This window comes from Oncorhynchus gorbuscha, linkage group LG24 (assembly GCF_021184085.1).
Source record: "Oncorhynchus gorbuscha isolate QuinsamMale2020 ecotype Even-year linkage group LG24, OgorEven_v1.0, whole genome shotgun sequence".
In the NCBI taxonomy this organism is placed as follows: domain Eukaryota; kingdom Metazoa; phylum Chordata; class Actinopteri; order Salmoniformes; family Salmonidae; genus Oncorhynchus; species Oncorhynchus gorbuscha.
Genome location: NC_060196.1, coordinates 66,258,334 through 66,330,422, shown reverse-complemented (window position 1 = coordinate 66,330,422; position 72,089 = coordinate 66,258,334). Strand labels below are relative to the sequence as shown.

Here is a 72,089-nt window from a genome sequence, read left to right as displayed (position 1 = left end):
TTCTACACCATAGGGATGGTGCCAGGTTTCGTCCAGATGTGACGCTTGGCATTCAGGCCCTTCTCCCCCAATTGCTCAGTTTAGCCGGGCGGCCAGCTCAAGGAAGAGTATTGGTGGTTCCAAACTTCTTCCATTTAAGAATGATGGAGGCCACTGTGTTCTTAGGGACCATCAAATCAAATCAAATCAAATTTATTTATATAGCCCTTCGTACATCAGCTGATATCTCAAAGTGCTGTACAGAAACCCAGCCTAAAACCCCAAACAGCAAACAATGCAGGTGTAAAAGCACGGTGGCTAGGAAAAACTCCCTAGAAAGGCCAAAACCTAGGAAGAAACCTAGAGAGGAACCGGGCTATGTGGGGTGGCCAGTCCTCTTCTGGCTGTGCCGGGTAGAGATTATAACAGAACATGACCAAGATGTTCAAATGTTCATAAATGACCAGCATGGTCAAATAATAATAAGGCAGAACAGTTGAAACTGGAGCAGCAGCACAGTCAGATGGACTGGGGACAGCAAGGAGCCATCATGTCAGGTAGTCCTGGGGCACGGTCCTAGGGCTCAGGTCCTCCGAGAGAGAGAAAGAAAGAGAGAATTAGAGAGAGCATATGTGGGGTGGCCAGTCCTCTTCTGGCTGTGCCAGGTGGAGATTATAACAGAACGTGGCCAAGATGTTCAAATGTTCATAAATGACCAGCATGGTTGAATAATAGTAAGGCAGAACAGTTGAAACTGGAGCAGGAGCATGGCCAGGTGGACTGGGGACAGCAAGGAGTCCTCATGTCAGGTAGTCCTGGGACATGGTCCTAGGGCCCAGGCCAGTTGAAACTGGAGCAGCAGCATGGCCAGGTGGACTGGGGACAGCAAGGAGTCATCATGTCAGGTAGTCCTGGGGCATGGTTCTAGGGCTCAGGTCCTCCGAGAGAGAGAAAGAAAGAGAGAAGGAGAGAATTAGAGAACGCACACTTAGATTTACACAGGACACCGAATAGGACAGGAGAAGTACTCCAGATAAACAAACTGACCCTAGCCCCCGACACATAAACTACTGCAGCATAAATACTGGAGGCTGAGACAGGAGGGGTCAGGAGACACTGTGGCCCCATCCGAGGACACCCCCGGACAGGGCCAAACAGGAAGGATATAACCCCACCCACTTTGCCAAAGCACAGCCCCCACACCACTAGAGGGAAATCTTCAACCACCAACTTACCATCCTGAGACAAGGCCGAGTATAGCCCACAAAGATCTCCGACACGGTACAACCCAAGGGGTGGGGGGAACCCAGACAGGCCGACCACAACAGTGAATCAACCCACCCAGGTGACGCATCCCCCCAGGGACGGCACGAGAGAGCCCCAGCAAGCCAGTGACTCAGCCCCGTAACAGGGTTAGAGGCAGAGAATCCCAGTGGAAAAAGGGGAACCGGCCAGGCAGAGACAGCAAGGGCGGTTCGTTGCTCCAGAGCCTTTCCGTTCACCTTCCCACTCCTGGGCCAGACTACACTCAATCATATGACCCACTGAAGAGATGAGTCTTCAGTAAAGACTTAAAGGTTGAGACCGAGTTTGCGTCTCTGACATGGGTAGGCAGACCGTTCCATAAAAATGGAGCTCTATAGGAGAAAGCCCTGCCTCCAGCTGTTTGCTTAGAAATTCTAGGGACAATTAGGAGGCCTGCGTCTTGTGACCGTAGCGTACGTATAGGTATGTACGGCAGGACCAAATCAGAGAGGTAGGTAGGAGCAAGCCCATGTAATGCTTTGTAGGTTAGCAGTAAAACCTTGAAATCAGCCCTTGCTTTGACAGGAAGCCAGTGTAGAGAGGCTAGCACTGGAGTAATATGATCAATTTTTTTGGTTCTAGTCAGGATTCTAGCAGCCGTATTTAGCACTAACTGAAGTTTATTTAGTGCTTTATCCGGGTAGCCGGAAAATAGAGCATTGCAGTAGTCTAACCTAGAAGTGACAAAAGCATGGATTAATTTTTCTGCATCATTTTTGGACAGAAAGTTTCTGATTTTTGCAATGTTACGTAGATGGAAAAAGCTGTCCTCGAAATGGTCTTGATATGTTCTTCAAAAGAGAGATCAGGGTCCAGAGTAACGCCGAGGTCCTTCACAGTTTTATTTGAGACGACTGTACAACCATTAAGATTAATTGTCAGATTCAACAGAAGATCTCTTTGTTTCTTGGGACCTAGAACAAGCATCTCTGTTTTGTCCGAGTTTAATAGTAGAAAGTTTGCAGCCATCCACTTCCTTATGTCTGAAACACATGCTTCTAGCGAGGGCAATTTTGGTGCTTCACCATGTTTCATTGAAATGTACAGCTGTGTGTCATCCGCATAGCAGTGAAAGTTTACATTGTGTTTTCGAATAACATCCCCAAGAGGTAAAATATATAGTGAAAACAATAGTGGTCCTAAAACAGAACCTTGAGGAACACCGAAATGTACAGTTGATTTGTCAGAGGACAAACCATTCACAGAGACAAACTGATATCTTTCCGACAGATAAGACCTAAACCAGGCCAGAACATGTCCGTGTAGACCAATTTGGGTTTCCAATCTCTCCAAAAGAATGTGGTGATCGATGGTATCAAAAGCAGCACTAAGGTCTAGGAGCACGAGGACAGATGCAGAGCCTCGGTCCGATGCCATCAAAATGTCATTTACCACCTTCACAAGTGCCGTCTCAGTGCTATGATGGGGTCTAAAACCAGACTGAAGCATTTCGTATACATTGTTTGTCTTCAGGAAGGCAGTGAGTTGTTGCGCAACAGCCTTCTCTAAAATCTTTGAGAGGAATGGAAGATTCGATATAGGCCGATAGTTTTTTATATTTTCTGGGTCAAGGTTTGGCTTTTTCAAGAGAGGCTTTATTACTGCCACTTTTAGTGAGTTTGGTACACATCCAGTGGATAGAGAGCCGTTTATTATGTTCAACATAGGAGGGCCAAGCACAGGAAGCAGCTCTTTCAGTAGTTTAGTTGGAATAGGGTCCAGTATACAGCTTGAAGGTTTAGAGGCCATGATTATTTTCATCATTGTGTCAAGAGATATAGTACTAAAACACTTGAGCGTCTCTCTTGATCCTAGGTCCTGGCAGAGTTGTGCAGACTCAGGACAACTGAGGTTTGGAGGAATACGCAGGTTTAAAGAGGAGTCCGTAATTTGCTTTCTAATAATCATAATCTTTTCCTCAAAGAAGTTCATGAATTTATCACTGCTAAAGTGCAAGTCATCCTCTCTTGGGGAATGCTGCTTTTTAGTTAGCTTTGCCACAGTATCAAAAAGGAATTTCGGATTGTTCTTATTTTCCTCAATTAAGTTAGAAAAATAGGACGATCGAGCAGCAGTAAGGGCTCTTCGGTACTGCACGGTACCATCCTTCCAAGCTAGTCGGAAGACTTCCAGTTTGGTGTGGCGCCATTTCCGTTCCAATTTTCTGGAAGCTTGCTTCAGAGCTCGGGTATTTTCTGTGTACCATGGAGCTAGTTTCTTATGAGACATTTTTTTAGTTTTTAGGGGTGCAACTGCATCTAGGGTATTGCGCAAGGTTAAATTGAGATCCTCAGTTAGGTGGTTAACGGATTTTTGTCCTCTGGCGTCCTTGGGTAGGCAGAGGGAGTCTGGAAGGGCATCAAGGAATCTTTGTGTTGTCTGTGAATTTATAGCACGACTTTTGATGTTCCTTGGTTGGGGTCTGAGCAGATTATTTGTTGCAATTGCAAACGTAATAAAATGGTGGTCTGATAGTCCAGGATTATGAGGAAAAACATTAAGATCCACAACATTTATTCCATGGGACAAAACTAGGTCCAGCGTATGACTGTGAGAGTGAGTGGGTCCAGAGACATGTTGGACAAAACCCACTGAGTCGATGATGGCTCCAAAAGCCTTTTGAGTGGGTCTGTGGACTTTTCCATGTGAATATTAAAGTCACCAAAGATTAGAATATTATCTGCAATGACTACAAGGTCTGATAGGAATTCAGGGAACTCAGTGAGAAACGCTGTATATGGCCCAGGAGGCCTGTAAACAGTAGCTATAAAAAGTGATTGAGTAGGCTGCATAGATTTCATGACTAGAAGCTCAAAAGACGAAAACGTCATTTTTTTTTTTGTAAATTGAAATTTGCTATCGTAAATGTTAGCAACACCTCCGCCTTTGCGGGATGCACGGGGGATATGGTCACTAGTGTAGCCAGGAGGTGAGGCCTCATTTAACACAGTAAATTCATCAGGCTTAAGCCATGTTTCAGTCAGGCCAATCACATCAAGATTATGATCAGTGATTAGTTCATTGACTATAATTGCCTTTGAAGTAAGGGATCTAACATTAAGTAGCCCTATTTTGAGATGTGAGGTATCATGATCTCTTTCAGTAATGACAGGAATGGAGGTGGTCTTTATCCTAGTGAGATTGCTAAGGCGAACACCGCCATGTTTAGTTTTGCCCAACCCAGGTCGAGGCACAGACACGGTCTCAATGGTGATAGCTGAGCTGACTACACTAACTATGCTAGTGGCAGACTCCACTATGCTGGCAGGCTGGCTAATAGCCTGCTGCCTGGCCTGCACCCTATTTCATTGTGGAGCTAGAGGAGTTAGAGCCCTGTCTATGTTGGCAGATAAGATGAGAGCACCCCTCCAGCTAGGATGGAGTCCGTCACTCCTCAGCAGGTCAGGCTTGGTCCTGTTTGTGGGCGAGTCCCAGAAAGAGGGCCAATTATCTACAAATTCTATCTTTTGGGAGGGGCAGAAAACAGTTTTCAACCAGCGATTGAGTTGTGAGACTCTGCTGTAGAGCTCATCACTCCCCCTAACTGGGAGGGTATGTTTTGGTACCCTTCCCCAGATCTGTACCTCGGCACAATTCTGTCCCGAAGCTCTACGGACAATTCCTTCGACCTCGTGGCTTGGTTTTTGCTCTGACATGTATTGTCAACTGTGGGACCTTATATAGACAGGTGTGTGCCTTTCCAAATCATGTCCAATCAATTGAATTTACCACAGGTGGACTGTGGTAAAACCATCTCAAGGATGATCAATTGAAACAGCATGCACCTTAACTCAATTTCTAGTCTAATACCAAAGGGTCTGAATACTTATGTAAATAAGGTATTTCTGTTTAGTTATTTTTATACATTTACAAAAATGTTTTTTGCTATGTTATTATGGGGTATTGTGTGCAGATGAATTCGTTTAAAAATAAGGCTGTAACCTAACAAAAATGTGGAAAACGGAAAGGGTCTGACTTTCCGAATGTCAGACTCTCCTATATATATATATATATATATATATATTTTTTTTTTTTTATAAATGTGCAAAAAAAATACAAATGTTTTTATCATTGTGGGGTATTGTGTGTAGAATGGTGAGGAAAGATTGTTTTTCAATCCATTTTAGAATAAGGCTGTAACGTAACAAAATTAGGAAAAAGGGAAGGGGTCTGAATACATTCTGCATGCATTGTATGTTGCGTAGAATACTAATTAATCATTGTGATCTTCCAAGAAATTGATTCAGCTTTGATCTAACTTTACTAAATGAGCACCATTGTGAAATGTGGCGGATCGACGCTCTGGTGCGCCCTGGGAGGCAGCACTGCACCCCTGCAGTCCACTGCAACCAATGAACAATTCAATCACAACTCCTACTCTTTTTTTCCTCTCGCAAAATTTGGTGAAAATCTGGTCATATTTGGCCAAGGAAACTTTTTAATGGTTGGTCTCAGGGAATGTAAATCAGTTAGGAAGGGATAATTTTAAAACGGGATTGAGTGGAGTGGCAGCAAATGAGGATGGAGAGCCTCACAAATTTGAAGAATTTACCTTTCAGTTTAATACGGCTATGTAGTTACTGGTGTAGCTCTTAATCAACAGCACGCCTTTTGTAAATTGTTAGGCCTCACTGTCCTCTCCAAATTCAGCTGTAATTTAGACCGATAAAATGTGAGAAATATGATTGGTTGAGGATCGGCCTATTGATCTACATCTCTTGTCCTCAGCAGGATATCAGAACTCACGTGTTTAACGTCACCTGTGGCTCAGTCTTCCACATCCTTATGATCGCCTATAGCTCCTTTCATAAGCTCAATGTGATTGCAAGAGACCAGTCGGAATGTCTGACTGAAATACGGGACAAATCTACTTTTTTGTTGTTGCGGTGTTTAAATGTGTTGATAAAATGTGGGACATGATTGTTTGGGCCAAAATGCGGGACTGTCCCGCACAATCCCGAGACATGTGGTCACAAATCATAGGGATACATATTATTGAAATAATACTTTAAAACATAATCGATGAGCGTTGGTGATGTCAACTGCCTGTATTCAATGGAGATGCTATGCTACTAGCCTCATTACATGAATATGCAAAACCGTCTCTAGACAACTCCGATATAAAGTTGCCGGGATGTCACGTATTCGATCAAATAAACCTCACGTAGCAAATAAGCCATTCATTTTATTTTTGACCAAGTTCGACACACTCAGAGAGGGAGACATATTTTCCGCCGAAGTGGGCCTTTCTCTTCCTTCTGTGCCATTATTATGATGTTTTGTCCTCTAGTTTCCATTATAAAAGCTGTTTCTAGATCTGTAGTGTATTGGCCCTTGCTTTCTCGCGATAACATGCTCGGGCTGGGTAGGGCGCAGTGTACAGGATCTGATCTACAAATCACCTGAAATGGCGCACACCTGCTTTAGTTAACACGCATTCTGCACAGATCAGCGAGTCTGCGCAGTACCAGCCCAGGCGGTCCCGCATGAGCAAGCCAATGGGCCGCAAAGCACCCTGGGACTTCCTTTCTTTCCGAGGCCATATTGGAGCGACATACTTGTAAGTTCAGCTCTGTGTTTAATCTTTAAATATAAATATATTTAGGCCATCTTGGTGCACATCACCCGGTTGATTACTAACGTAAAATGTTCCAATCTCTTAATGATTTGTTCAGGTTGGCCAGAACGGACTAAATCGCAGCTATGGTTGCCGCAAAGAAGACGGTGAGTCGCGCTCTCATGAACGGTGGAAAGCAACTCACGTGGAGTCGTGGTTTCTGGGCTAAACCATCACATGTTTTGAGCTACCTGGCAATGTTGACCTGACCGTACATATGTTTAATTTGCCCAAACATACAACTTTCTAATTCCCAGGACATGTCTAGTTTTAGTTTTTGCCAACTTGCCTAATCTAGCCATATAGCCAGCTCTCGTAACATTCGCCGACTCGCCAGTTAACGACTAGTTCACGACCAGTTAACGTTTTCACCAGTTGTCCAGACTGCAATTTGAACGATTGCATTGGGGGTATTTTGAGTTGGCTAATCGAGAAACGCTATGTAACAGTACTGTTCTCGGAAATATATCAGGATAAATCCAGTTAGCAGCTCTTCTGCAACACCATGTCGGCGTGTACAATTAGCAAACAGCCAAGCAGATTAAGAAATAAACGAGTATGCTATATGCACTCAAATATATGTTTTTTTAATCAGGCAAATCAGTTAAGAACAAATTATTTTAATTGATGGCCTAGGAACAGTGGGTTAACTGCCTTATTCATGGGGCAGAACGACATTTTTACCTAGTCAGTTCAGGGATTTGAACTTGCAACCTTTCGGTTACTAGTCCAAGGCTCTTACCACTAGGCCTCGCTGCCGCCCCAATCTCAATTAGAAGAACTTATGTTTGGTTCAATGGATATGGGCTATATTCATAGTTCACAAATGTTTGTCTCTAAACACCAATTGTTTCTTTTGGTGGTAGAAAAAGTCCCTGGAGTCCATAAACTCCCGTCTCCAGCTGGTGATGAAGAGTGGTAAATATGTTCTGGGATACAAGCAGTCCCAGAAGATGATCCGCCAGGGAAAAGCCAAGCTGGTCATCCTGGCCAACAACACACCTGCCCTCAGGTAACTAGTTGGCCTACATCACAATTACATTTACATTACATTTAAGTCATTTAGCAGACGCTCTTATCCAGAGCGACTTACAAATTGGTGCATTCACCTTATGACATCCAGTGGAACAGTCACTTTTATGTAGCAGTATTCGCTAATGAAGTTAAAGCTATCAATAATACACTTTTCACGCAAACTTGGTGAGCTAAAGTTTACTGTGCTAGCCTGAGTTGTGTTCATTAGTCAGATTCCGTTACAAAACATTTAGCAATGGAAACCGTTTGCGCCAAATGGAAACTAGAGTTGCTGTTGGATATGTAAGTCACTGGAGTAAATGGTTAACAGTTCCCGTTGCAAGGGGTTTTGCAATAGACATCACGTCTTGCGCTGGAATCCGATTGAATGAATACATGTCAGGGCCCTCATCCACCATAGTGTCTGGAACCATGTGGATCAGACCATGTGAATGGATTTTCAAAGCCAGCTGGGTAGTTAGGCTTGGTGTGATGGACTTACAATCTTCCTAATGGGGTCCCAGTAATCCTAGGAATAGTTCAATTTCTACTTCCATAAGTGTTTCAAATAGTTAGTCACATTGAATTAACCAAATAAGCATATCAAGTGTTGCTTGTGTGTTCTTATGGGTAATTTTATTTTTCTGTACTCCTCCTACAAAGGCACACCTGTATTGGTCTGCTTGCAGGTGTGTAAGAACAGGAGGAACATTGACATGAGGGCTGGTTTTGTGTTACTGGCTGCACCTGCAGTTGATCATTCAGCAATCAGACACCTTTGGAAAACAACTAGCCGTTTCTCGATTTCTGTACCTTTTTATGTAACTAGACAAGTCAGTTAAGAACAAATTCTTATTTAACAATGACGGCCCACCCCGGACGATGCTGGGCCAAATGTACGCAACCCTGTGGGATGCCCAATCATGGCCGGTTGTGATTCAGCCTGGAATTGAACCAGGGTCTGTAGGGGCGCCTCTAGTACTGCCATATACCGCTGCGCCACTAGGGAGCCCCAAACAACTACAGCATTAGACAGAAGTGGATCACTGTTGCAGTGTACTTGTGTTCATGTTGTTTTCCCCATACACACACATGATCATGTTTCATTCAATAACATACCTTTTATCAAAGTATGCCCACGTGTGTATTTGTCCTTCCTCAGGAAGTCTGAAGTGGAGTACTACGCCATGTTGGCCAAGACAGGCGTCCATCACTACAGTGGGAACAACATCGAGCTGGGCACGGCCTGTGGGAAGTACTTCAGGGTGTGCACCCTGGCCATCATCGACCCCGGTGAGTGTCCAATCAGACTGCCTGTTTACCACGCCTATTCTGTTGATGGATGGTCTGCAGACAATCCTTTAGCAGTGAGCAGTTTGCTACGGTTCGTTTCAAACATTGTCTTCAAAGATAACATGAACGTCAGGAGAACGGTCAACACAACCTTATCAAACTGCTCTACTTTCACATGAGTACGTTTGATTTGATCGTTATTCACGAATGTGTTTGTCTTACACCGGTGCGCACCAATTTTCCCACCAGTTGTATATACGGTGGTCTGACCAGCACTAGTGAATCACTAGCTAAACACCCAATGGTGCATTTACCTGAACTGACTGGGCGCTCTGCTCTAGTCAGTTACTTCCTGCCTCATTAGTGACAATGCCTTAGGTCTCCTCAAGTTAATTGCTCCACCATTTCCTGGTTGCTAAAATTCTATTAGTTCGCTAATTTCATTTTGTGACAAAACAAGTATAGTTTAGAGAATCATTGTACCATCTAAACTGATGTGAAATGTTTTCTATGACCACAAATATTGTATTTTCTGCTGTTTGATGCAAAAACAACACTACAGGTTCTGAAAGTATTGGTACTTTTGATAAGTGTAAATCATTTATAAAATTCCTTATATTAAGCAAAGCAGGCGGCCACATTTTCTATTTATTTATTTGCGGATAGCCAGGGGCTCCAACAATTTACACATGTTTAGTGATTCTGCCAGATCAGAGGCAGAAGGGACGTTCCCTTTTAAGTGTGTGAATCAGACCGTTTTCCTCCTAAGTATTCAAAATGTAAAAAAGTAAAAGTAGTCAAACATATTGATGAAGTACATTACACCACTGGTTTTACAGATATCACCTGTTGTTGATTGGCTCTTGTATGCTAAATGTAATATTGGTCTATTAACAGGTGATTCTGACATCATCAGGAGTATGCCAGACCAGCCGCAGGGGGAGAAGTAGACATTTCACTCTTAATGTTACAAATAAACTTGGTCGAATGGTGTTTCTTTGGTCTGTCTTAGTGTGCACAAACATTTAGCCACAGGATAGAATAAGACTACATTCTATAATGACACGGCCTACAGGATAGAATAAAACTACATTCTATAATGACACTGCCTACTGCCACAGGATAGAATACGACTACATTCTATAATGACACGGCCTACTGCCACAGGATAGAATACGACTACATTCTATAATGACACGGCCTACTGCCACAGGATAGAATACAACTACATTCTATAATGACACGGCCTACTGCCACAGGATAGAATACAACTACATTCTATAATGACACGGCCTACTGCCACAGGATAGAATACAACTACATTCTATAATGACACGGCCTACTGCCACAGGATAGAATACAACTACATTCTATAATGACACGGCCTACTGCCACAGGATAGAATACAACTACATTCTATAATGACACGGCCTACTGCCACAGGATAGAATACCACTACATTCTATAATGACACGGCCTACTGCCACAGGATAGAATACAACTACATTCTATAATGACACGGCCTACTGCCACAGGATAGAATACAACTACATTCTATAATGACACGGCCTACTGCCACAGGATAGAATACCACTACATTCTATAATAATATATAATATATGCCATTTAGCAGACGCTTTTATCCAAAGCGACTTACAGTCATGTGTGCATACATTCTACGTATGGGTGGTCCCGGGGATCGAACCCACTACCCTGGCGATACAAGCGCCATGCTCTACCAACTGAGCTACAGAAGACACGGCCTACTGCCACAGGATAGAATACAACTACATTCTATAATGACACAGGCCTACTGCCACAGGATAGGATAGAAAACGACTACATTCTATAATGACACGGCTTACTGCCACAGGATAGAATACAACTACATTCTATAATGACACTGCCTACTGCCACAGGATAGAATACAATTACATTCTATAATGACACGGCCTGCTGCCACAGGATAGAATACAACTACATTCTATAATGACACGGCCTACTGCCACAGGATAGAATACAACTACATTCTATATTGACATGGCTACTGCCACAGGATAGAATACAACTACATTCTATAATGACATGGCCTACTGCCACGGGATAGAATACAACTGCATTCTATAATGACACGGCTTACTGCCTCAGGATAAAATACAACTACATTCTACAATGACAGGCTATTGCCACAGGATAGAATACGACTACATTCTATAATGACACGGCCTACTGCCACAGGATAGAGTACAACTACATTCTATAATGACACGGCCTACTGCCACAGGATAGAATACAACTACATTCTATAATGACACGGCCTACTGCCACAGGATAGAAAACGACTACATTCTATAATGACACGGCTTACTGCCACAGGATAGAATACAACTACATTCTATAATGACACTGCCTACTGCCACAGGATAGAATACAACTACATTCTATAATGACACGGCCTACTGCCACAGGATAGAATACAACTACCATTCTATAATGACACGGCCTACTGCCACAGGATAGAATACAACTACCATTCTATAATGACACGGCCTACTGCCACAGGATAGAATACAACTACATTCTATATTGACACGGCTTACTGCCACAGGATAGAATACAACTACATTCTATAATGACATGGCCTACTGCCACAGGATAGAATACAACTACATTCTATATTGACATGGCTTACTGCCACAGGATAGAATACAACTACATTCTATAATGACATGGCCTACTGCCACAGGATAGAATACAACTGCATTCTATAATGACACGGCTTACTGCCTCAGGATAAAATACAACTACATTCTACAATGACAGGCTATTGCCACAGGATAGAATACGACTACATTCTATAATGACATACTGCCACAGGATAGAGTACAACTACATTCTATAATGACACGGCCTACTGCCACAGGATAGAATACAACTACATTCTATAATGACAGGACAGGATAGAAAACGACTACATTCTATAATGACACGGCTTACTGCCACAGGATAGAATACAACTACATTCTATAATGACACTGCCTACTGCCACAGGATAGAATACAACTACATTCTATAATGACACGGCCTACTGCCACAGGATAGAATACAACTACATTCTATAATGACACGGCCTACTGCCACAGGATAGAATACAACTACATTCTATAATGACACGGCCTACTGCCACAGGATAGAATACAACTACATTCTATAATGACATATAATACTGCCACGGGATAGAATACAACTGCTTTCTATAATGACACGGCTTACAGCCTCAGGATAAAATACAACTACATTCTACAATGACAGGCTATTGCCACAGGATAGAATACCCACTACATTCTATAATGACTGCCACAGGATAGAATACAACACCTACTGCCATGCTCTACATTCTAATACTGCCACAGGATAGAATACAACTACATTCTATAATGACACGGCCTACTGCCACAGGATAGAAAACGACTACATTCTATAATGACACGGCTTACTGCCACAGGATAGAATACAACTACATTCTATAATGACACTGCCTACTGCCACAGGATAGAATACAATTACATTCTATAATGACACGGCCTACTGCCACAGGATAGAATACAACTACCATTCTATAATGACACGGCCTACTGCCACAGGATAGAATACAACTACATTCTATATTGACATGGCTTACTGCCACAGGATAGAATACAACTACATTCTATAATGACATGGCCTACTGCCACGGGATAGAATACAACTGCATTCTATAATGACACGGCTTACTGCCTCAGGATAAAATACAACTACATTCTACAATGACAGGCTATTGCCACAGGATAGAATACGACTACATTCTATAATGACACGGCCTACTGCCACAGGATAGAGTACAACTACATTCTATAATGACACGGCCTACTGCCACAGGATAGAATACAACTACATTCTATAATGACACGGCCTACTGCCACAGGATAGAAAACGACTACATTCTATAATGACACGGCTTACTGCCACAGGATAGAATACAACTACATTCTATAATGACACTGCCTACTGCCACAGGATAGAATACAATTACATTCTATAATGACACGGCCTACTGCCACAGGATAGAATACAACTACCATTCTATAATGACACGGCCTACTGCCACAGGATAGAATACAACTACCATTCTATAATGACACGGCCTACTGCCACAGGATAGAATACAACTACATTCTATATTGACACGGCTTACTGCCACAGGATAGAATACAACTACATTCTATAATGACATGGCCTACTGCCACAGGATAGAATACAACTACATTCTATATTGACATGGCTTACTGCCACAGGATAGAATACAACTACATTCTATAATGACATGGCCTACTGCCACGGGATAGAATACAACTGCATTCTATAATGACACGGCTTACTGCCTCAGGATAAAATACAACTACATTCTACAATGACAGGCTATTGCCACAGGATAGAATACGACTACATTCTATAATGACACGGCCTACTGCCACAGGATAGAGTACAACTACATTCTATAATGACACGGCCTACTGCCACAGGATAGAATACAACTACATTCTATAATGACACGGCCTACTGCCACAGGATAGAAAACGACTACATTCTATAATGACACGGCTTACTGCCACAGGATAGAATACAACTACATTCTATAATGACACTGCCTACTGCCACAGGATAGAATACAATTACATTCTATAATGACACGGCCTACTGCCACAGGATAGAATACAACTACCATTCTATAATGACACGGCCTACTGCCACAGGATAGAATACAACTACATTCTATATTGACACGGGCTTACTGCCACAGGATAGAATACAACTACATTCTATAATGACATGGCCTACTGCCACGGGATAGAATACAACTGCATTCTATAATGACACGGCTTACTGCCACAGGATAAAATACAACTACATTCTATAATGACAGGCTATTGCCACAGGATAGAATACGACAACTACATTCTATAATGACACGGCCTACTGCCACAGGATAGAATACAACTACATTCTATAATGACACGGCCTACTGCCACAGGATAGAATACAACTACATTCTATAATGACACGGCCTACTGCCACAGGATAGAATACAACTACATTCTATAATGACACGCCTACTGCCACAGGATAGAATACAACTACATTCTATAATGACACGGCCTACTGCCACAGGATAGAATACAACTACCATTCTATAATGACACGGCCTACTGCCACAGGATAGAATACAACTACCATTCTATAATGACACGGCCTACTGCCACAGGATAGAATACGACTACATTCTATAATGACACGGCCTACTGCCACAGGATAGAATACAACTACATTCTATAATGACACGGCCTACTGCCACAGGATAGAATACAACTACATTCTATAATGACACGGCCTACTGCCACAGGATAGAATACAACTACATTCTATAATGACACGGCCTACTGCCACAGGATAGAATACAACTACATTCTATAATGACACGGCCTACTGCCACAGGATAGAATACAACTACATTCTATAATGACACGGCCTACTGCCACAGGATAGAATACAACTACATTCTATAATGACACGGCCTACTGCCACAGGATAGAATACAACTACATTCTATAATGACACGGCCTACTGCCACAGGATAGAATACAACTACATTCTATAATGACACGGCCTACTGCCACAGGATAGAATACAACTACATTCTATAATGACACGGCCTACTGCCACAGGATAGAATACAACTACATTCTATAATGACACGGCCTACTGCCACAGGATAGAATACCACTATAATGACATTCATAATAATATATAATGACACGGCTTATGCCATGCCATGACACGGCTTACTGCAGGATAGAATACAACTACATTCTATAATGCTTTTATCCACTGCCATAGAATACAGTCATGTGTGCTACATTCTATAATGACACGTAATGGTCATAGAACCCACTACCCTGGCCACAGGATAGAATACCATGCTCTACATTCTACAATGACACGGCCTACTGCCACAGGATAGAATACAACTACATTCTATAATGACACGGCCTACTGCCACAGGATAGAATACGACTACATTCTATAATGACACGGCCTACTGCCACAGGATAGAATACAACTACATTCTATAATGACACGGCCTACTGCCACAGGATAGAATACAACTACATTCTATAATGACACGGCCTACTGCCACAGGATAGAATACAACTACATTCTATAATGACACGGCCTACTGCCACAGGATAGAATACAACTACATTCTATAATGACATGGCTTACTGCCACAGGATAGAATACAACTACATTCTATAATGACATGGCCTACTGCCACAGGATAGAATACAACTACATTCTATAATGACACGGCTTACTGCCTCAGGATAAAATACAACTACATTCTATAATGACAGGCTATTGCCACAGGATAGAATACAACTACATTCTATAATGACACGGCCTACTGCCACAGGATAGAAATACAACTACATTCTATAATGACACGGCCTACTGCCACAGGATAGAATACAACTACATTCTATAATGACACGGCCTACTGCCACAGGATAGAATACAACTACATTCTATAATGACACGGCTTACTGCCACAGGATAGAATACAACTACATTCTATAATGACACTGCCTACTGCCACAGGATAGAATACAACTACATTCTATAATGACACGGCCTACTGCCACAGGATAGAATACAACTACATTCTATAATGACACGGCCTACTGCCACAGGATAGAATACAACTACATTCTATAATGACACGGCCTACTGCCACAGGATAGAATACAACTACATTCTATAATGACACGGCCTACTGCCACAGGATAGAATACAACTACATTCTATAATGACATGGCCTACTGCCACAGGATAGAATACAACTACATTCTATATTGACATGGCTTACTGCCACAGGATAGAATACAACTACATTCTATAATGACATGGCCTACTGCCACGGGATAGAATACAACTGCATTCTATAATGACACGGCTTACTGCCTCAGGATAGAATACAACTACATTCTACAATGACAGGCTATTGCCACAGGATAGAATACAACTACATTCTATAATGACACGGCCTACTGCCACAGGATACTGCCCCAGATAGTACAACTACATTCTATAATGACACGGCCTACTGCCACAGGATAGAATACAACTACATTCTATAATGACACGGCCTACTGCCACAGGATAGAAAACGACTACATTCTATAATGACACGGCTTACTGCCACAGGATAGAATACAACTACATTCTATAATGACACTGCCTACTGCCACAGGATAGAATACAATTACATTCTATAATGACACGGCCTACTGCCACAGGATAGAATACAACTACCATTCTATAATGACACGGCCTACTGCCACAGGATAGAATACAACTACATTCTATATTGACATGGCTTACTGCCACAGGATAGAATACAACTACATTCTATAATGACATGGCCTACTGCCACGGGATAGAATACAACTGCATTCTATAATGACACGGCTTACTGCCTCAGGATAAAATACAACTACATTCTACAATGACAGGCTATTGCCACAGGATAGAATACGACTACATTCTATAATGACACGGCCTACTGCCACAGGATAGAGTACAACTACATTCTATAATGACACGGCCTACTGCCACAGGATAGAATACAACTACATTCTATAATGACACGGCCTACTGCCACAGGATAGAAAACGACTACATTCTATAATGACACGGCTTACTGCCACAGGATAGAATACAACTACATTCTATAATGACACTGCCTACTGCCACAGGATAGAATACAATTACATTCTATAATGACACGGCCTACTGCCACAGGATAGAATACAACTACCATTCTATAATGACACGGCCTACTGCCACAGGATAGAATACAACTACCATTCTATAATGACACGGCCTACTGCCACAGGATAGAATACAACTACATTCTATATTGACACGGCTTACTGCCACAGGATAGAATACAACTACATTCTATAATGACATGGCCTACTGCCACAGGATAGAATACAACTACATTCTATATTGACATGGCTTACTGCCACAGGATAGAATACAACTACATTCTATAATGACATGGCCTACTGCCACAGGATAGAATACAACTGCATTCTATAATGACACGGCTTACTGCCTCAGGATAAAATACAACTACATTCTACAATGACAGGCTATTGCCACAGGATAGAATACGACTACATTCTATAATGACACGGCCTACTGCCACAGGATAGAGTACAACTACATTCTATAATGACACGGCCTACTGCCACAGGATAGAATACAACTACATTCTATAATGACACGGCCTACTGCCACAGGATAGAAAACGACTACATTCTATAATGACACGGCTTACTGCCACAGGATAGAATACAACTACATTCTATAATGACACTGCCTACTGCCACAGGATAGAATACAATTACATTCTATAATGACACGGCCTACTGCCACAGGATAGAATACAACTACCATTCTATAATGACACGGCCTACTGCCACAGGATAGAATACAACTACCATTCTATAATGACACGGCCTACTGCCACAGGATAGAATACAACTACATTCTATATTGACACGGCTTACTGCCACAGGATAGAATACAACTACATTCTATAATGACATGGCCTACTGCCACAGGATAGAATACAACTGCATTCTATAATGACACTGCCTACAGGATAGAATACAACTACATTCTATAATGACACGGCTTACTGCCACAGGATAGAATACAACTTCATTCTATAATGACACAGCCTACTGCCCCAGGATAGAATACGACTACATTCTATAATGACACGGCCTACTGCCACAGGATAGAATACAACTACATTCTATAATGACACGGCCTACAGGATAGAATACAACTACATTCTATAATGACACGGCCTACTGCCACAGGATAGAATACAACTTTCATTCTATAATGACACAGCCTGCCACAGGATAGAATACAACTACATTCTATAATGACACGGCCTACTGCCACAGGATAGAATACGACTACATTCTATAATGACACGGCCTACTGCCACAGGATAGAATACGACTTTCATTCTATAATGACAGGATAGAATACAACTACATTCTATAATGACACTGCCTACTGCCACAGGATAGAATACAACTACATTCTATAATGACACGGCCTGCCACAGGATAGAATACAACTACATTCTATAATGACACGGCCTACAGGATAGAATACAACTACATTCTATAATGACACGGCTTACTGCCACAGGATAGAATACAACTACATTCTATAATGACACAGCCTACTGCCACAGGATAGAATACAACTACATTCTATAATGACACGGCCTACAGGATAGAATACAACTACATTCTATAATGACACGTCTTACTGCCACAGGATAGAATACAACTACATTCTATAATGACACGGCCTACAGGACAACTACATTCTACAATGACACGGCCTACTGCCAGGATAGAATACAACTACATTCTACAATGACACGGCCTACTGCCACAGGATAGAATACAACTACATTCTATAATGACTGCCACAGGATAGAATACCTACTGCCACAGGATAGAATACGACTACATTCTATAATGACACGGCCTACTGCCACAGGATAGAATACCACTACATTCTATAATGACACGGCCTACACAGGATAGAATACAACTACATTCTATAATGACACGGCCTACAGGATAGAATACAACTACATTCTACAATGACACGGCCTACTGCCACAGGATAGAATACAACTACATTCTATAATGACACGGCTTACTGCCACAGGATAGAATACAACTACATTCTATAATGACACTGCCTACTGCCACAGGATAGAATACGACTACATTCTATAATGACACGGCCTACTGCCACAGGATAGAATACCACTACATTCTATAATGACATGGCCTACTGCCACAGAATAGAATACAACTACATTCTATAATGACACGGCCTACAGGATAGAATACAACTACATTCTACAATGACACGGCCTACTGCCACAGGATGCCACAGGATAGAATACAACTACATTCTATAATGACACGGCCTACAGGATAGAATACAACTACATTCTATAATGACACGGCCTACTGCCACAGGATCGAATACGACTACATTCTATAATGACATGGCTTACTGCCACAGGATAGAATACGACTACATTCTATAATGACACGGCCTACTGCCACAGGATAGAATACGACTACATTCTATAATGACACGGCCTACTGCCACAGGATAGAATACGACTACATTCTATAATGACATGGCTTACTGCCACAGGATAGAATACAACTACATTCTACATTCTATAATGACACGGCTTACTGCCACAGGATAGAATACAACTACATTCTATAATGACACGGCCTACAGGATAGAATACAACTACATTCTATAATGACACGGCTTACTGCCACAGGATAGAATACAACTACATTCTATAATGACACTGCCTACTGCCACAGGATAGAATACAACTACATTCTATAATGACACGGCCTACTGCCACAGGATAGAATACAACTACATTCTATAATGACACTGCCTACTGCCACAGGATAGAATACAACTACATTCTATAATGACACGGCCTACTGCCACAGGATAGAATACAACTACATTCTATAATGACACGGCCTACTGCCACAGGATAGAATACAACTTCATTCTATAATGACATGGCTTACTGCCACAGGATAGAAAACAACTACATTCTATAATGACACGGCCTACTGCCACAGGATCGAATATGACTACATTCTATAATGACATGGCTTACTGCCACAGGATAGAATACAACTACATTCTATAATGACACGGCTTACTGCCACAGGATAGAATACAACTACATTCCATAATGACACGGCTTACTGCCACAGGATAGAATACAACTACATTCTATAATGACACGGCCTACAGGATAGAATACAACTACATTCTATAATGACACGGCCTACTGCCACAGGATAGAATACAACTACATTCTATAATGACACGGCCTACTGCCACAGGATAGAATACAACTACATTCTATAATGACACGGCCTACTGCCACAGGATAGAATACAACTACATTCTATAATGACACTGCCTACTGCCACAGGATAGAATACAACTACATTCTATAATGACACGGCTTACTGCCACAGGATAGAATACAACTACATTCTATAATGACACGGCCTACTGCCACAGGATAGAATACAACTACATTCTATAATGACACGGCCTACTGCCACAGGATAGAATACAACTACATTCTATATTGACACGGCTTACTGCCACAGGATAGAATACAACTACATTCTATAATGACATGGCCTACTGCCACAGGATAGAATACAACTGCATTCTATAATGACACGGCCACAGGATAGAATACAACTACATACTGCCTCAGGATAAAATACAACTACATTCTACAATAATATATGCCATTTAGCAGACGCTTTTATCCAAAGCGACTTACAGTCATGTGTGCATACATTCTACGTATGGGTGGTCCCCACAGGGATCGAACCCACTACCCTGGCGTTACAACTACATTCTACAATGCGCCATGCTCTACCAACTGAGCTACACAGTCACCCACAACTACATTCTATAATGACATGGCCTACTGCCACAGGATAGAAAACGACTACATTCTATAATGACACGGCTTACTGCCACAGGATAGAATACAACTACATTCTATAATGACACTGCCTACTGCCACAGGATAGAATACAATTACATTCTATAATGACACGGCCTACTGCCACAGGATAGAATACAACTACCATTCTATAATGACACGGCCTACTGCCACAGGATAGAATACAACTACATTCTATAATGACACGGCCTACTGCCACAGGATAGAATACAACTACATTCTATATTGACACGGCTTACTGCCACAGGATAGAATACAACTACATTCTAACTGCCACAGGATAGAATACCACTACATTCTATAATAATATATAATATATGCCATTTAGCAGACGTACAACTACATTCTATAATGACATGGCCTACTGCCACGGGATAGAATACAACTGCATTCTATAATGACACTGCCTACAGGATAGAATACAACTACATTCTATAATGACACGGCTTACTGCCACAGGATAGAATACAACTACATTCTATAATGACACAGCCTACTGCCCCAGGATAGAATACAACTACATTCTATAATGACACGGCCTACTGCCACAGGATAGAATACAACTACATTCTATAATGACACGGCCTACAGGATAGAATACAACTACATTCTATAATGACACGGCCTACTGCCACAGGATAGAATACGACTTTCATTCTATAATGACACAGCCTACTGCCACAGGATAGAATACGACTACATTCTATAATGACACGGCCTACTGCCACAGGATAGAATACGACTTTCATTCTATAATGACACAGCCTACTGCCACAGGATAGAATACGACTACATTCTATAATGACACGGCCTACTGCCACAGGATAGAATACAACTACATTCTATAATGACACTGCCTACTGCCACAGGATAGAATACAACTACATTCTATAATGACACGGCCTACAGGATAGAATACAACTACATTCTATAATGACACGTCTTACTGCCACAGGATAGAATACAACTACATTCTATAATGACACAGCCTACTGCCACAGGATAGAATACAACTACATTCTATAATGACACGGCCTACAGGATAGAATACAACTACATTCTATAATGACACGTCTTACTGCCACAGGATAGAATACAACTACATTCTATAATGACACTGCCTACTGCCACAGGATAGAATACAACTACATTCTATAATGACACGGCCTACAGGATAGAATACAACTACATTCTACAATGACACGGCCTACTGCCACAGGATAGAATACAGCTACATTCTATAATGACACGGCTTACTGCCACAGGATAGAATACAACTACATTCTATAATGACACTGCCTACTGCCACAGGATAGAATACAACTACATTCTATAATGACACGGCCTACTGCCACAGGATAGAATACAACTACATTCTATAATGACATGGCCTACTGCCACAGGATAGAATACAACTACATTCTATAATGACACGGCCTACAGGATAGAATACAACTACATTCTACAATGACACGGCCTACTGCCACAGGATAGAATACAACTACATTCTATAATGACACGGCCTACAGGATAGAATACAACTACATTCTATAATGACACGGCCTACTGCCACAGGATAGAATACGACTACATTCTATAATGACATGGCTACTGCCACAGGATAGAATACAACTACATTCTATAATGACACGGCCTACTGCCACAGGATAGAATACAACTACATTCTATAATGACACGGCCTACTGCCACAGGATAGAATACAACTACATTCTATAATGACACGGCCTACAGGATAGAATACAACTACATTCTATAATGACACGGCTTACTGCCACAGGATAGAATACAACTACATTCTATAATGACACGGCCTACTGCCACAGGATAGAATACAACTACATTCTATAATGACACGGCCTACTGCCACAGGATAGAATACAACTACATTCTATAATGACACGGCCTACTGCCACAGGATAGAATACAACTACATTCTATAATGACACGGCCTACAGGATAGAATACAACTACATTCTATAATGACACGACACGCTTACTGCCACAGGATAGAATACAATACATTCTACAATGACACGGCCTCTATAATGACATTCTATAATGACACGCCTACTGCCACAGGATAGAATACAATACATTCTATAATGACACGGCCTACTGCCACAGGATAGAATACAACTACATTCTATAATGACACTGCCTACTGCCACAGGATAGAATACAACTACATTCTATAATGACACGGCCTACTGCCAGGATAGAATACAACTACATTCTATAATGACACGGCCTACTGCCACAGGATAGAATACAACTTCATTCTATAATGACATGGCTTACTGCCACAGGATAGAATACAACTACATTCTATAATGACATGGCCTACTGCCACAGAATAGAATACAACTACATTCTATAATGACACGGCCTACAGGATAGAATACAACTACATTCTATAATGACACGGCCTACTGCCACAGGATAGAATACAACTACATTCTATAATGACACGGCCTACAGGATAGAATACAACTACATTCTATAATGACACGGCCTACTGCCACAGGATAGAATACGACTACATTCTATAATGACATGGCTTACTGCCACAGGATAGAATACAACTACATTCTATAATGACACGGCCTACTGCCACAGGATAGAATACAACTACATTCTATAATGACACGGCCTACTGCCACAGGATAGAATACGACTACATTCTATAATGACACGGCTTACTGCCACAGGATAGAATACAACTACATTCTATAATGACACGGCTTACTGCCACAGGATAGAATACAACTACATTCTATAATGACACGGCCTACTGCCACAGGATAGAATACAACTACATTCTATAATGACACGGCTTACTGCCACAGGATAGAATACAACTACATTCTATAATGACACGGCTTACTGCCACAGGATAGAATACAACTACATTCTATAATGACACGGCCTACTGCCACAGGATAGAATACAACTACATTCTATAATGACACGGCCTACTGCCACAGGATAGAATACAACTACATTCTATAATGACACGCCAACTGCCACAGGATAGAATACAACTACATTCTATAATGACACGGCCTACTGCCACAGGATAGAATACAACTACATTCTATAATGACACGGCCTACTGCCACAGGATAGAATACAACTACATTCTATAATGACACGGCCTACTGCCACAGGATAGAATACAACTACATTCTATAATGACATGGCTTACTGCCACAGGATAGAATACAACTACATTCTATAATGACATGGCCTACTGCCACAGGATAGAATACAACTGCATTCTATAATGACACGGCTTACTGCCTCAGGATAGAATACAACTACATTCTACAATAATATATGCCATTTAGCAGACGCTTTTATCCAAAGCGACTTACAGGATAGAATACATACATTCTATAATGACACTACCCTGGCGTTACAGGCTCTACTGCCACAGGAGAATACAACTACATTCTAGACACTACCCACAACTACATTCTATAATGACATGGCCTACTGCCACAGGATAGAATACGACTACATTCTATAATGACACGGCTTACTGCCACAGGATAGAATACAACTACATTCTATAATGACACGGCCTACTGCCACAGGATAGAATACAACTACATTCTATAATGACACGGCCTACTGCCACAGGATAGAATACAACTACCATTCTATAATGACACGGCCTACTGCCACAGGATAGAATACAACTACCATTCTATAATGACACGGCCTACTGCCACAGGATAGAATACAACTACATTCTATAATGACACTGCCTACTGCCACAGGATAGAATACAACTACATTCTATAATGACACGGCCTACAGGATAGAATACAACTACATTCTATAATGACACGGCCTACAGGATAGAATACAACTACATTCTATAATGACACGGCTTACTGCCACAGGATAGAAATACAACTACATTCTATAATGACACAGCCTACTGCCACAGGATAGAATACAACTACATTCTATAATGACACGGCCTACTGCCACAGGATAGAATACAACTACATTCTATAATGACACGGCTTACTGCCACAGGATAGAATACAACTACATTCTATAATGACTATAAATACAACTACATTCTACAATGACACGGCCTACTGCCACAGGATAGAATACAACTACATTCTACAATGACACGGCCTACTGCCACAGGATAGAATACAACTACATTCTATAATGACACGGCCTACTGCCACAGGATAGAATACAACTACATTCTATAATGACACGGCCTACTGCCACAGGATAGAATACAACTACATTCTATAATGACACGGCCTACAGGATAGAATACAACTACATTCTACAATGACACGGCCTACTGCCACAGGATAGAATACAGCTACATTCTATAATGACACGTCTTACTGCCACAGGATAGAATACAACTACATTCTATAATGACACTGGCCTACTGCCACAGGATAGAATACGACTACATTCTATAATGACACGGCCTACTGCCACAGGATAGAATACCACTACATTCTATAATGACATGGCCTACTGCCACAGAATAGAATACAACTACATTCTATAATGACACGGCCTACTGGGATAGAATACAACTACATTCTACAATGACACGGCCTACTGCCACAGGATGCCACAGGATAGAATACAACTACATTCTATAATGACACGGCCTACAGGATAGAATACAACTACATTCTATAATGACACGGCCTACTGCCACAGGATAGAATACAACTACATTCTATAATGACATGGCTTACTGCCACAGGACTGCCACAGGATAGAATACAACTACATTCTATAATGACACGGCCTACTGCCACAGGATAGAATACAACTACATTCTATAATGACACGGCCTACTGCCACAGGATAGAATACAACTACATTCTATAATGACACGGCTTACTGCCACAGGATAGAATACAACTACATTCTATAATGACACGGCTTACTGCCACAGGATAGAATACAACTACATTCTATAATGACACGGCCTACAGGATAGAATACAACTACATTCTATAATGACACGGCTTACTGCCACAGGATAGAATACAACTACATTCTATAATGACACGGCCTACTGCCACAGGATAGAATACAACTACATTCTATAATGACACGGCCTACTGCCACAGGATAGAATACAACTACATTCTATAATGACACTGCCTACTGCCACAGGATAGAATACAACTACATTCTATAATGACACGGCCTACAGGATAGAATACAACTACATTCTATAATGACACGGCCTACTGCCACAGGATAGAATACGACTTCATTCTATAATGACATGGCTTACTGCCACAGGATAGAATACGACGACTACATTCTATAATGACACGGCCTACTGCCACAGGATAGAATACAACTACATTCTATAATGACATGGCTTACTGCCACAGGATAGAATACAACTACATTCTATAATGACACGGCTTACTGCCACAGGATAGAATACAACTACATTCTATAATGACACGGCTTACTGCCACAGGATAGAATACAACTACATTCTATAATGACACTGCCACAGGATAGAATACAACTACATTCTATAATGACACGGCTTACTGCCACAGGATAGAATACAACTACATTCTATAATGACACGGCCTACTGCCACAGGATAGAATACAACTACATTCTATAATGACACGGCCTACTGCCACAGGATAGAATACAACTACATTCTATAATGACACTGCCAACTGCCACAGGATAGAATACAACTACATTCTATAATGACACGGCTTACTGCCACAGGATAGAATACAACTACATTCTATAATGACACGGCCTACTGCCACAGGATAGAATACAACTACATTCTATAATGACACGGCCTACTGCCACAGGATAGAATACAACTACATTCTATAATGACATGGCTTACTGCCACAGGATAGAATACAACTACATTCTATAATGACACGGCCTACTGCCACAGGATAGAATACAACTGCATTCTATAATGACACGGCTTACTGCCTCAGGATAGAAATACAACTACATTCTACAATAATATATGCCATTTAGCAGGCTTTTATCCAGACTTACAGTCATGTGTGCATACATTCTATATGGGTGGTCCCGGGGATCGAACCCACTACCCTGGCGTTACAAGCGCCATGCTCTACCAACTGAGCTACACAGTCACCCACAACTACATTCTATAATGACATGGCCTACTGCCACGGGATAGAAAACGACTACATTCTATAATGACACGGCTTACTGCCACAGGATAGAATACAACTACATTCTATAATGACACTGCCTACTGCCACAGGATAGAATACAACTACATTCTATAATGACACGGCCTACTGCCACAGGATAGAATACAACTACATTCTATAATGACACGGCCTACTGCCACAGGATAGAATACAACTACATTCTATAATGACACGGCCTACTGCCACAGGATAGAATACAACTACATTCTATAATGACACGGCCTACTGCCACAGGATAGAATACAACTACATTCTATAATGACATGGCCTACTGCCACGGGATAGAATACAACTGCATTCTATAATGACACTGCCTACAGGATAGAATACAACTACATTCTATAATGACACGGCCTTACTGCCACAGGATAGAATACAACTTCATTCTATAATGACACAGCCTACTGCCCCAGGATAGAATACGACTACATTCTATAATGACACGGCCTACTGCCACAGGATAGAATACAACTACATTCTATAATGACACGGCCTACAGGATAGAATACAACTACATTCTATAATGACACGGCCTACTGCCACAGGATAGAATACAACTTTCATTCTATAATGACACGGCCTACTGCCACAGGATAGAATACGACTACATTCTATAATGACACGGCCTACTGCCACAGGATAGAATACGACTACATTCTATAATGACACAGCCTACTGCCACAGGATAGAATACAACTACATTCTATAATGACACGGGATAGAATACAACTACTGCCACAGGATAGAATACAACTACATTCTATAATGACACGGCCTACTGCCACAGGATAGAATACAACTACATTCTATAATGACACGGCCTACAGGATAGAATACAACTACATTCTATAATGACACGTCTTACTGCCACAGGATAGAATACAACTACATTCTATAATGACACTGCCTACTGCCACAGGATAGAATACAACTACATTCTATAATGACACGGCCTACTGCCACAGGATAGAATACCACTACATTCTATAATGACACGGCCTACTGCCACAGGATAGAATACAACTACATTCTATAATGACTACAGGATAGAATACAACTACATTCTATAATGACACGGCCTACTGCCACAGGATAGAATACAGCTACATTCTATAATGACATGTCTTACTGCCACAGGATAGAATACAACTACATTCTATAATGACACTGCCTACTGCCACAGGATAGAATACAACTACATTCTATAATGACACGGCCTACTGCCACAGGATAGAATACCACTACATTCTATAATGACATGGCCTACTGCCACAGAATAGAATACAACTACATTCTATAATGACACGGCCTACAGGATAGAATACAACTACATTCTACAATGACACGGCCTACTGCCACAGGATAGAATACAACTACATTCTATAATGACACGGCCTACAGGATAGAATACAACTACATTCTATAATGACACGGCCTACTGCCACAGGATCGAATACGACTACATTCTATAATGACACGGCCTACTGCCACAGGATAGAATACGACTACATTCTATAATGACACGGCCTACTGCCACAGGATAGAATACGACTACATTCTATAATGACATGGCTTACTGCCACAGGATAGAATACAACTACATTCTATAATGACACGGCTTACTGCCACAGGATAGAATACAACTACATTCTATAATGACACGGCTTACTGCCACAGGATAGAATACAACTACATTCTATAATGACACGGCCTACAGGATAGAATACAACTACATTCTATAATGACACGGCTTACTGCCACAGGATAGAATACAACTACATTCTATAATGACACGGCCTACTGCCACAGGATAGAATACAACTACATTCTATAATGACACGGCCTACTGCCACAGGATAGAATACAACTACATTCTATAATGACACTGCCTACTGCCACAGGATAGAATACAACTACATTCTATAATGACACGGCCTACAGGATAGAATACAACTACATTCTATAATGACACGGCCTACTGCCACAGGATAGAATACGACTTCATTCTATAATGACATGGCTTACTGCCACAGGATAGACACGGCCTACTGCCACAGGATCGAATACGACTACATTCTATAATGACATGGCTTACTGCCACAGGATAGAATACAACTACATTCTATAATGACATGGCCTACTGCCACAGGATAGAATACAACTACATTCTATAATGACACGGCCTGCCACAGGATAGAATACAACTACATTCTATAATGACACGGCCTACTGCCACAGGATAGAATACAACTACATTCTATAATGACACGGCCTACAGGATAGAATACAACTACATTCTATAATGACACGGCCTACTGCCACAGGATAGAATACAACTACATTCTATAATGACATGGCTTACTGCCACAGGATAGAATACAACTACATTCTATAATGACACGGCCTACTGCCACAGGATAGAATACAACTACATTCTATAATGACACGGCCTACTGCCACAGGATAGAATACAACTACATTCTATAATGACATGGCTTACTGCCACAGGATAGAATACAACTACATTCTATAATGACACGGCCTACTGCCACAGGATAAAATACAACTACATTCCATAATGACACGGCTTACTGCCACAGGATAGAATACAACTACATTCTATAATGACACGGCCTACAGGATAGAATACAACTACATTCTATAATGACACGGCTTACTGCCACAGGATAGAATACAACTACATTCTATAATGACACGGCCTACTGCCACAGGATAGAATACAACTACATTCTATAATGACACGGCCTACTGCCACAGGATAGAATACAACTACATTCTATAATGACACTGCCTACTGCCACAGGATAGAATACAACTACATTCTATAATGACACTGGCCTACAGGATAGAATACAACTACATTCTATAATGACACGGCCTACTGCCACAGGATAGAACACGACTTCATTCTATAATGACATGGCTTACTGCCACAGGATAGAAAACGACTACATTCTATAATGACACGGCCTACTGCCACAGGATCGAATACGACTACATTCTATAATGACATGGCTTACTGCCACAGGATAGAATACAACTACATTCTATAATGACACGGCCTACTGCCACAGGATAAAATACAACTACATTCTATAATGACACGGCTTACTGCCACAGGATAGAATACAACTACATTCTATAATGACACGGCCTACAGGATAGAATACAACTACATTCTATAATGACACGGCCTACTGCCACAGGATAGAATACAACTACATTCTATAATGACACGGCCTACTGCCACAGGATAGAATACAACTACATTCTATAATGACACGGCCTACTGCCACAGGATAGAATACAACTACATTCTATAATGACACTGGCCTACTGCCACAGGATAGAATACAACTACATTCTATAATGACACGGCTTACTGCCACAGGATAGAATACAACTACATTCTATAATGACACGGCCTACTGCCACAGGATAGAATACAACTACATTCTATAATGACACGGCCTACTGCCACAGGATAGAATACAACTACATTCTATAATGACACGGCCTACTGCCACAGGATAGAATACAACTACATTCTATAATGACACGGCCTACAGGATAGAATACAACTACATTCTATAATGACACTGCCTACTGCCACAGGATAGAATACAACTACATTCTATAATGACACGGCCTACTGCCACAGGATAGAATACAACTACATTCTATAATGACACGGCCTACTGCCACAGGATAGAATACAACTACATTCTATAATGACACGGCCTACTGCCACAGGATAGAATACCACTACATTCTATAATAATATATAATATATGCCATTTAGCAGACGCTTTTATCCAAAGCGACTTACAGTCATGTGTGCATACATTCTACGTATGGGTGGTCCCGGGATAGAACCCACTACCCTGGCGATACAAGCGCCATGCTCTACCAACTGAGCTACAGAAGACACGGCCTACTGCCACAGGATAGAATACAACTACATTCTATAATGACACGGCCTACTGCCACAGGATAGAAAACAACTACATTCTATAATGACACGGCTTACTGCCACAGGATAGAATACAACTACATTCTATAATGACACTGCCTACTGCCACAGGATAGAATACAATTACATTTCTATAATGACACGGCCTACTGCCACAGGATAGAATACAACTACATTCTATAATGACACGGCCTACTGCCACAGGATAGAATACAACTACATTCTATATTGACATGGCTTACTGCCACAGGATAGAATACAACTACATTCTATAATGACATGGCCTACTGCCACGGGATAGAATACAACTGCATTCTATAATGACACGGCCTACTGCCTCAGGATAAAATACAACTACATTCTACAATGACAGGCTACTGCCACAGGATAGAATACGACTACATTCTATAATGACACGGCCTACTGCCACAGGATAGAATACAACTACATTCTATAATGACACGGCCTACTGCCACAGGATAGAATACAACTACATTCTATAATGACACGGCCTACTGCCACAGGATAGAAACAACTACATTCTATAATGACACGGCTTACTGCCACAGGATAGAATACAACTACATTCTATAATGACACTGCCTACTGCCACAGGATAGAATACAATTACATTCTATAATGACACGGCCTTCTGCCACAGGATAGAATACAACTACATTCTATAATGACACGGCCTACTGCCACAGGATAGAATACAACTACCATTCTATAATGACACGGCCTACTGCCACAGGATAGAATACAACTACATTCTATATTGACACGGCTTACTGCCACAGGATAGAATACAACTACATTCTATAATGACATGGCCTACTGCCACAGGATAGAATACAACTGCATTCTATAATGACACTGCCTACAGGATAGAATACAACTACATTCTATAATGACACGGCTTACTGCCACAGGATAGAATACAACTTCATTCTATAATGACACGGCCTACTGCCACAGGATAGAATACAACTACATTCTATAATGACACGGCCTACAGGATAGAATACAACTACATTCTACAATGACACGGCCTACTGCCACAGGATAGAATATGACTTTCATTCTATAATCTATAATGACACAGCCTACTGCCACAGGATAGAATACAACTACATTCTATAATGACACGGCCTACTGCCACAGGATAGAATACAACTACATTCTATAATGACACAGCCTACTGCCACAGGATAGAATACAACTACATTCTATAATGACACTGCCTACTGCCACAGGATAGAATACAACTACATTCTATAATGACACGGCCACAGGATAGAATACAACTACATTCTATAATGACACGGCCACAGGATAGAATACAACTACATTCTATAATGACACGGCCTGCCACAGGATAGAATACAACTACATTCTATAATGACACGGCCTACTGCCACAGGATAGAATACAACTACATTCTATAATGACACGGCCTGCCACAGGATAGAATACAACTACATTCTATAATGACACGGCTTACTGCCACAGGATAGAATACAACTACATTCTATAATGACATGGCCTACTGCCACAGGATAGAATACAACTACATTCTATAATGAATGACACGGCCTACTGCCACAGGATAGAATACAACTACATTCTATAATGACACGGCTTACTGCCACAGGATAGAATACAACTACATTCTATAATGACACGGCCTGCCACAGGATAGAATACAACTACATTCTATAATGACACGGCCTACTGCCACAGGATAGAATACAACTTCATTCTATAATGACATGGCTTACTGCCACAGGATAGAATACAACTACATTCTATAATGACACGGCCTACTGCCACAGGATAGAATACAACTACATTCTATAATGACATGGCTTACTGCCACAGGATAGAATACAACTACATTCTATAATGACACGGCTTACTGCCACAGGATAGAATACAACTACATTCCATAATGACACGGCTTACTGCCACAGGATAGAATACAACTACATTCTATAATGACACGGCCTACAGGATAGAATACAACTACATTCTATAATGACACGGCTTACTGCCACAGGATAGAATACAACTACATTCTATAATGACACGGCTTACTGCCACAGGATAGAATACAACTACATTCTATAATGACACGGCCTACTGCCACAGGATAGAATACAACTACATTCTATAATGACACGGCCTACTGCCACAGGATAGAATACAACTACATTCTATAATGACACGGCCTACTGCCACAGGATAGAATACAACTACATTCTATAATGACACGGCCTACAGGATAGAATACAACTACATTCTATAATGACACGGCTTACTGCCACAGGATAGAATACAACTACATTCTATAATGACACGGCCTACTGCCACAGGATAGAATACAACTACATTCTATAATGACACGGCCTACTGCCACAGGATAGAATACAACTACATTCTATAATGACACGGCCTACAGGATAGAATACAACTACATTCTATAATGACACGGCCTACTGCCACAGGATAGAATACAACTACATTCTATAATGACACGGCCTACAGGATAGAATACAACTACATTCTATAATGACACGGCCTACTGCCACAGGATAGAATACAACTACATTCTATAATGACACGGCCTACTGCCACAGGATAGAATACAACTACATTTTATAATGACACGGCCTACTGCCACAGGATAGAATACAACTACATTCTATAATGACACGGCCTACAGGATAGAATACAACTACATTCTATAATGACACGGCTTACTGCCACAGCATAGAATACAACTACATTCTATAATGACACGGCCTACTGCCACAGGATAGAATACAACTACATTCTATAATGACACGGCTTACTGTCACAGGGTAGAATACAACTACATTCTATAATGACACGGCTTTCTGCCACAGGATAGAATACAACTACATTCTATAATGACACGGCTTACTGCCACAGGATAGAATACAACTACATTCTATAATGACACGGCCTACTGCCACAGGATAGAATACAACTACATTCTATAATGACACGGCCTACTGCCACAGGATAGAATACAACTACATTCTATAATGACACGGCCTACAGGATAGATACAACTACATTCTATAATGACACGGCCTACTGCCACAGGATATAATACAACTACATTCTATAATGACACGGCCTACTGCCACAGGATAGAATACAACTACATTCTATAATGACACGGCCTACAGGATAGAATACAACTACATTCTATAATGACACGGCCTACTGCCACAGGATAGAATACAACTACATTCTATAATGACACGGCCTACTGCCACAGGATAGAATACAACTACATTCTATAATGACACGGCCTACTGCCACAGGATAGAATACAACTACATTCTATAATGACACGGCCTACTGCCACAGGATAGAATACAACTACATTCTATAATGACACGGCCTACTGCCACATGATAGAATACGACACATTCTATAATGGATAGAATACAACTACATTCTATAATGACACGGCTTACTGCCACAGGATAGAATACAACTACATTCTATAATGACACGGCCTACTGCCACAGGATAGAATACAACTACATTCTATAATGACACGGCTTACTGCCACAGGATAGAATACAACTACATTCTATAATGACACGGCCTACTGCCACAGGATAGAATACAACTACATTCTATAATGACACGGCTTACTGCCACAGGATAGAATACAACTACATTCTATAATGACACGGCCTACTGCCACAGGATAGAATACGACTACATTCTATAATGACACGGCTTACTGCCACAGGATAGAATACAACTACATTCTATAAGGACACGGCCCACTGCCACAGGATAGAATACAACTACATTCTATAATGACACGGCCTACTGCCACAGGATAGAATACAACTACATTCTATAATGACACGGCCTACTGCCACAGGATAGAATACAACTACATTCTATAATGACACGGCCTACAGGATAGAATACAACTACATTCTATAATGACACGGCTTACTGCCACAGGATAGAATACAACTACATTCTATAATGACACGGCCTACTGCCACAGGATAAAATACAACTACATTCTATAATGACACGGCCTACTGCCACAGGATAGAATACAACTACATTCTATAATGACACGGCCTACTGCCACAGGATAGAATACAACTACATTCTATAATGACACGGCCTACAGGATAGAATACAACTACATTCTATAATGACACGGCCTACTGCCACAGGATAGAATACAACTACATTCTATAATGACACGGCCTACTGCCACAGGATAGAATACAACTACATTCTACAATGACACGGCCTACTGCCACAGGATAGAATACAACTACATTCTATAATGAAACGGCCTACTGCCACAGGATAGGATACAACTACATTTTATAATGACACGGCCTACTGCCACAGGATAAAATACAACTACATTCTATAATGACACGGCTTACTGCCACAGGATAGAATACAACTACATTCTATAATGACACGGCCTACAGGATAGAATACAACTACATTCTATAATGACACGGCCTGCCACAGGATAGAATACAACTACATTCTATAATGAAACGGCCTACTGCCACAGGATAGAATACAACTACATTCTATAATGACACGGCCTACTGCCACAGGATAGAATACAACTACATTCTATAATGACACGGCCTACTGCCACAGGATAGAATACAACTACATTTTATAATGACACGGCCTACTGCCACAGGATAAAATACAACTACATTCTATAATGACACGGCCTACTGCCACAGGATAAAATACAACTACATTCTATAATGACACGGCCTACTGCCACAGGATAGAATACAACTACATTCTATAATGACACGGCAGGAAACTGTTGAGCGTGAAAAACCCAGCAGCACTACTACCATAACCCCCTCAAAGTCACTTAAATATTTTGTCTTGCCCATTCACCCTCTGAATGACACAGATACAGTCCATGTGTCAAGGTTTAGTAACCTTTAACCTGACTCCTCCCCTTCATCTTTAACCCGACTCCTCCCCTTCATCTACACTGATTGAAGTGGATTTAACAGGTGACATCAATAAAGGATCATAGCTTTCACCTGGATTCACCTGGTCAGTCTGTTATGGAAAGAGCAAACCTACTCATTGATGGGTTATTCTTTATTTGAACTATTTTCTACATTGTAGAATAATAGTGAACACAAACTGAATCATGTCGTAACCAAAAACGTGTTAAACAAATCACACAGGTGTGCAAAGGGTGGTTACTTTGAAAAATATATTCGCTTTTTTTAACACTTTTTGGTTACTACATGATTCCATTTGTTATTTCATAGTTTTGATGTCTTCACTATTACTAAGTAAAAACCCTGGAATGTGTTTGTGTGTCCAAACTTTGACTGCTAAAGTATATTATACTGATCAAAAATATAAACTCAACATGCAACAATTTCGAAGACTTTGCTGAGTTAAAGTTCATAAGGAAATTCATTAGGCCCTGGTCTATGGATTTCTTAAGACTGGGAATACAGATATGCATCTGTTGGTAACATATCCCTTGAAGGAAAAAGGAAACCGCACACTGCTCTTGATAGTATCACTGATCTTTAATAAGCTTACGTATCGGGACACGGCCTTCATCAGAGCTTTACGTATCGGGACACGGCCTTCGTCAGAGCTTTACGTATCGGGACACGGCCTTCGTCAGAGCTTTACGTATCGGGACACGGCCTTCGTCAGAGCTTTACGTATCGGGACACGGCCTTCGTCAGAGCTTTACGTATCGGGACACGGCCTTCGTCAGAGCTTTACGTATCGGGACACGGCCTTCGTCAGAGCTTTACGTATCGGGACACGGCCTTCGTCAGAGCTTTACGTATCGGGACACGGCCTTCGTCAGAGCTTCGTCAAAAACTCTGACGAAGGCTGTGTGGCCGATACGTAAGCTTATTAAAGATCAGTGATACTATCAAGAGCAGTTTCCTTTTTCCTTCATCTTGTTCATTTGTTGCCATGCACCTGAAAATTAGATTGCTCAGATGTGCGAGTGCCTTTTGAATTTGGTAACATATCCCTTAAAAGGCAGTGGCGTGGATCAGAAAACCAGTCAGTATCTGGTGTGACCATCATTTGAATCCCGACACATCAGCAAAGTTACTGGAACACGCTGTTGTACATGTCGATCCAGAGCATCCCAAACATGCTCATTTTAAAAATGTATTTCACCTTTATTTAACCAGGTAGGCTAGTTGAGAACAAGTTGTCATTTGCAACTGCGACCTGGCCAAGATAAAGCATAGCAGTGGGAACAGACAACAACACAGAGTTACACATGGAGTAAACAATAAACAAGTCAATAACACAGTAGGAAAAAAAGAAAAAAAAGAGTATATACAATTGTGTGCAAAAGGCATGAGGATGTAGGCGAATAATTACAATTTTGCAGATTAACACTGGAGTGATAAATGATCAGATGGTCATGTGCAGGTAGAGATATTGGTGTGCAAAAGAGCAGAAAAGTAAATAAATAACAGTATGGGGATGAGGTAGGTAAATTGGGTGGGCTATTTACCAATGGACTACGTACAGCTGCAGCGATCGGTTAATTAATAACAAGTCTGGTGAGTATCCAGTCCATGGAAGAACTGGGACATTTTCAGCTTCCAGGAATTGTGTACCGATCCTTGGGACATGGGGCCTCATGTATCATCGTGATAATGTGAGGTGGCGGATGACTGGCATGACAATGGGCCTCACGTCTCATCACGGTATCTCTGCATTCAAATTGCCATCGATAAAATGCTATCGAGTTAGTCAGGAACTTATGCCTGCCCATACCAAAACCCCACCACCACGGAGCACTCTGTTCACAACATTGACATCATCAGCTGCCACCTGCCCGGTACAGCTGAAACCGGGATTCATCCTTCAAGGGCATACTTCTCCAGCGTGCCAGTGACCATTGAAGGTCAGCATTTGCCCACTGAAGTCGGTTACGACGCCAAACTGCAGTCAGGTCAAGACCCTGGTGAGGATGACAAGTACGCAGATGAGGACGCATGACTTTCAACCTTCGTCTCTCCCGAGCCCGTACGGGAGTTGTAGCAATGAGACAAGAGAGTAGCTACTACAACAATTGGATACTACGAAATTGGGGAGAAAATCCAGATAGCAGATGTTCTGAAAGAGCTGCAAAACCTGGACCCATACAAATCAGCTGGGCTAGACAATCTGGACCCTCTCTTTCTAAAATTATCTGCCGCCATTGTTGCAACACCTATTACCAGTCTGTTCAACCTCTCATTTCGTCCGAGATCCCTAAAGATTGGAAAGCTGCCGCGGTCAAAGGGGGTGACACTCTAGACCCAAACTGTTACAGACCTATATCCATCCTTCCCTGCCTTTTTAAAGTCTTTGAAAGCCAAGTTAATAAACAGATCACTGACCATTTCGAATCCCACCGTACCTTCTCCACTGTGCAATCTGGTTTCCGAGCTGGTCACGGTGCACCTCAGTCACGCTCAAGGTACTCAACAATTTCATAACCACCATCGTTAAAAGACAGTACTGTGCAGCCATCAGCATCGACCTGGTCAAGGCTTTCGACTGCAATCACCGTATTCTTATTGGCAGACTCAATAGCCTTGGTTTCTCAAATGACTGTCTCGCCTGGTTCACCAACTACTTCGCAGACAGAGTTCAGTGTGTAAAATCGGAGGGCCTGTTGTCCGGACCTCTGGCAGTCTCTATGGGGGTACCACAGGGTTCAATTCTCGGGCCGACTCTTTTCTCTGTATATATCAACGATGTCGCTCTTGCTGCGGGTGATTCCCTGATCCACCTCTACGCAGATGACACCATTCTGTATACATCTGGCCCTTCTTTGGACACTGTGTTAACTAACCTCCAAATGAGCTTCAATGCCATACAACACTCCTTCCATGGCCTCCAACTGCTCTTAAACACTAGCAAAACCAAATGCATGCTTTTCAACAGTTCGCTGCCTGCATACGCCTGCCCGACTAGCATCACTACTCTGGACGGTTCCGACCGAGAATACGTGGACAACTACAACTACCTAGGTGTCTGGCTAGACTGTAAACTCTCTTTCCAGACTCATTTCAAACATCTCCAATCCAAAATCAAATCTAGAATCAGCTTCCTATTTCGCAACAAAGCCTCCTTCACTCACGCCACCAAACTTACCCTAGTATAACTGACTATCCTAACGATCCTCAACTTCGGCGATGTCATCTACAAAATAGCTTCCAATACTCTACTCGGCAAATTGGATGCAGTCTATCACAGTGCCATCCGTTTTGTTACCAAAGCGCCTTATACCACCCACCACTGCGACCTGTATGCTCTAGCAGGCTGGCCCTCGCTATATATTCATCGCCAGACGCACTGTCTCCAGGTCATCTACAAGTCTATGCTAGGCGAATTGTAAAAATCGCTGAAGCTGGAGACTTACATTTCCCTCACTAACTTTAAACATCAGCTATCCGAGCAGCTAACCGATCGCTGCAGCTGTACATAGTCCATCTGTAAATAGCCCACACAATCTACCTACCTCATCCCCATATTGTTTTTATTTACTTTACTGCTCTTTTGCACACCAGTATCACTACTTACACACCATCATCTGCTCATCATCATCTGCTCATCTATCACTACAGTGTTAATCTACTAAATTGTAATTACTTTGCTACTATGGCCTATTTACTGCCATACCTCCTCACGCCAATTGCACACACTGTATATAGACTTTCTTTTTTTTCTATTGTGTTATTGACTGTACGCTTGTTTATTCCATGTAACTCTGTGTTGTTTCTGTCGCACTACTTTGCTTTATCTTGGCCAGGTCGCAGTTGTAAATGAGAACTTGTTTAACCTACCTGGTTAAATAAAGGTGAAATAAAAATAAACAATAAATAAATACTAAATTTACTTCAGCCATTTTGAAATGTAGTTCTACTGGTGAGTGTGGGAAGCACCATGTATACTCTGAGTTCTAATAAAGAAGTTATGTGTAATCTTGATTATTTCACCAGCTAAACATTACAGCAGCTACAAAGTATTAACTTAAGGGGGCTGAATATTTTTTTTTGATTTGTTAAAAAAGTTTGAAATATCCAATAAATGTCGTTCCACATCATGATTGTGTCCCACTTGTTGTTGATTCTTCACAAAAAAATACAGTTTTATAACTTTATGTTTGAAGCCTGAAATGTGGCAAAAGGTCGCAAAGTTCAAGGGGGCCGAATACTTTCGCAAGGCACTGTATATACAGGAGGTACCGGTACAGAGTCAATGTGGAGGCTATATACAGGGGGTACCGGTACAGAGTCAATGTGGAGACTATATACAGGGTGTTACGGTACAGAGTCAATGTGGAGGCTATATACAGGGGGTACCGGTACAGAGTCAATGTGGAGACTATTCACAGGGAGTACCGGTACAGAGTCAATGTGGAGTCTATATACAGGGGGTACCGGTAGAGTCAATGTGCGGGGGCGCCGGTTAGTCGAGGTAATATATACATTTAAACTCAATTTTTCACAATTCCTGACATTTAATCCTAGTAAAAATTCCCTGTCTTAGGTCAGATAGGATCACCACTTAATTTTAAGAATGTGAAATATCAAAATAATAGTAGAGATAATGTTTTATTTCAACTTTTATTGATTTCATCAAATTCCCAGTGGGTCAAAAGTTTACACTCAATTAATATTTGGTAGCATTGCTTAACTTGGAGTCAAATGTTTCGGGGAGCCTTCCACAAGCTTCCCACAACCGAGTCAGGTAATGTAGGCCTCCTTCTGCCCACAAATGTTCTATAGGGTTGGGGTCAGTGCTTTGGGATGGCCACTCCAAAACTTTGACTTTGTTGTACTTAAGCCATTTTGCCAGAACTTTGGAAGTATGCTTGCGGTCATTGACCATTTGGAAGACCCATCTGCGACCAAGCTTTAACTTCCTGACTGATGTCTTGAGATGTTGCTTCAATATATCCACATACTTTTCCTCCCTCATGATGCCATCTATATTGTGAAGTGCACTAGTCCCTCCTGCAGCAAAGCACCCCCATAACATGATGCTGCCACCCCCACAACATGATGCTGCCACCCCCGTGCTTCACTGTTGGGATGGTGTTCTTCGGTTTGCAAGCCTCCCCCTTTTTCCTCCAAACATAACGATGGTCATTATGGCCAAACAGTTCTATTTTTGTTTCAACAGACCAGAGGACATTTCTCCAAAATGTACGATCTTTGTCCCCATGTGCAGTTCCAAACTGTTGTCTGGCTTTTTTATGGCGGTTTTGGAGCAGTGGCTTCTTCCTTTCTGAGCAGCCTTTCAGGTTATGTCGATATAGGACTCATTTTACTGTGGATATAGATACTTTTGTACCTGTTTCCCCCAGAATCTTCACAAGGTCCTTTGCTGTTGTTCTGGGATTTATTTGCATGTTTCGCACCAAAGTACATTAATCCCTAGGAGACAGAACGCGTCTCCTTCCTGAGAGGTATGGCGGCTGCTTGGTCCCATGGTGTTTATACCTGCGTACTATTGTTTGTACAGATGAATGTGGTACTTTCAGGCTTTTGGAAATTGCTCCTAAGGATGAACCAGACTTGTGGAGGTCTACCATTTTTTTTCCTGAGGTCTTGGCTGATTTCTTTGGATTTTTCCATGATGTCAAGCAAAGATGCTTTTGTTTTCTGAAATTTTCCAAGCTGTTTAAAGGCACAGTCCACTTAGTGTATGTAAACTTCTAACCCACTGGAATTGTGATACAGTGAATGATAAGTTTAATAATCTGTCTGTAAACAATTGTTGGAAAAATGACTTGTGTCATGCACAAAGATGTCCTAACCGCCTTGCCAAAACTATAGTTTGTTAAGAAATTTGTGGAGTGGTTGAAATACGAGTTTTAATGACTTCATCTGTAAGTCTCCAACTTCAGTGATTTTTGCAATTCGTTCCAGTCATTGGCAGCAGACACCTGGAAGGAAAGGCGGCCAAAGTAGGTGTTGGCTTTGAGGATGACCAGTGAAATATACCTGCTGCAGTGTGTGCTATGGGTGGGTGTTGCTATGGTGACCAGTGAGCTGACATAAGGCAGAGCTTTACCTAGAAAATACTTTTAGATGACCTAGAGCAAGTGGGTTTGGCGAGGAACATGAAGCAAGGGCCAGACAACGAGAGCATACAGGTCGCAATGATGGGTAGTATATGGGGCTTTGGTGACATTAAGTTAGCTGTTGTATTCAGCATTTCACTGTAAGGTCTACTACACCTGTTGTATTCAGCATTTCACTGTAAGGTCTACTACACCTGTTGTATTCAGCATTTCACTGTGAGGTCTACTACACCTGTTGTATTCAGCATTTCACTGTAAGGTCTACTACACCTGTTGTATTCAGCATTTCACTGTGAGGTCTATTACACCTGTTGTATTCAGCATTTCACTGTTGTATTCAGGTCTACTACACCTGTTGTATTCAGCATTTCACTGTGAGGTCTACTACACCTGTTGTCTACTGTGAGGTCACCTGTTGTATTCAGCATTTCACTGTGAGGTCTACTACACCTGTTGTATTCAGCATTTCACTGTAAGGTCTACTACACCTGTTGTATTCAGCATTTCACTGTGAGGTCTATTACACCTGTTGTATTCAGCATTTCACTGTAAGGTCTACTACACCTGTTGTATTCAGCATTTCACTGTCAGGTCTACTACACCTGTTGTATTCAGCATTTCACTGTAAGGTCTACTACACCTGTTGAATTCAGCATTTCACTGTCAGGTCTACTACACCTGTTGTATTCAGCATTTCACTGTAAGGTCTACTACACCTGTTGTATTCAGCATTTCACTGTAAGGTCTACCTATACCTGTTGTATTCAGCATTTCACTGTAAGGTCTACTACACCTGTTGTATTCAGCATTTCACTGTAAGGTCTACTACACCTGTTGTATTCAGCATTTCACTGTAAGGTCTACTACACCTGTTGTATTCAGCATTTCACTGTAAGGTCTACTACACCTGTTGTATTCAGCATTTCACTGTAAGGTCTACTACACCTGTTGTATTCAGCATTTCACTGTAAGGTCTACTACACCTGTTGTATTCAGCATTTCACTGTAAGGTCTACCTATACCTGTCTACTACACCTGTTGTATTCAGCATTTCACTGTAAGGTCTACTACACCTGTTGTATTCAGCATTTCACTGTAAGGTCTACTACACCTGTTGTATTCAGCATTTCACGTGACAAATAACATTTGATCACTTTTTCCTCACTGACAAGCGGTTTCAACTCGCTATTTGCATTTGCGGTTTGGTCCAACAGAATCGGTCATATGGACACAGATACTATTGAGACATTATTTGACTGTTGTAGAGAAGTTAACCGATACCCTTTTTATGTCTCAACTGCTCAAATTGCAGTTCAGAGCAGACAATTCCAAAACAGGAGTATCAATGAACATTGGTTCTGGAAAATGAATGTTCAGTTTGTTGTGCGCGGCATTGTGGTACCATGTACGGCAGCCTTTTAGCCAAAGACTTATACTAGCTGTCTGTGTGTTTTATAAATGTGCAATAAGCATAAAACAATTATAAAAGGAATTGGCAACTAGTTCTCATGATGAGAAATAAGTTAGGCCACTTGATTTCAACATCTGAATAAAGTGGACAGGCAAATTTGTTTACGTCCCTGTTAGTGAGCATTTCTCCGTTGCCAAGATAATCCATCCACCTGACAGGTGTGGCATATCAATAAGCTGATTAAATAGCATGATTGTTACACAGGTGCACCTTGTGCTGTGGACAAAATGCCACTAAAATGTGCAGTTGTGTCACACAACACAATGCCACAAGTTGAGGGAGTGTAAAATTAGCATTCTGACTGCAGGAATGTCTACCAGAGCTGTTGCCAGATAATTTAATGTTAGTGTTTCTACCATAAGCAGTCTCTCTTGTTTTAGAGTATTTGCCAGTACGTACAACCGGCCTCACAAACGGCAGACTACGGTTAACCACGCCAGCCCAGGACCTCCTCATCCGGCTTCTTCACCGCAGACTACGGTCAACCACGCCAGCCCAGGACCTCCTCATCCGGCTTATTCACCTCAGACCATGTGGGACCACGCCAGCCCAGGACCTCCTCATCCGGCTTCTTCACCTCAGACCACGTGGGACCACCCCAGCCTAGGACCTCCTCATCCGGCTTCTTCATCTCAGACCATGTGGGACCACGCCAGCCCAGGACCTCCTCATCCGGCTTCTTCACCTCAGACCATGTGGGACCACGCCAGCCCAGGACCTCCTCATCTGGCTTCTTCACCTCAGACCATGTGGGACCACGCCAGCCCAGGACCTCCTCATCTGGCTTCTTCACCTCAGACCATGTGGGACCACGCCAGCCCAGGACCTCCTCATCCGGCTTCTTCACCTCAGACCATGTGGGACCACGCCAGCCCAGGACCTCCTCATCCGGCTTCTTCACCTCAGACCACGTGGGACCACGCCACCCCAGGAGCTCCTCATCCGGCTTCTTCACCTGCGGGATCGTCTGAGACCAGCCAGCCGGACAGCTGATGAAATTGAATTTCTGTAATAAAGCCCTTTGGTGGGGGGAAAAGTCATTCTGATTGGCCCAGGCCCATCTATGCCCCTGCCCAGTCATCAGGGCCTAATACATTTATTTTAATTGACTGAACTATAACTCAGTAAAGTTGTTGAAATTGTTGCGTTTATATTGTTGTTCAGTACTAGATCAGAGCTGGCTAAATTCCCATAGAGATGAGCTGGCTACTCACTAGATGGCTACTCACTAGATTCCCATAGAGATGAGCTGGCTACTCACTAGATTCCCAGAGAGATGAGCTGGCTACTTACTAGATTCCCAGAGAGATGAGCTGGCTACTCACTAGATTCCCATAGAGATGAGCTGGCTACTCACTAGATTCCCATAGAGATGAGCTGGCTACTCACTAGATTCCCATAGAGATGAGCTGGCTACTTACTAGATTCCCATAGAGATGAGCTGGCTACTCACTAGATTTCCATAGAGATGAGCTGGCTACTAGCACATGGGGTTGTGCTTGAGAGATGGTTGAGACCTGTGTTAATTTTCTATAATGCCTGCTACAACAAGTTAGTCATTATTAGTGTGTGTGTGTTATGCATGGCTCTGGTTAAATTTGTAACAAAAGCGTATTTTCAGACTGACTTGAAAGCGACAGTGATTTTTGTAAAAAAGCTGATTAAACTATTTTGATAAAAATAATGTAATTATTAGTGGGTCTTATGGTTGTGGAAGGTTTATATCTAGCCTAGGTATAACTTAAAAAGCCCTGAATTAAGTTTGAAAAAAATATAATAATAATGGAGATATAATTCTTAGGCGAAATCGCCCCAGTCCTATTATGTATACATGAATTTCTGTGAATGTGTTGAATTGCTGTCTAATAAGAAACTGGTCATAGTTGCAGTAAAGCATTAGGAGTTATATTGTTTTATTTCAACAAACCTTGTAAAATCATTGCATTTCTTCATAAACAAAATCATTCTTAAATCCTTCTTCTAAAGGAGAAGGTATAAATACATGATTGAATCATCTTGTAAAGGTTAATGAGCAACAGAGAGTCAGGTGAGTGCAGCGCCACCAGACGTGACTGATCTAGTCTACAGAGAACTATGGGCTGTAAAACACTGAGCTAAGAGCCTCCATTCGGCAACGCTCTTCTTTACACACTCAAAAGCTACCAATAATACAGTCCATTTGATTTCAGCTAAAGCGTAGGCAGGCTGTCTGCCCTCAATCTTCAAGCCCAGTCCTTCCGCTCATTCAAGGCTATATACAGTGAGTGATAAAGTACCAATCAGAAGTAGTAACCCGCCCATTCTTTAAATCATACTGTATGAGTACGGTCGTCAGTCAAGAGACTAAATGCATTTTTTTTTAGAACCAAACTTACAATAGGATGGATACGATAACTCTCCAGCCCTTGATCTGAAAACTACCACAAAAGAGATGGAAATAAATGCACATACTAATATACTACAGGTTAAGGCAATACAATTCAGTTCCTGATACCTTTAAAATAACTGACATGGAATTAAAGCTGCTTCACACACCGTCTCATCTTCAGTACCTCCCCACCCCAGCCACCCCATCAGCACATTGACTTCCAACTAAAGTCACAACCAGGAATTACACCTTCGCATTCTGCTAAAGGGTCTTTTTTTTAAACAATCATAAAAAGACAAAGATAACATATAGGATCCAGCCTGACAGTGCATTCAATCCCAGAAAAATGACACATTAGGAAAAGCCCTTGTGTTCTGTACATATGGCACGGCCTTTTCCCACCAGATAGGATGGAAGAAAAGAGGTTAAGACAAGAACCCTCTCATACACAGCAGAGCACAATACTACTGGTGTCTAAGTACTTCCTGTCTCATACTGGTGTCTGGAAGTACTTCCTGTCATACTGTCTCTACTGGTGTCTAAGTACTTCCTGTCTCATACTGGTGTCTGGAAGTACTTCCTGTCATACTGTCTCTACTGGTGTCTAAGTACTTCCTGTCTCTACTGGTGTCTGGAAGTACTTCCTGTCTCTACTGGTGTCTGGAAGTACTTCCTGTCATACTGTCTCTACTGGTGTCTGGAAGTACTTCATGTCTCATAGTTCTCACCCCCCCCTTTAAGATTTAGATGCACTATTGTAAAGTGGCTGTTCCACTGGATGTCATAAGGTGAATGCACCAATTTGTAAGTCGCTCTGGATAAGAGCATCTGCTAAATGACTTAAATGTAAATGTAATGTAATGTAATGTCTCTACTGGTGTCTGGAAGTACTTCAAGTCATACTGTCTCTACTGGTGTCTGGAAATACTTATAATATAATATATAATAACTTCATGTCATACTGTCTCTACTGGTGTCTGGAAGTACTTCCTGTCATACTGTCTCTACTGGTGTCTAAGTACTTCATATCTTCACCCCTCATTATACTTCAATTGGTCCATATTTAAGCTAGGACCCCGGTACAGGCAGGAGGCGACACTGTACCAGCTAGCTAGCTAGGACTCCGGTACACAGGCAGGAGGTGGGGGGCGACACTGTACCAGCTAGCTAGCTAGGACTCCGGTACACAGGTGGAAGGTGGGGCGACACTGTACCAGCTAGCTAGCTAGGACTCCGGTACACAGGCAGGAGGTGGGGGGTAACACTGTACCAGCTAGCTAGCTAGGACTCCGGTACACAGGTGGGCGACACTGTACTAGCTAGCTAGCTAGGACTCCGGTACACAGGCGGGAGGTGGGCGACACTGTACTAGCTAGCTAGGACTCCGGTACACAGGCAGGAGGTGGGGGGCGACACCATACCAGCTAGCTAGCTAGGACTCTGGTACACATGTGGGGCAACACTGTACTAGCTAGCTAGCTAGGGCTCTGGTACACAGGTGGGGCAACACTGTACTAGCTAGCTAGCTAGGGCTCTGGTACACAGGTGGGAGGTGGGGGGGTAACACTGTACCAGCTAGCTAGCTAGGACTCCGGTACACAGGCAGGAGGTGGGGGGGTGACACTGTACCAGCTAGCTAGCTAGGACTCCGGTACACAGGCTACTTTTGAATAATTCACAAACTTCTACCTCACCGCAAGTTAACAACCTCCCTCCTAAACCTCCTATTCCACTTCAGTGTAGCATTTAGTGTAAATAGGTTAGATTAGGCTGATAGGAGTCCCCAGTCCCCAGCTAAATGAGCTGTTCTCTCTCTTTTTTGGGGATATTTAAAAAGTACAGTCAAACTATTCTGTATAAAAGTCTGTACTTGCAAATTATTGATTGCATTTATAACACATCGAACAATCCTTTTGCATAATAATTCATGTTGGTTCTTGTTTCTTAACTTCCTGTCTCTTTCCGGCTCTTCTTCTTCTGGGACGGCTTGGGAGCATCGAAGCTCGGGTCGGATATTTCTGAAGAGAAAAGAATGGACAATGTGTCAAAAACAGAAATACATGATATTTATTATGGAAAAGCAAGTCAGCAGTAGTGACACCAACCATTGTAAGAAAATAGTTTTGCTTCCCAATGAGAGAGATCTGATCTGCCTTCTGTTCAGTGTTGATACACATGAGTAGCAACACACTGACTGTCCCAAAATGGCACCCTATTTAGAAAGTAGTGCGCTATAAAAGGGAATAGGGTGCCATTTTGGACGTAAGCTATGGTTAAGTTTGCTACTACTAGTATCTTACTCTGTGAGGACGGCTGGGAGATGGACTGTTTGGTCTCCACTGGTGTGACTGTCATGCTGTCAGAGACCACCTGTACAGAGAAGGACAAGTCACACCATGTCATAGCTGGTTACACAACACACCACAGTCAAGGGGCTGAGTCCCAAATAGCACCCTTTATAGTGTACTACTTTTTACCAGGGGTCTTGGTTAAAAACACTGCACTACTGTATATAGGGAATAGGCTGCAAATATGACCAGCAACACACCTTTCACATCCTGTTTCAACTACTCAAGACGTTACAATGTTACAGGACACTGGAAATACAACACATCTCTGTCATGTAGAATACTAGATATTCAGCACCACACGTCTGTTACCTGGCCTGTAGGACCACACGTCTGTTACCTGGCCTGTAGGACCACACGTCTGTTACCTGGCCTGTAGGACCACACCACACGTCTGTTACCTGGCCTGTAGCACCACACGTCTGTTACCTGGCCTGTAGGACCACACGTCTGTTACCTGGCCTGTAGGACCACACCTGGCCTGTAGGACCACACGTCTGTTACCTGGCCTGTAGCACCACACGTCTGTTACCTGGCCTGTAGGACCACCTTCCTCGGCTTTCTTCTTCCTCTTCTTCTTCTTCTTGGACCTGGCAGCCCCCCCGGCAGAGTCATCCTTGTCATCGTCTGACCCCTGTGCCCCCTGGGGGAGGTTGGGTGCAGGGTCCTGGGGCGGGGGGCCGGGGGCCTCTACCACCGGGGGTCCCTCATAGTTCCCCCAAAGCTCTGTAGGGGCGTTCCAGTCTGAGCTGGGGTCCACTGCTGCAATACCGCCTGGAAACAGAACAGAGAAAATACCAGTTACCCACCCAGTGAAGGCAGAAATCACAGCACAGTTGCTATATTTACTCTAAACTAATTGTTTCTTACTTAATCCTGACCACTCATCAGAAGGAGAGGGGCATTCCCACTGCAGCTCAGAGGCAGGATGGGTGATGTGCTCTGGAGGAGACAGACAGACAGACAGACAGACAGACAGACAGACAGACAGACAGACAGACAGACAGACAGACAGACAGACAGACAGACAGACAGACAGACAGACAGACAGACAGACAGACAGACAGACAGACAGACAGACAGACAGAGTGCATCTTAGCCTTCTTCAAACCATACAAAATAGTCCATTCTACAGTCCCTGACATCAGTGATAAGTGTTAATCACCTATAGTCTTCAGTCCAAGTACAGAGGGTAATGTGTTTAGTTCAGTCTTCATCCTCCCATCAACCCCACTCCACGACCCTGGAAGGAATAAACCAATAGAGACTGTTGTTATCACAGAACATCCAGAACAACACAAAAGCTTTGAAATTCAGTTGGCATTCTCAAATCCATCTAACAGATGGAAACGTTAAGGGGCAGATTCAGACTTAGAAATGTATACCTTTCGTACACACGTCTCAGTATTTGGTATTCAGATTTTAACTTATAGTACCACAGTATGAGTCATAATACCATAAAACCTAGCAGTCAAACAGGGCAATTTTTCAAATCGTTTATTGCCGTATTTGTTATTCCCATATGTAATTTTAGAAACCCTTGTAGGTTTACCCTGGCGTGGCGTTTTGATAACCATGTAAATCTCTCTGGGACAAGGTGACTTTTATCATAATATCGGCTTATAATTAGCCCACCCCCCAAAATGAAATGCTAATTAGCTGCTAATGTGGCTAACAAATGCCAGGATGATCTGGACAAGACTGACGAATCGAGACAAAGGGAAGAATCTCTGGATTAACTATCTAATGTTAGCTAACTGTAGTGTGACGTTTCCCAGCGAGAAAACCAAATAGACTAACAGAAGAGGGAACTAACCGAATCATCAACAACCTAAACCAAACAGGGGGGGGGGGGTTCTAGGGGAGGTTCTGAAAGATACTCATGGGGGGGTCCACTGAAAGATGACTAGCTACAACAACTGGGACCTAAAAGACACCCACCATTAGACCCACTAAATTTTCCCAAGAAGAGGACAACAATTAAAACCCACACCAAGGAAACAAACAACAAAGTGGAGCAAAATGAAAACAATGAAGATCAGATAAAGGATTTTTACATTTTTCTTTTTTATAAGACAACTGACGCACTGGGCCATCCACTCATCCACTCTTAAATATCACCTGGGCCAGCAAAGGTGTAACAGATACTGACTAACGAGGTAACACCAAATCGGTGCACCCTACGTGCTAATGTCCAACCTCGAAATATAAATGAAAAAACCAAAGACTAACACTAGTAAAGACTAAATAGGATAAATTGCTTTAAAAATGTACAATTCTGTTAAGTCTTTTGTAAGTTTTAATTGACAAAATACCTGTTAGCAAAGGTGTCAGGAGCTTGCAGGGATTTGTAGTTTTGCATTATGTTTACTTTGATGCTAATTAGCATTTGTCAAATCAGAGTAAATAAGAGCCGAATATATTAATAAAAGTCACCTTGTCCTCGATTTACACGGTTATCAAAACATCACTCTACACGAAACACATCCCTTATTTTAAATGTTTCTAAAATCCCCTATGGGAAAATTAAATGGTGGGAAAACGGTTGGAACCATTTCCATTTGACCACTAGGTTTTATGGGTATTATCTACTGTGGGGCTCAATTCAGTCGTGTAACACGCCCTGTAGGTGTTGCCCACTCTGAATAAATGTCATTTAAAGAAAGTCATCTAAATATGTCTCCAGTTCAGCACCAAATGGTAGATTGAAAAATACTCTGATTGTGTAGATTATATAGTTAAGTATTTAAACTGGCCTGGAAAGCCTTCACACAAAATAAAGAAAATGGTGGTTTGATTCGTTCAGTTCTTCAACCCATGGTAATGTTGGAAGATTAGTGTACATAGAATTATAACAGGGAGAACACTGTACAAAACTAGGTTATACCCTCGTCTATTGCCTGCGCTAATCATGGAGCTGTGTAATGACACATGTCGGGTTTAAACTGTTAGGTCTTGAGCTGCGCTGCATAATGATTTAATTAGCCGACGTCTTTTAGATCAATATTATCAACTGGTACTAATGATTCGCAGCAACACGGCTGTGACAGCGTTTAGAGGAAGCAAACGATATGGTGGGCCAACTGATGGGCACAAGGGTATTACATGGAATGATAAGGTAGGTTCTGCCAAATAATGGGAACAAGGGTATTACATGGAATGATAAGGTAGGTTCTGCCAAATAATGGGAACAAGGGTATTACATGGAATGATAAGGTAGGTTCTGCCAAATAATGGGAACAAGGGTATTACATGGAATGATAAGGTAGGTTCTGCCAAATAATGGGAACCAACAGCACAACATTTGATGTTATTGACCATAACCTGTTTGGCTTTTCAACCTTAGCCGTATCTAGCTAGGTACAGTGCACTCTTGGATAGTGCTGCAAAGAAGGACTGAGTTAAGGTGCTGCTGGCCCAGAACAGAGCGGCACGTCTTGCTCTTCATTGTAATCAGAGGGCTGATATTAATACTATGCATGCCAGTCTATCTTGGCTAAGAGTTGAGGAGAGACTGACTGCATCACTTCATGTTTTAATAAGGAACAATGTGTTGGAAACAGGTGTACCGCATACTGACTGACGAGGTGACACCAATGTGCTAAAATGCTATACGTGCTAAAAGTCCAACCTCTTAAAATAAAAACTTTAACAGGACCAAGATGATGACTCCACCATCCAAACCCAAGCCTAGGTTACCTTCAGTGTCCTATCCCCAGGTGGGTTAGGGTTAAGTCCAGTAGGTTACCTTCAGTGTCCTGTCTCCAGGTGGGTTCAGAGTTCAAGTGTCGAGGTCCTTTAGGGATGGCCGGCCACTTCTCCCCATCTGAAGAGCATATATGTGTGGGCAGCTTCATGGAGATATCTGGCCACCCTCCACCGTTCACTGATGGCTCCTCTCTCCAGCTGGTGGACACTAGAGGGAGGGAGACATGGATCGGTCAGTGTTACTTTGGCTTAGTGAAAATGTTATCCTTCCATGGACACACTCAGCTGGATGCAACAAGCGGTGTTCTTCACAGGAAAGGACAGGATAAAATACGTCTGTACAGGATTGAACAGTTCAGTTATTGACGGGACAAGAATCAGACCAGAAGACAGCGGTACTTTACCTGGTGTCGTGAAAGAATCTCCTTTCCCAGGCCTCAGGTGCAAGGGCTCTAAGGGGGAAGGGAAGACACTGTCTCAATGGAGAGAACATACTAAAGAGCCCTCCCCAGGAGATCACATAACACCGGAGCCCTCCCCAGGAGATCACATAACACCGGAGCCCTCCCCAGGAGATCACATAACACCGGAGCCCTCCCCAGGAGATCACATAACACCGGAGCCCTCCCCAGGAGATCACATAACACCGGAGCCCTCCCCAGGAGATCACATAACACTGGAGCCCTCCCCAGGAGATCACATAACACCGGAGCCCTCCCCAGGAGATCACATAACACCGGAGCCCTCCCCAGGAGATCACATAACACCGGAGCCCTCCCCAGGAGATCACATAACACCGGAGCCCTCCCCAGGAGATCACATAACACCGGAGCCCTCCCCAGGAGATCACATAACACCGGAGCCCTCCCCAGGAGATCACATAACACCGGAGCCCTCCCCAGGAGATCACATAATACCAGAGCCCTCCCCAGGAGATCACATAATACCAGAGCCCTCCCCAGGAGATCACATAATACCAGAGCCCTACTCAGGAGATCACATAATACCAGAGCCCTACTCAGGAGATCACATAACACCGGTGCCCTCCCCAGGAGATCACATAATACCAGAGCCCTACTCAGGAGATCACATAATACCAGAGCCCTACTCAGGAGATCACATAATACCAGAGCCCTACTCAGGAGATCACATAATACCAGAGCCCTACTCAGGAGATCACATAATACCAGAGCCCTACTCAGGAGAAGAGTGAAAGGCGTTTCGGGTGTTCAAACACAACTAGCAAGGGAGCGAAATATGACATGCTTTGGAATAAACTGGCCCTATAAACGGCTTCATACACATACGTCTCTGTTCAATGTAGTACATTTTTTAACTACACACCGGTACATATCCTTGAGAGCCTCTGACACACTTTGTAAAGACAAAAGACACAGTGAGTCAGTGCTAGGGTTGCAAGCTCTCAGTAACCTTCCCAAAATGCCCAGAGTCACATATTTCCTATTTATTCCTTACTGATTCTGATGATCTTCCAACCAGGATTTCTGGGAGACATGGGAAAGTTACCAGCCTAATACAGATGGCATACCTCTGTTCTTCCTGTTGACCGGGGCGGTGAGAGGAGGCTGTTCCACCTGGCGGTGAGGTACCGCCACCCCCTCCGGGCTTCCTGACCCGTCAGGCCCCTTCTCCTTCCTCTTCTGCTGCCGCTTCTCCCGGTTACTCACCTTAGTCTCCCACGCACCTGGAAGAGAGAGCAGGGGTTTGGTTTCTTTACATCTACTAGGATTATAAATGTTGTTCCACCTGGAAGAGAGAGCAGGGGTTTGGTTTCTTTAAATCTACTAGGATTATAAATGTTGTTTCACCTGGAAGAGAGAGCAGGGGTTTGGTTTCTTTAAATCTACTAGGATTATAAATGTTGTTTCACCTGGAAGAGAGAGCAGGGGTTTGGTTTCTTTAAATCTACTAGGATTATAAATGTTGTTTCACCTACTAGGATTATAAATGTTGTTTCACCTGGAAGAGAGAGCAGGGGTTTGGTTTCTTTAAATCTACTAGGATTATAAATGTTGTTTCATCTCCCTACCTTTAAGAGATCTGGGGTGAATTTTCCCCTAGGTAAAGATGTAGGATCAGCTTCCCCTCCCACATTCTAACATTGAGGGTATTTCCAAGGTAACGGATTTGCGCCGAGACTGATTTTCCATTCAAATGTATGCCAAATTTTAAAAAATGATTTAGAAGTTTAACAAACCATAAAACTCTATGCACAATGACTACTTATAACATTTTACAAAAACATTTACTGAAAGAGCTGTGCATTTGCAAAGTTTGGTAACAGAATTTCAGTAAAATCACACAAAAGTTGTGTCCACGTTTTCCAAAAACTCTTAAATATCTACTCTGGATTAAGATAAAAAAAATGTCTGCAGAAATAAATGGGGTGTCAGCTATAACATGACATTGAAAAAAATATATTTTGGGTTAATGTACTACAGTAAGTGAAGTGGATTTATACCCAGTAGCAGACTAGTGGTAACGACGCGTGGATCCTTGATCTGAACTATACAGAAATCCATAATTACAGATAAGAATATCATTCTCTTCATGGTGAAGTATCCTAAATAGATACACTAAAAAAGGTAGAAATACACAATATCCTCCTTTGCATATTTTGGTATTATTCTACACACTGGCTATTATTTTAATGAGCCCAAGCACAACCAAATTTGGTTGGTCCGGACCAAATCTGAACCAATCAATCATAGACTTCCATGTTTCTCAAGTTTGGACATCAAAGCATAGTAGATTAGACTACAGTCCAGTACTAGTGTTGTCATGATATAATTTTTACTTCGATACCAGGTTTAAATATCATGATACCTGATACCATCATGACACAAAAACAAAGGTGTATTAGCTAAAAAGTCCCAGAATTACACTTGATCCAGACAGATAATCTCAGCTACTGCGCTGTTCAATATCAAATCAAATGTATTTATATAGCCCTTCGTACATCATCTGATATCTCACCACTAGGCTACCCTGCCGCCCCAACAATACAGGTTAACACATATTCAATAGGAGTATGAATGCATAGAGTTAGTCAGCTGGTTTTAGCTAGTATCATGGGGCATATAGATGACAAACAACCCCTTAGCATTTGCCAATAAAATCCATCCTAAATGTAAGTGAACATATGTTATTGTACTGATTAACATTTGCATAGAAGAAGCTCTCTCTTTATAAAACTTGTGCACGGTTTCTAAGAAAGTAATGACGTTATTCACGAGGCAGAACGTGGCTGTGGAATCTAGTGGAATCCAGACGGGAGGCGAGGCAGAACGTGGCTGTGGAATCTAGTGGAATCCAGACGGGAGGCGAGGCAGAACGTGGCTGTGGAATCTAGTGGAATCCAGACGGGAGGCGAGGCAGAACGTGGCTGTGGAATCTAGTGGAATCCAGACGGGAGGCGAGGCAGAACGTGGCTGTGGAATCTAGTGGAAACCAGACGGGTAGTGAGGCAGAACGTGGCTGTGGAATCTAGTGGAAACCAGACGGGAGGCGAGGCAGAACGTGGCTGTGGAATCTAGTGGAAACCAGACGGGAGGCGAGGCAGAACGTGGCTGTGGAATCTAGTGGAAACCAGACGGGAGGCGAGGCAGAACGTGGCTGTGGAATCTAGTGGAATCCAGACGGGAGGCGAGGCAGAACGTGGCTGTGGAATCTAGTGGAATCTGTGGAATCTAGAGACGGGAGGCAGACGGGAGGAGAGGCAGAACGTGGCTGTGGAATCTAGTGGAATCCAGACGGGAGGCGAGGCAGAACGTGGCTGTGGAATCTAGTGGAATCCAGACGGGAGGCGAGGCAGAACGTGGCTGTGGAATCTAGTGGAATCCAGACGGGAGGCGAGGCAGAACGTGGCTGTGGAATCTAGTGGAATCCAGACGGGAGGCGAGGCAGAACGTGGCTGTGGAATCTAGTGGAAACCAGACGGGAGGCGAGGCAGAACATGGCTGTGGAATCTAGTGGAATCCAACAAAGGGTATATAAAAGTATTGAGAAACTTTTGTTATTGACCAAATACTTATTGTTCCACCATCATTTGCAAATAAATTCATAAAAAATCATACAATGTGATTTTCTGGATTTTTGTTTTGAGATTCCATCTCTCACAGTTGAAGTGTACCTATCATAAAAATGACAGACCTCTGTATGCTTTGTAAGTAGGAAAACCTGCAAAACCGGCAGTGTATCAAATACTTGTTCTCTAAAAGTATTTAGTAAGCCACCAATTGTGCAAGTTCTCCCACTTAAAAAGATGAGGCCTGTAATTTTCATAATAGGTACACTTCAACTGTGAGAGATGGAATCTCAAAACAAAAATCCAGAAAATCACATTGTATGATTTTTTATGAATTTATTTGCAAATGATGGTGGAACAATAAGTATTTGGTCAATAACAAAAGTTTCTCAATACTTTTATATACCCTTTGTTGGCAATGACAGAGGTCAAACGTTTTCTGTAAGTCTTCACAAGTTTTTCACACACTGTTGCTGGTATTTTGGCCCATTCCTCCATGCATTCCTCTAGAGCAGTGATGTTTTGGGGCTGTTGCTGGGCAACACGGACTTTCAACTCCCTCCAAAGATTTTCTATGTGGTTGAGATCTGGAGACTGGCTAGGCCACTCCAGGACCTTGAAATGCTTCTTACGAAGCCACTCCTTCATTGCCCGGGCGGTGTGTTTGGGATCATTGTCATGCTGAAAGACCCAGCCATATTTCATCTTCAATGCCCTTGCTGATGGAAGGAGGTTTTCACTCAAAATCTCACGATACATGGCCCCATTCATTCTTTCCTTTACACAGATCAGTCGTCCTAGTCCCTTTGCAGAAAAACAGCCCCAAAGCATGTTTCCACCCCCATGCTTCACAGTAGGCATGGTGTTCTTTGGATGCAACTCCGCATTCTTTGTCCTCCAAACACGATGAGTTGAGTTAACAAAAGTTCTATTTTGGTTTCATCTGACCCCATGACATTCTCCCAATCTTCTTCTGGATCATCCAAATGCTCTCTAGCAAACTTCAGACGGGCCTGGACATGTACTGGCTTAAGCAGGGGGACACGTCTGGCACTGCAGGATTTGAGTCCCTGGCGGCGTAGTGTGTTACTGATGGTAGGCTTTGTTACTTTGGTCCCAGCTCTTTGCAGGTCATTCACTAGGTCCCCCCTGTGGTTCTGGGATTTTTGCTCACCGTTCTTGTGATCATTTTGACCCCACGGGGTGAGATCTTTCGTGGAGCCCCAGATCGAGGGAGATTATCAGTGGTCTTGTATGTCTTCCATTTCCTAATAATTGCTCCCACAGTTGATTTCTTCAAACCAAGCTGCTTACCTATTGCAGATTCAGTCTTCCCAGCCTGGTACAGGTCTACAATTTTGTTTCTGGTGTCCTTTGACAGCTCTTTGGTCTTGGCCATAGTGGAGTTTGGAGTGTGACCATTTGAGGTTGTGGACAGGTGTCTTTTATACTGATAACAAGTTCAAACAGGTGCCATTAATACAGGTAACGAGTGGAGGACAGAGGAGCCTCTTAAAGAAGAAGTTACAGGTCTGTGAGAGCCAGAAATCTTGCTCGTTTGTAGGTGACCAAATACTTATTTTCCACCATAATTTGCAAATAAATTCATTAAAAATCCAAATGTGATTTTCTGGATTTTTTTCTCTCTCATCTTGTCTGTCATAGTTGAAGTGTACCTATGGTGAAAATTACAGGCCTCATATTTTTAAGTGGGAGAACTTGCACAATTGGTGGCTGACTAAATACTTTTTTGCCCCACTGTATATAAATATATATAAATAAATAGTTAAAACATTTCTAAAAACCGGTTTTCGCTTTGTCATTACAGGGTAGTGTGTGTAGATTTTATATATTTTTAAATAAGTCTGTAAAGTAACAAAATGTGGAAAAGGGGTCTGAATACTTTGCGAATGCACAGTATATACACACACACTTTAATTTCTCACAAATACAAACGATCATAGCTTTCATTTGTCATGTTGGTGTCCTTTTACATGGAAATGACCTGAACTGATCCAAGATCAGCATCTGTGGGAAACATCACCCCCCCTGACCACCTTTATACATCTCTTAATGAAAAAGATGATACCTACAGAACTAGAAGCATAGCTTGATAACCTTTTTAAGTGTGATTTTTAAAGGTTTTAATGAATGTCATCATACAGATATCCAACTTATAGTTGCATAGCCTTAATTACTGCTTGGCCAACATGGACATTTATACACAGCTTGATGTTACAAAGGTCAAGGTCAAATGACATCAATCATTAAACACTTCTTAGGGACAGCCCCCTCCCCTTTCACCTAAATGACATACCCAAATCTAACTGCCTGTAGCTCAGGCCCTGAAGCAAGGATATGCATATTATTGGTACCATTTGAAAGGAAACACTTTGAAGTTTGTGGAAATGTGAATTGAATGTAGGGGAATTGAATGTAGGGGAATTGAATGTAGGGGAATGGAATGTAGGGGAATGGAATGTAGGGGAATGGAATGTAGGGGAATTGAATGTAGGGGAATTGAATGTAGGGGAATTGAATGTAGGGGAATTGAATGTAGGGGAATTGAATGTAGGGGAATTGAATGTAGGGGAATTGAATGTAGGGGAATTGAATGTAGGGGAATTGAATGTAGGGGAATTGAATGTAGGGAATTGAATGTAGGGGAATTGAATGGAATTGAATGTAGGGAATTGAATGTAGGGGAATTGAATGTAGGGGAATTGAATGTAGGGGAATTGAATGTAGGGGAATTGAATGTAGGGGAAAACTTGTGTTGTTAGGAGCTCTCCTCAAACAATTGCAAGGCATTTTTTCACAGTATTAGCTACTGTAAATTGAACAGTGCAGTTATATTAACAAGAATTTAAGCTTTCAGATGATATATAGACACTTATATGTACAGACGTTTGATGTTTCTCTAAAATCAGTGATCTTGACACAACGAGCTGAATGGCCGAACAACTGCCACTTTCCAGATGAGGTTTGGAAGTTCTGGACTGGACCAGAACCATTAGTCATAACCTCTCACCCATCTGACTAAGCAAGTTAAGTTGGACACTAGGGTTGCATCCCAAATTACACCCTAGTCCCCATATAGTGCACTATGTAGGGAATAGGGTGCCATTTGAGACTTGTCCTGTGTGTCACTGCCTAATCCCTTAACAATGCCATTGTGGCCTCATACAAGGGTCGTCTATGGCGCAGTCTGAATGAAATCAGTGGAATTCTGCAGGATACATTTAGCTACAAGGAAGAAGTCAACCAAGGTGACGGGTTCATACAGGGGTTAAGGGTCATACCATCATCAGGCTCTTTGCCATCGCCAGCAGAAACCCTCTTGGCTGGTTTCACCTCGGGTTTGGCTTTCTTCTTGGTTTTCTTCACCTATTCAATTAAAGACAACAAAAAGTCTAACTTTCAAAAAGTGCAAGCAATATTAGTCCTTATGGTCATTCACTGGTAATGGGTGTATTGAAATGATTTATATATACACACACTAGATGAATGATAGGGGTGCTGTGTTGAAGCCACCGTGCCTCCTTCAGCACAAAGCAATAGAAATGCATTCATTAAAATGTGGAGACAGGGCTTTCATCAACTCTACCTACTGTGGAGACAGGGCTTTCATAAACTCTACCTACTGTGGAGACAGGGCTTTCATCAACTCTACCTACTGTGGAGACAGGGCTTTCATCAACTCTACCTACTGTGGAGACAGGGCTTTCATCAACTCTACCTACTGTGGAGACAGGGCTTTCATCAACTCTACCTACTGTGGAGACAGGGCTTTCATCAACTCTACCTACTGTGGAGACAGGGCTTTCATCAACTCTACCTACTGTGGGGACAGGGCTTTCATCAACTCTAACTACTGTGGAGACAGGGCTTTCATCAACTCTACCTACTGTGGAGACAGGGCTTTCATCAACTCTACCTACTGTGGAGACAGGGCTTTCATCAACTCTAACTACTACAGATGCAAGGATCGCTTAGCCTTTTGGAATTGGATAAATACATTCCCATCGTCATCCAAAGTAGACTTTCGGAAGACTTAAAAATATGTTCCTGTTAGGTACAAACCTCAGTTGTAATCTCTGGGGAAGGTTTGGTCATTTCTTCTGTCACTTCATCCTGAGGCTCTGGAACTGTTCGTCCATTATACTGAGCCTTCTGTTGAGAGAGAAACGACAACATGGGAACTATTTCTGAAGCCGTGTGTGACAAATAACATGATAAACCAAGACATCAGACAAGCAGCTTACTACTGCAAACTAGCTAAATTGACTAGTTAGTTAAACTTACATGTCTTAGTACTAGTTAGGTGATTTATGCTTCACATGGAATTGAAAGCAAACTAACATTACATGAGAATACGACGACTCATACTAACGAAGAGAGCTATCTACAAGGTAAACTTTCAAAACAAAGATCTTAGAAATGGTTTCGATATTCAGCGAGCTAGTTTGCCACGACAATGACCATTTACAACTGGCTAATATGTGACGCTACCTTTTCAGTAGATTTCTTTTTAGTCTTTTTATTTTGTGCCTCGGGCTTCACAATCTTATTCACTTGGGCCTTGAGGGAATCACCACTGTCTTGTGTAACCGGAGCTCCTAGCTTTTTCCCACCGAAGAGTCCGCTACAGACCGCGGCCCACGACAGGACCAGCAGCCCCACCGCGGCCGCCGCGGAGAGAATCGCCCATGACGGGTACAGCTCAGGCGTAAGTCCCAATTCCACCCCAAACTCCGATCGGATATATCCCTCCCCGGTGGATAACAGCTCTCTGAGACGACTGGATATCAATTCGGCTTGCTCAATAGCTGAAGTTTGCCAGTCCGTTGCCATTTTCTCAAAGCGCCAGCTAGCATGTAGCTTAGCCACTGCTAGCACCACTAACTTGTTAGCTACCGCTGCTAGCTGGGGGAGGAGCTTGGACGGACTGACGAGCTGTTTACAGGGCGGCGGGGAGGGGCTTGGACGGACTGACGAGCTGTTTACAGGGCGGCGGGGAGGGGCTTGGACGGACTGACGAGCTGTTTACAGGGCGGCGGGGCGGGGCGGGCGGCGGGGAGGGGCTTGGACGGTCTGACGAGCTGTTTACGGCGGGGCGGGGCGGGCGGCTGGGAGGGGCTTGGACGGTCTGACGAGCTGTTTACAGGGCGGCGGGGAGGGGCGGGCTTTCGGCGGGGAGGGGCGGGCGGCGGGGAGGGGCGGGCGGCGGGGAGGGGCGGGCGGCGGGGAGAGGCGGGTGCCGACCAGTTACGTCATCGAGAGAAAGCGGGGACGGAGGAGCGCCCTGATAAAATCGGGATATATTGTATAAAAATACTTCTTTGTTTTTAGAATATTGGTTCCGAAATAATATCCTATTGGTGAGACAACTTGTAAATGCAGAGTTTAAAAATCATGTAGTTATAAGGAATTCTGATCAACACCTGAAACATCTAAAGATTTTGCAATTGTTTTAGATACCGTTCCCCCAGGTGTTGCTTTATTATTCAGGAATGGTTAAGACCCTCAGAGCCTACCTTCTGTTGACCCTGTTGACTCACCAGTAGGAAAGACCTGACCCTCAGAGCCTACCTTCTGTTGACCCTGTTGACTCACCAGTAGGAAAGGCCTGACCCTCAGAGCCTACCTTCTATTGACCCTGTTGACTCACCAGTAGGAAAGGCCTGACCCTCAGAGCCTACCTTCTATTGACCCTGTTGACTCATCAGTAGGAAAGACCTGACCCTTAGAGCCTACCTTCTATTGACCCTGTTGACTCATCAGTAGGAAAGACCTGACCCTTAGAGCCTACCTTCTGTTGACCCTGTTGACTCATCAGTAGGAAAGACCTGACCCTCAGAGCCTACCTTCTATTGACCCTGTTGACTCACCAGTAGGAAAGACCTGACCCTCAGAGCCTACCTTCTATTGACCCTGTTGACTCATCAGTAGGAAAGACCTGACCCTCAGAGCTTACCTTCTGTTGACCCTGTTGACTCATCAGTAGGAAAGACCTGACCCTCAGAGCTTACCTTCTGTTGACCCTGTTGACTCATCAGTAGGAAAGACCTGACCCTCAGAGCCTACCTTCTATTGACCCTGTTGACTCATCAGTAGGAAAGACCTGACCCTCAGAGCCGACCTTCTGTTGACCCATCAGTAGGAAAGACCTGACCCTCAGAGCCTACCTTCTATTGACCCTGTTGACTCATCAGTAGGAAAGACCTGACCCTCAGAGCCTACCTTCTATTGACCCTGTTGACTCATCAGTAGGAAAGACCTGACCCTCAGAGCCTACCTTCTATTGACCCTGTTGACTCATCAGTAGGAAAGACCTGACCCTCAGAGCCTACCTTCTATTGACCCTGTTGACTCATCAGTAGGAAAGACCTGACCCTCAGAGCCTACCTTCTATTGACCCTGTTGACTCATCAGTAGGAAAGACCTGACCCTCAGAGCCGACCTTCTGTTGACCCATCAGTAGGAAAGACCTGACCCTCAGAGCCTACCTTCTATTGACCCTGTTGACTCACCAGTAGGAAAGATTTGGTTCTCTTTTGGTCCATTCAACAACAGAACGATATGAGTATGTTGTATCTACACCCTTATCTCATGCCTTATTGGAACGTTCAATTGATATTATCTGTTGGGGAAAAGTTTGGATGTTGCCACACATACCTACTTGTTAACAAAAATTATTCATAACTATTATCCTGCCAACCATTATATGAAGAAGTTTAAGGAAAACATAAACTCAAATTGCTCCTTTTGTAATGACCACCCAGAAACGGTGTTACATCTTTTTTGACATTGTGTTCATGTAAGAAATGTGTGGCAAGACATCAGTAGATTTATAGTCAAACACATTTATGAAGATTTTACACTATTATGGAGAGATGTACTGCTTGGATTCTTTACCTATGATAGAAATAAGCTGAAACAATTTTATGTAATTAATTTCATTATTCTTTTGGACAAATTTCATATTCACAAATGTAAATTTACAAACAAAACACCACATGTTCTTACATTACAAAAATAAATTGAACTATATTTGAAGACAAATACTCTACTAACAAAAAAGCTGTGTGTGCCCCTTAATAAGGTCCTGTGTAATGTGATATTGTAGCCCTTCTCCTGTGCCCCGTAGCTCTTCTTCTGTGACCCATAGCTCTACTCCCTTAAGTCATGTTTGTTTGGCTGCTCAGCCTACCTATGTTATCCCTCACCCATCATAGCCCTGCCATTCCAAACCAATCGGAGCGCTTGGAAATGTGCATCTAGATACTGCACCCGCCCACTCAGGTCAGAGTCTTCCGAAGGGAGAAGATGCACATTTGAGGACTTTAAAAAAATAGTTATTGGTGAGTTTACATGCTGTGTAATAATAGGTAATTACCACTAATTACTTCCTGTTACTCTGCTAAGTTTCAGCCATATGTTCTACTGTATGGCTGTTACTATTCTTCAGTCATGTTTTGAGCCCCATATTGTTTGGGGCCTGTTTTTCATGTTATTTTGGCATTAATACGTGTCACATATCAGTTTGCAAACAATGTAAAAAAAAATATATATAAACTACCGTTCAAAAGTTTGGGGTCACTTAGAAATGTCCTTGTTTACCATGAAAACATACATGAAATGAGTTTAAAAATGAATAGGAAATATAGTCAATAATGATTTTTAATTGAATTAATAATGGTGTCCTTCAAACTTTGCTTTCGTCAAAGAATCCTCCATCCCACAAGTTGAATTGGATTGATGGGCACTTCTTACGTACCATACGGTCAAGCTGCTCCCACAACAGCTCAATAGGGCTGAGATCTGGTGACTGTGCTGGCCACTCCATTATAGACAGAATACCAGCTGACTGCTTCTTCCCTAAATAGTTCTTGCATAGTCTGGAGCTGTGCTTTGGGTCATTATCCTGTTGTAGGAGAAAATTGGCTCCAATTAAGCGCCGTCCACAGGGTACGGCATGGCGTTGCAAAATGGGGTGTTAGCCTTCCTTCTTCAAGATCCCTTTTACCCTGTATAATTATCCCACTTTACCTTCACCAAAGCACCCCCAGACCATCACATTGCCTCCACTATGATTGACAGATGGCATCAAGCAGTTCTCCAGCATCCATAACACTTCTTTCCAATCTTCCTCTGTCCAGTGTCTGTGTTCTTCTGCCCATCTTAATCTTTTCTTTTTATTTGCCATTCTGAGATATGGCTTTTTCTTTGCAACTCTGCCTAGAAGGCCAGTATCCTGGAGTTGCCTCTTCACTGTTGACGTTGAGACTGGTGTTTTGCGGGTACTATTTAATGAAGCTGCCAGTTGAGGACTTGTGAAGGCATCTGTTTCTCAAACTAGACACTCTAATGTACTTGTCCTCTTGCTCAGTTGTGCACTGGGGCCTCCCACTCCTCTTTCTATTCTGGTTTGAGCCAGTTTGTTCTGTGAAGGAGTAGTACACAGCGTTGTACGAGATCTTCAGTTCCTTGGCAATTTCTCGTATGGAATAGCCTTCATTTGTCAGAACAAGAATAGATTGACGAGTTTCAGAAGAAAGTTCTTTGTTTCAGGCCATTTTGAGCCTGTAATCAAACCCACAAATGCTGATGCTCCAGATACTCAACAGCTGGTGCTCTCATGCATGTTTCAGTGTTATTGGCCTCGAAGCGAGCATAGAAGTCGTTTAGCTCGTCTGGTAGGTTCGTGTCACTGGGCAGCTCTCGGCTGTGCTTCCCTTTGTAGTCTGTAATGGTTTGCAGCCCTTATATTATTCAACACCTTATCCCTAATATTATTAAACACCTGGACCCTAATATTATTAAACACCTGGACCCTAATATTATTAAACACCTGATCCCCAATATTATTCAACACCTGAGGTAGTGGGAACTCTAAACACTTTAAACACTTTAACTCTAAATATGATCATGTTGCTAGATAGCCATGTAGACTACTTGATTAGTCTATCAGTTAATATATTTTCCAACGAAAACATTGCAGCGCTAGGCCTAAACAGGCTACTTGATATAGGCCTATTCACCGCAAATGGTGCGCCCCACGGTCTCTTCAAAACCATATACTACACAGTCTACTCCAGTTGTAAAGGGGTGCCGTGAATTCAATATTAAGTGGTAATAAATTATATACAGAAAGCTGACGATCCTCTCTGTATCTAGAACAACAGTAGCTGCTTTGAAAACTGTATTTTTCCTGCAAATTGCATTCTGAGCAACAGCCATGTGGCTACGCTTATTAGAATGCACACAGTGGGGAAAGGGAGTGGCTCGCTCACACAGTGGGGAAAGGGAGTGGCTCGCTCACACAGTGGGGAAAGGGAGTGGCTCGCTCACACAGTGGGGAAAGGGAGTGGCTCGCTCACACAGTGGGGAAAGGGAGTGGCTCGCTCACACAGTGGGGAAAGGGAGTGGCTCGCTCACACAGTGGGGAAAGGGAGTGGCTCGCTCACACAGTGGGGAAAGGGAGTGGCTCGCTCACACAGTGGGGAAAGGGAGTGGCTCGCTCACACAGTGGGGAAAGGGAGTGGCTCGCTCACACAGTGGGGAAAGGGAGTGGCTCGCTCACACAGTGGGGAAAGGGAGTGGCTCGCTCACACAGTGGGGAAAGGGAGTGGCTCGCTCACACAGTGGGGAAAGGGAGTGGCTCGCTCACACAGTGGGGAAAGGGAGTGGCTCGCTCACACAGTGGGGAAAGGGAGTGGCTCGCTCACACAGTGGGGAAAGGGAGTGGCTCGCTCACACAGTGGGGAAAGGGAGTGGCTCGCTCACACAGTGGGGAAAGGGAGTGGCTCGCTCACACAGTGGGGAAAGGGAGTGGCTCGCTCACACAGTGGGGAAAGGGAGTGGCTCGCTCACACAGTGGGGAAAGGGAGTGGCTCGCTCACACAGTGGGGAAAGGGAGTGGCTCGCTCACACAGCAGCTGACAGCGAAACAGGTTCAGGCAGATACTTGCAGATGGTTTAATTTTGCTGAATCGCACATTTTGTTTTTTAACAGATCATCATCATCATAATAATAAAAAAGATCATTGTGATCCAACATTGTTATGGTAGCCTAGCAACCAATTATAAATTGATGTGGCACTGCCAACTTCAGCTTGGCAGTGCCACACTTGCACCACACTGCCACACCTGCACCACACTGCCACACCTGCACCACACTGTCAAACAAAGGGTTGCAAATGCAAGGGTTTGGTTGAGCCCTGGATGTATTAATGTGTTCTCCCCAGAGCCCTGGATGTATTAATGTGTTCTCCCTACAGACCTGGATGTATTAATGTGTTCTCCCCAGAGACCTGGATGTATTAATGTGTTCTCCCCAGAGACCTGGATGTATTAATGTGTTCTCCCCAGAGACCTGGATGTATTAATGTGTTCTCCCTACAGACCTGGATGTATTAATGTGTTCTCCCTACATACCTGGATGTATTAATGTGTTCTTCCTACAGACCTGGATGTATTAATGTGTTCTCCTCAGAGACCTGGATGTATTAATGTGTTCTCCCTACAGACCTGGATGTATTAATGTGTTCTCCCCAGAGACCTGGATGTATTAATGTGTTCTCCTACAGACCTGGATGTATTAATGTGTTCTCCCCAGAGACCTGGATGTATTAATGTGTTCTCCTACAGACCTGGATGTATTTGTCATGTTTTGTCTTATATTGTCTTGTCATTATGCTTTCCCTTCTGTTCGTTTCCCCCTGCTGGTCTTATTAGGTTCGTTCCCTTTTTCTATCCCTCTCTCTCCCCCTCCCTCTCTCTCCTCTCTCTATCGTTCCGTTCCTGCTCCCAGCTGTTCCTCATTCTCCTAACTCACTCATTTAGTCTTTTCACACCTGTTCCCTATTTTGTCCTCTGATTAGAGTCCCTATTTCTCCCCTTGTTTTCCGCTTCTGTCCTTGTCGGATCCTTGTATGATGTTCGCTGTGCTGTGTCATTGTCTCGCCCTGTCGTGTCTTGTCTCCTTCAGATGCTGCGTGTAGCAGGTGTCTTAGTCCGCTACGGTCGGTGCCTTCCCGAGGCAACCTGCAGTCAATGGTCGAGTCTCCAGTCTGTCCTCGTCACTACAGTGGATTTAAGTTTTTTCATGTTTTGTTTTCTTCTTTAATAGTCCAGGAGTATTACGTTTGCCATTTACTGGAATAAAGACTCTGTTTTCGCTAAGTCGCTTTTGGGTCCTCATTCACCTGCATAACAGAAGGATCCGACCAAGAATGGACCCAGCGACTGGATTCTCGTAACACTGCCGGGAGATCCAGGGAGCTATGCTCGGCAGACACGAGCAGGAATTGTCTGCTGCTCGTCATGCCGGAGACCCTGGCCGCTCAGGTTTCCGACCTCTCTGGACAGTTCCAGAGTCTTCGTCTCGTGCCACCAGCTACTTCCTGGTCTGCCGAGTCTCCGGAACCTAGGGTTAATAACCCACCTTGTTACTCCGGGCAGCCCACTGAGTGCCGCTCCTTTCTCACCCAGTGTGATATTGTGTTCTCTCTCCAACCCAACACATACTCAAGAGAGAGCTCGGGTTGCTTACGTCATATCACTCCTTACTGGCCGGGCTCGAGAGTGGGGCACAGCTATCTGGGAGGCAAGGGCTGATTGTTCTAACAATTACCTGAGCTTTAAAGAGGAGATGATACAGGTTTTGATCGTTCAGTTTTTGGTAGGGAGGCTTCTAGGGCCCTGGCTTCCCTATGTCAAGGTGATCGATCCATAACGGATTACTCTATAGAGTTTCGCACTCTTGCTGCCTCTAGTGACTGGAACGAGCCGGCGCTGCTCGCTCGTTTTCTGGAGGGACTCACGCAGAGGTTAAGGATGAGATTCTCTCCGGGAGGTTCCTTCCAGTGTGGACTCTTTGATTGCACTCGCCATTCGCATAGAACGACGGGTAGATCTTCGTCACCGAGCTGTGGAAGAGAGCTCGCGTTAACGGGTTTTCCCTCTCCGCATCGCAACCATCTCCTTCCTCCGGCTCAGAGACTGAGCCCATGCAGCTGGGAGGTATTCGCATCTCGACTAAGGAGAGGGGAACGGAGGATCACCAACCGCCTGTGCCTCTATTGCGGATTTGATGGACATTTTGTCAATTCATGTCCAGTAAAAGCCAGAGCTCATCAGTAAGCGGAGGGCTACTGGTGAGCGCTACTACTCAGGTCTCTCCATCAAGATCCTGTACTACTATGTCGGTCCATCTACGCTGGACCGGTTCGGCTGCTTCATGCAGTGCCTTGATAGACTCTGGGGCTAAGGGTTGTTTTATGGACAAGCATGGGCTCGGAAACATGACATTCCTCTCAGACAGTTAGGGAAGCCCACGCCCATGTTCGCCTTAGATGGTAGTCATCTCCCCAGTATCAGATATGAGACACTACCTTTAACCCTCACAGTATCTGGTAACCACAGTGAGACTATTTCCTTTTTGATTTTTCGTTCACCTTTTACACCTGTTGTTTTGGGTCATCCCTGGCTAGTATGTCATAATCCTTCTATTAATTGGTCTAGTAATTCTATCCTATCCTGGAACGTTTCTTGTCATGTGAAGTGTTTAATGTCTGCTATCCCTCCTGTTTCTTCTGTCCCCTCTTCTCAGGAGGAACCTGGTGATTTGACAGGAGTGCCGGAGGAATATCATGATCTGCGCACGGTCTTCAGTCGGTCCAGAGCCAACTCCCTTCCTCCTCACCGGTCGTATGATTGTAGTATTGATCTCCTTCCGGGGACCACTCCCCCTGGGGTAGACTATACTCTCTGTCGGCTCCCAACGTGGGCTCTCGAGGATTATTTGTCTGTTTCTCTTGACGCCGGGAACCGTAGTGCCTTCTTCCTCACCTGCCGGGGAAAGAAGAAAGACGGTACTCTGCGCCCACAGTGCGTGGATTATCGAGGGCTGAATGACATAACGGTTAAGAATTGTTATCCGCTTCCCCTTATGTCATCAGCCTTCGAGATTCTGCAGGGAGCCAGGTTCTTTACTAAGTTGGACCTTCGTAATGCTTACCATCTCGTGCGCATCAGAGAGGGGGACGAGTGGAAAACGGCGTTTAACACTCCGTTAGGGCTGTTCCTCATTCTCCTAACTCACTCATTTAGTCTTTTCACACCTGTCCCCTATTTTGTCCTCTGATTAGAGTCCCTATTTCTCCCCTTGTTTTCCGCTTCTGTCCTTGTCGGATCCTTGTATGATGTTCGCTGTGCTGTGTCATTGTCTCGCCCTGTCGTGTCTTGTCTCCTTCAGATGCTGCGTGTAGCAGGTGTCTTAGTCCGCTACGGTCGGTGCCTTCCCGAGGCAACCTGCAGTCAATGGTCGAGTCTCCAGTCTGTCCTCGTCACTACGAGTGGATTTAAGTTTTTTCATGTTTTGTTTTCTTCTTTAATAGTCCAGGAGTATTACGTTTGCCATTTACTGGAATAAAGACTCTGTTTTCGCTAAGTCGCTTTTGGGTCCTCATTCACCTGCATAACAGTATTAATGTGTTCTCCCTACAGACCTGCATGTATTAATGTGTTCTCCCCACAGACCTGGATGTATTAATGTGTTCTCCCCAGAGACCTGGATGTATTAATGTGTTCTCCCTACAGACCTGGATGTATTAATGTGTTCTCCCTACAGACCTGGATGTATTAATGTGTTCTCCCTACAGACCTGGATGTATTAATGTGTTCTCCCTACAGACCTGGATGTATTAATGTGTTCTCCCCACAGACCTGGATGTATTAATGTGTTCTCCCTACAGACCTGGATGTATTAATGTGTTCTCCCTACAGACCTGGATGTATTAATGTGTTCTCCCTACAGACCTGGATGTATTAATGTGTTCTCCCTACAGACCTGGATGTATTAATGTGTTCTCCCCACAGACCTGGCTGTATTAATGTGTTCTCCCTACAGACCTGGATGTATTAATGTGTTCTCCCCACAGACCTGGCTGTATTAATGTATTCTCCCTACAGACCTGGATGTATTAATGTGTTCTCCCCACAGACCTGGCTGTATTAATGTGTTCTCCCTACAGACCTGGATGTGTTAATGTGTTCTCCCTACAGACCTGGATGTATTAATGTGTTCTCCCCAGAGACCTGGATGTATTAATGTGTTCTCCCTACAGACCTGGATGTATTAATGTGTTCTCCCCAGAGACCTGGATGTATTAATGTGTTCTCCCCAGAGACCTGGATGTATTAATGTGTTCTCCCTACAGACCTGGATGTATTAATGTGTTCTCCCCAGAGACCTGGATGTATTAATGTGTTCTCCCTACAGACCTGGATGTATTAATGTGTTCTCCCTACAGACCTGGATGTATTAATGTGTTCTCCCTACAGACCTGGATGTATTAATGTGTTCTCCCTACAGACCTGGATGTATTAATGTGTTCTCCCTACAGACCTGGATGTATTCCATGTGTTCTCTCCAGAGACCTGGATGTATTAATGTGTTCTCCCTACAGACCTGGATGTATTAATGTGTTCTCCCTACAGACCTGGATGTATTAATGTGTTCTCCCTACAGACCTGGATGTATTAATGTGTTCTCCCTACAGACCTGGATGTATTAATGTGTTCTCCCTACAGACCTGGATGTATTAATGTGTTCTCCCTACAGACCTGGATGTATTAATGTGTTCTCCCTACAGACCTGGATGTATTAATGTGTTCTCCCCAGAGACCTGGATGTATTAATGTGTTCTCCCCAGAGACCTGGATGTATTAATGTGTTCTCCCTACAGACCTGGATGTATTAATGTGTTCTCCCTACAGACCTGGATGTATTAATGTGTTCTCCCCAGAGACCTGGATGTATTAATGTGTTCTCCCTACAGATCTGGATGTATTAATGTGTTCTCTCCAGAGACCTGGATGTATTAATGTGTTCTCCCCACAGACCTGGATGTATTAATGTGTTCTCCTCAGAGACCTGGATGTATTAATGTGTTCTCCCTACAGACCTGGATGTATTAATGTGTTCTCTCCAGATACTTTGTATTTGTATCTATTATGGATCCCTCGATATGGGCTGCCAGTTAATTTCCAAAACCGTTCTGCTGCAGCCCAAAAATAACATGAGAAAACTGTGAGGTCTGAATTGTACAAGCACCTGGACAGCAGTGCTTCTAATATTGATGTGAGTATTTTCTGTAATACTGTAACGGTATTATCACAACAAATTGTTCTCAGATACCTGCTAGGCTTACTCAAACACTGTAATTTAATCTGCAGACCTACAGTCATTTGTTCCCCTGAGCTACTGTCATCTATTCCCCTGAGCTACTGTCATCTATTGCCCTGGGCTACTGTCATCTATTCCCCTGGGCTACTGTCATCTATTCCCCTGAGCTACTGTCATCTATTCCCCTGGGCTACTGTCATTTATTCCCCTGAGCTACTGTCATCTATTCCCCTGAGCTACTGTCATCTATTCCCCCTGAGCTACTGTCATCTATTCCCCCTGAGCTACTGTCATCTATTCCCCTGAGCTACTGTCATTTATTCCCCTGAGCTACTGTCATCTATTCCCCTGAGCTACTGTCATCTATTCCCCTGAGCTACTGTCATCTATTCCCCTGAGCTACTGTCATTTATTCCCCTGGGCTACTGTCATCTATTCCCCTGAGCTACTGTCATCTCTTCCCCTGAGCTACTGTCATTTATTCCCCTGAGCTACTGTCATCTATTCCCCTGAGCTACTGTCATCTATTCCCCTGAGCTACTGTCATCTATTCCCCTGAGCTACTGTCATCTATTCCCCCTGAGATA

The 72,089-nt window shown here is 42.9% G+C and overlaps 2 protein-coding genes across 3 annotated transcripts; one reads left to right on the top strand and one right to left on the bottom strand.

Annotated features, from left to right (window-relative positions):
* Positions 1-6,737: 6,737 nt before the first annotated feature.
* LOC124012677 (60S ribosomal protein L30) lies at positions 6,738-10,201 on the top strand. The gene is made up of 5 exons (XM_046326543.1): positions 6,738-6,844; positions 6,960-7,008; positions 7,768-7,913; positions 9,078-9,208; positions 10,106-10,201. The coding sequence occupies exons 2-5, from the start codon at positions 6,988-6,990 to the stop codon at positions 10,156-10,158; spliced, it is 351 nt and encodes a 116-aa protein (XP_046182499.1). The 5' UTR covers positions 6,738-6,844; positions 6,960-6,987; the 3' UTR covers positions 10,159-10,201.
* A 37,920-nt stretch (positions 10,202-48,121) lies between these two features.
* On the bottom strand, positions 48,122-61,266 carry LOC124012577 (protein LYRIC-like). Of its 2 annotated transcripts, XM_046326351.1 has the most exons (11): positions 60,822-61,264; positions 60,393-60,482; positions 59,612-59,696; positions 53,811-53,966; positions 52,666-52,713; positions 52,302-52,469; positions 49,719-49,796; positions 49,424-49,495; positions 49,086-49,327; positions 48,506-48,575; positions 48,122-48,223 (listed from the first exon to the last, which is right to left on the bottom strand). In XM_046326351.1, the coding sequence occupies exons 1-11, from the start codon at positions 61,161-61,163 to the stop codon at positions 48,150-48,152; spliced, it is 1,425 nt and encodes a 474-aa protein (XP_046182307.1). In that variant the 5' UTR covers positions 61,164-61,264; the 3' UTR covers positions 48,122-48,149. The 2 variants fall into 2 exon arrangements, with proteins under 2 accessions (XP_046182307.1, XP_046182308.1); XM_046326352.1 differs by lacking the exons at positions 48,122-48,223; positions 48,506-48,575 and adding an exon at positions 48,609-49,010 and having other exon boundaries at positions 49,058-49,327; positions 60,822-61,266.
* Between the last annotated feature and the right edge of the window lie 10,823 nt (positions 61,267-72,089).

Bases quoted from the DNA above. Each gene is read 5' to 3' on its own strand.
- LOC124012677 (XM_046326543.1), top strand. From the start codon at position 6,988: ATGGTTGCCGCAAAGAAGACG. The intron at 7,914-9,077 runs GTAACTAGTTGG...GTCCTTCCTCAG, and splicing joins AACAACACACCTGCCCTCAG to GAAGTCTGAAGTGGAGTACT. The intron at 9,209-10,105 runs GTGAGTGTCCAA...GTCTATTAACAG, and splicing joins CCTGGCCATCATCGACCCCG to GTGATTCTGACATCATCAGG.
- LOC124012577 (XM_046326351.1), bottom strand. From the start codon at position 61,163: ATGGCAACGGACTGGCAAACTTCAGCTATTGAGCAAGCCGAATTGATA. The intron at 49,496-49,718 runs GTGATTAACACT...TGTCTCCTCCAG, and splicing joins ACTTGGACTGAAGACTATAG to AGCACATCACCCATCCTGCC. The intron at 48,576-49,085 runs GTAACAGACGTG...TTCTCTGTACAG, and splicing joins AAGGTGGTCCTACAGGCCAG to GTGGTCTCTGACAGCATGAC.